Genomic DNA, 72,089 nt, shown 5'->3' with positions numbered 1-72,089 from the left:
GCRTTAATAAGGACATTTCTGATGGCAGATTAATCAGGTTAGGATGGCTTTTGCTGTGGTAGTCAGGGCACTCATGCCAGATACATGTGTCTGCTCCACTGGCAAGCAGAAGACCTCTCTGGACTTAGTGAAGGTCATGTTTAGTTGTGTGCTGCCCATGGCAGTAACCTGCTGTTCAGAGACTGCCAAACACTCAGCAAAGGAGGTTCAGGTGGTTCATGGCTTCCCATCAGAGGAGCGCTGTGACCATCCACCAGATGTAAAACTCTTTGCTCCAAAAGCATGAACCCTTTCTTGACCAAGACATAAATTCCCGAAGCTTCTTTACTTGAGGTCCTTAAATCTCTGAGGTCAGGCACAGTGGGCCTACATGTCTTCGTTCTGGATCAGTATGAATCTGCCTCCTTGCATTTTGTGAGTGGGTATAAATACCAGGTTTCCCTTTTGGCTGCTCATGGGCCCCTCTRATAAGCAGGTCCCTGTGGACTATGTCCTTGCTCTGATCCTCACAAAGCAAAGGTGTCTCGATATTCCACCAGCGCTGGRCGTCAAGGGGTGCAGCATTTCCAGTGCGTCTGGCCCTTATGGCATRTCTCCTCTTTGTCAATTTGAAGGTCTAAGACCCCATCCCACATCCACCCAGTTCCTGGGACTGTAACTGGATGCTTGAATGCACTCTCCCAAGATTATTTGCTGCTGTTGGTGATGCTTATGTCCAACAGCCAGCTTTTCCATGCTATGGCTTGAGTTTCTTGTTGGCACTCTTGGGCTGGAGCAGTTGAAGCTGCTGCAGTTATTTCTTTCTTCTTGCAGTGACTCAGTGCCACACAGGCCCTCACAAACACTTTTCTCCTCCTGCATGGTCAGCACATCTCTAGGTCTACTCTAGGTCTTTTATTTTTTACCAAGATGTTAGAAAATCATAAAGACAACTCTGTTCACATTTCTCTTTCAGCTACATTTAATGCTGGGAGCCTCCCCCACCTTTTGTGATTTSTTTCAAAGTTTATTTGGAGCTAAAGATGGACAAATGAGATGTAACTGGAATGCTGCCGAACCCAGTCTGAAATACTGMGCTGCAAAGTTCTCAGCTATGGAGATGGATAAGGAAGTATGTTAGAGAATTCATCAAAACTAAATGTTGCTCTATTGACTTTCCTCTCCATACAAAATTCTAACTGAGACTCAATTACAGTTTGGATATATGCTGTGAAATGTTTGACATGCAATTAATTCATGCTGTTAATTATTTGAGGCTTTCTAGAAGTCTTATGTGGGATTTGGTGTAGAGCTGTGTGGCTCGGTGGATCTCATGCAGGAGGGATGGCATCTTTCCCTGACACTTCTTTGTTTTGATGGTTGCTCACAGGCTGTGTCATCTCATCGGCTGGGATGTCAGTGTTTACTTGGAAAATTCATTCCCATTCATAATTTAGCCATGTGCAGTAGGCACAGGATGTACATATTTTGGAAGAGATACTGCATCAGGGAGAAAGGTCAACAGAAGGGCTAGTGCTGTGCTGATCTGCAGGTGGTTTAACTCACTGCCTGTGAGAACCAGAGTGGTAGCAGCTAGTTGCCTTTCCCATGAACAGATTATACCAAAGAGACACTCCTCTCTGCTCAGGACTCGAATCTTGGCACTTTTGACACCCAGGTGGTACAGTATTGAGTACCAGGACTGGTCAGTACCTCTGGAGAGCCTTAGTTTAAAAGCCAAGCTCAAATTTTAGGTAAGCTGGAAGCYTTTTTGTGTACATGCAAGAGCTGGAGTTCAGGCTAAGCAGCCCTGTAGACATGGCCAGTGAGAGTAATGAAGCTTAGAAATTCAGGCTCTGCTTTTTTACCCGTGAAGCCAGTGAACATTAGATTCTCCTGTTTATTGGGGAGGCAGGAAAGACAGGAATTTCATAACTTCACTCCTTCAATTTGCTGTTTCCTCAGAAATGCTGCTCTTCCTTCAGCTTCTCTGGTCTCCAATCTAAGCCAAGGTTTCATAACTCCTTCCCCCCGCCCCCTCCCAACTCTGTCTGGTTTGAATTACTGCAGTATCTATCACTTTTAGCTGGCTTTGTGAATACTCTCTTATTAAGTAGAGAACATTTTGCTTTCAAAATCCCTTAAGTGATAATCAAATTTAGCAGGATGCCTTTGGAGTCCAGGAAGTTTTGAGGGTGTGTCTCTTCTACTATAATTTTTCATACATGTAAGTCACAAACCTACTGACTATCCATATGAAGAACTCTTCATGGGAACTACCATGAGTTTTGCCTCATACCTGGTTTCCACTTTTGCTGTAATTCAGTGTTTTGGACTGTGCTAAATCACAGCTATTTGCTTTTGTTGCCAAAGATGGACTAATGCTGAAAACTCCCAAGAGATAAATATGCTTTCGTCGAAGTGGAGGTCAGACAGCCAAATATCTCCCCTTAATAAGATCAGCAAGCACTTGATGCTGCATCATATTTGAAACTAATAATGAGTTAAACAATAACATTAACAGCTGGGGGAAAGTGAAAGAATACCAGGAAATAGCTCCTCAGGAATCTTATAATTAGCTTGTGAAATTCATTGCCACAAGCGATCGTTCTGATGAATGCTATTGTCCAAAAGCTATGGCCCTTACTCAAGAAAAACTTCCATTTGTCTGAGCAAGAAATCTCTGAGTGAGGTTTCTGGAAGGACTTGCTGTAACAGTAAGGCAGGGTAAGAATGACTGTGCTTTGCTTCGCTGACAAGGTGGCTGCTCACAAAGACTAGGAAATATTGTCAAGGCTTCCTAGGAAGCCTGTCTAGCCTAAAATAGACAGCTTGGGAATAATTGTTCCTGGAATCATAATGCTTAATCCACCAGGTTTCCTCATTTCCCCTCAGCCCCATCTATTCTCTAAAATTAGTGGTCAGTTGGAGAGAAAGAGATTTCTGTGTCTACCTCAGCTGTTAGACCTCCATCGCAAAATCACTTGTCAACAATAACCACCTCCCGTCTGATTATAAGGAAAAAWTATTTTCCTGCCTTATTTTGGATCTTAATTAATGCCGGGAAGTGAATGCTGCAGTGTCATAGAAAAACAGTCTGTGAGCTCACAGGCAGCGTGCAAGTCTGCAGCCTGTCCCCCAGCCTGGGATTTACATCTGTGCAATGACAGATTCTGCCTCAAGCAGCTCTAATTAGATGTAAGAGTGTGTGAGGACTCACCAAATTTAGTCAGCTATTCTGCATGCCTTGACACCAGCAAGATTTTCTCCAGAGTCTGCACATTAATTTTGACATTAAATTTCCTTTATAGGTTTGTAAGTTTATATTTCTAACAAACTTAGCCTGTACTTTTTCCACTGGTGCCCATAATATGCCTCATTTTAGGACCAACTGAACAAGCTGGGATTTCTAGTGATTTTATTTCCAGAATACAAGTTGGAAATTACACAATGAGCTAAAACATAGCCATGAACCCCATATCATCTTGATCAGATATATATCATAGTGTTACATAGGAAGAGCTGTCCGTACAACAACTGGAAAAAGGTGTGAGTCATCATTTCTTACTCCATATACATAAGTGGAACATCACACCACAGCTCGTAAGATGTGATAACATGTGAAAGAGAAGATTTGAATGATCAAGGGTTATCATTAGGATTTTGCAATTGAAATGACCTGTGATTCACTTCTAATTTCTGAGGGGGTTGCTGTTTTTTTGGGGGCTAATGTAAAGCAACGAGGAATGCTTTTTGTAACATCCAGAGCCATGCATTGTACAAAGGCATTGGCACACCATTTTGGACACATATAGGGCAAAGGGCTTGCCAAACAATTGTGTCCTGACACCTCACTATTGGCTGAAAATTGACATCCACACATTACACCATATCAGCTCAGCTGTGTCTTGTACTCATTATATTGGCTCAGGAGCTGCTTTTCTCCAGCCGTGAATACATACATTACTTGTGTGTGCCGTTCAAGCTGTCTTGTTGGAGATCTGCCATTAGCCACGGAGGTCACATGGATTTGATGTCCAGAAGGACAAATGAGTCTGAGAAAATCAATAGAAATTCTACAGAGCTGCACAGGACTCATCTCAAATGATGGGGAGCTGCTGCAGTCCCAACCTTTTGAAGCATTTGGCATAATTTCTGAAAGCTCAGCCCCATTAAAAACAACTGCTTTACTAAATAAATCAAAGTATTTTACATTTTTCCGGTCTCTTAAAAGCAAAATCCATTCAAGGCAGTATCAACTGGCTCTACTCACTGAGCTGTTTCCTTCTAACTGGACAAATTTTCATCCTATTCCTCTCATGAAGTCTCATTTTCAATAAATGAACAGCCATGCAGAAGCCACTGTGTGTCGTGGGAACATGACCAGTAAGAGAAAATTAGAAGAAAGAAGAACCCAGGACTACACAGCATCTTGATAGCTAACTTGACTAGAGAGATTAGTACTAACACAACCCAGAACGAACTGTTAAGTTTTGGGAGCTTTCGGCAAAAGCAAACATTGCAATTTCCCATGAACTTTTTTGTTCCTTGGATGTGGTTTACTCATACCCCAAATGTTCACATCACTTCCTTTTCAAGACCTAGATAGTCATGTTGACAAAATATTATTTTTATAGTTATGGCTAATTTTTTGTTCAGGACAAACAAAGAGCAATGATGGAAGAAGAAATCTAGTTGAAGTCATGTATGTACTTTGAATCAAGGATAGATGTTTGTCTACAGGATACTGTGACTCAGACATGTACATCTGAATTACCTTTTGTAATATTGTGGTCAGGGCTTTTGCAGAAGGGTAGCTGGGTAGTTATAATAGTGTTTTCTGGCTTTCAGATCCATGACTCTATGCATCTTCTCATTAAAAAAAGCCTTTTCCGCAGTATTTTTTCAAAGAAGCTGAACTTCAGTTGCTGATTCCTAGATGGAGGAACTACCTCCAACCATCGTGACTTAGGAAACTCATCTTTTACAAGCATCGTTACAACTCTTATCCAAAGACCACTGGACTCTGTGCAGCTCTTCACTGACTCTAATTGGGCCTGGGTCGAGCTATGTGTACACGAAAAGGTTGTCCTGAATGCTTTGAGGGGCTTGGGTTTTGTTGCCACTCTATATATTGAACATGACTGAGGTTTTCAGTAATTGTTCCAATGGAGAAAAGCAGAAGAAATTTAGCTTACCAGAAGAATCACTCTTGTCTGATGATCTGGGTTTGATTAGGGGCCTTTGTAGATGTCTGAAAATCAGTTCATATCCTTTGCTTAAGAGACAAACCCTGTAAAATGTATTAAGTGTCCCACTGAGTATTGTTCACATTTAATTCTGTGCTTATTTTTGGTCACAAACTCAGTGGGAAACTGCGCAAACAAAGCTGCAATATGCATACACACGCATGCACAAAAAGTTTGCCAAGCAAGTGTTGCCAGTGTGGGTAACTCTAATGTAAACACTGAGTCTAGACAAAATGATCTAGAGGCAGAAGCCAACTCTGATGTCAAAGGAGATCAAATGTTGATAAAATTGCTAGAACCAGGGAGCCAAAGGGGGGTTGTGTTAGATTTGGATAGTGGTTAACAGTGATGTTTTTACTCAGCTTGAGTTAATGGAGTTTTTGACCTAATATATTACTTCAGACTTCCTACCTCTGCATCCAGAATCTGATTTAACAGGTCTGAAAAGCCTTTGCTTTAGTCAGTCCTTAGATGCCTTTCCAGACAGCAGGGTGCTCGGCCCCTCTTCCAGGACTGGATGGAGTGACTGGGTGACTCGTGACCCAGCTGGTGGTGCCTGTGCAATGCTGTGCGATGCCAGTGGTGGTCACACCATGACCCACCATGACCCATGGGGACGCTGAGTCCTTGTTGGCCTCCTGTGGCAGACTTTGTGGCAAGTGCAATCTAGTTCCTCAGCAAATCTCAGCTCCGAAGCCAGATTTGGTCACAGCAGGCAAAGGCTGCTCTGCCTGGGTCCTCCAGCCYGAYATGCTGGAGAGCTGACAGCCAAAGGCATGGAAATAGCACGTTCTCAAAACCAGATTTCAAAGGTACKATTTTTCAGGGACGTATTAGCACTGTATACCACTCGAGACACAAAGGAGCTGCTGACTCTGTCCAGAGCATTCAAAAAAAGGAATGCTTAACAATCCTCTCTCTGTGCTTCGCTGTTTTTCTTCTCGGCTTTTGCATGCCTTATCTGAGATCTGTGTCACATATTCTATTTGCCCATTGTGTTGATCGGTCTGGTTGCAAGAATACTTGGTCAGATCATGATTTGTCGTGAGGTTGTCCTGCCAACATCTGCGCGCACTCTGTTCTAGATGGGACACTCTCAGCCTGATTTCTGGAATATAGCAACAAAGTTTCCCCAAAACAAAATAACTTTTAAAGTAGAAAACAAATTCACAGAAAAGTTATTCATGGGAAATGACTTAGAATGCAGAACACTCTGTCAGTTATTAAACAGGTTAGGGTCAGTGACATAAAGGAAATAAGCACCATGAAAGAGAAAATCTGCTGTGTGGTTCTTGTGGTTGGATAGATCTCCCACAGTTTGTGTCCTTGGCTGCCTCTCTCTGTTCCCAGCGCTTTGTCCCAATTCGGTTGACTTCCAGGACTCCCTGCATGCCCGGCCCAGAATAAGATCTTTGTTTTTCCCAGTTGGGTTCAACCTGCTGGATTCTTACCTTCTGGCTCCTTGGCAAACAACGTGCTGGTGAACGCATGAGACAAAACGGTGGCATTGATGTTCTTGGAGATTTACCATGAGGAAAGGCCTGGTTTCTCCCACGGGCCGAAAGCCTCACCCAGTCTGTGGCTCCTGGGCTGGTCCCTCAGCCCGTAGCATGGCCAGCCTGCCCAAGGGACTTTCCCATCCATGTGGCTTCTCCCCCAGCCTGTCCATCCAGGCAGGGCCAGGAAAGAGGCCTCCCTGCTTCTGCCAGGCCCAGGAGCTTGGGAACGATGCAGAAGATGCCAGGTTTGTGCCCTCTGCGCTGCGCTGCCCTGGCTCTCCCCAGCCCTCCAAAGGGAAAGCTCTAGGGAAGATGCTATTTCATATTTCCCCCAGCTGCCCTAAAGGTGCAGAACAGCTCTAAAATGAGGGAAGTCATGTAATCTGTGTTTTGAATATTGCTTAAAAGCATATTAACCCCCCTCCCTTTTATTTTCTGGGGGATTTCCTTTGTTTTACTGAGCAGCTGCAGCCTGCGTGGTCCCAGAATTGTAATTTTGGCCTGCAATAGCACCATATACTGTCACAGTGTGTATTACATATCCAATAAAGCCTGACTATTGCGTCCTCTGGGCACACTTTAAAATAATTGCTTGTAAAAGCACATACTCATCTCAGCTGCACTCATCTGAGGGAAGAGCGACAAAAAAGGCTCCCTGACTTTCCAGACCACAAATTTGACTTGTCTTCCTTCATCTCGCTCATCCTCTGCTTCTGCCCTCCCACCCCCCCAATTTTTTTTTCAAAGGGAACCACTCTGTGGCCGTCTTTACCCTTTCAGGCTCCCTCTCAGCTGCATGGAGCAGCCCAGCRCAGAGCAGCACAAGTGCCTGGGGCAAGGAGGTGGCAGAGGAGAAGAAATGAGATTCCCCCATCCCGTAGGAGATGGAGGCRCCTCTTATTCCACCTCCTCCTCCACAAAAGCCCTCTTCTCCACTGAGTGGTCCATGGGGACATGGAGGAGAAGCCGGGCTGGGCCACAGTGGTGGCTGTTAACTCTTCTCTCACCTACCAAGGACCCAGGGCCAGCCTCACGCCTGCCTTAGCTCTCCAACTTGGGGCAAAGAGTATTGTTCAAACATCAAAACTCCGGCACAACACCAAAGGAAAACRGTTTCTCTGACCAACAGGGCCTACAAACCCCAGAGACTTTTCTTTTCCTCTTTCACCTCTTAAATCCTCTGTGCAAACAAGGAGCCCATAACCCTTTCTTRGCTGTTTTACCGTGTCTCACGGTGACTATTAGAAATTAGTGACGAGTGAACATCCAGTGCTTTGCAGTTTGGGGTCACTTCACTTTAAATAAGCATCCAGACGTTTGCAGCTGAGCTAGCCAAAGCTCATTTGTCTCAAAATTTTCTCACGCAATTTCAGGCACAATTTCTTCTGGCCACAGCTGGGAGTATCRAGAGAATAGCCCCTTTGCTGTGTTTTGGCATGTTGGGTTCTAGTGCTAGCCAGAACTGGAAGTTAGAAAAAAAACCTATCTATTTATCTATCCATCTATCTATCCATCTATCTATGTGTGTGTGCATAGAAATTTAAACCCCCCAGAATCTTAACAAAGCTGTATTCAAAATTGGTTCGGATATGAAATCACATTTTGGGAAAAAGTTTTGTTCTTCRTCTTTGATCTGATATACCCATGCTCTTTAGCAGTCAGTGCTTCAGTCCATTTTGAAACAAGAAACCATGAGATCTGACTTCTTTTGTGTGTATGTGTGTATTTTCAAGGCTATCCCTTTACAGAAAGTACCAGGCGAAAGTTTATCTGCTGACAGTGCATTGCAAGAATTCCGGGCAGGGGCTTGCAATATTTGCACAAGGTGTTTCATTGTGGACTTTTTGGATGTGAAAGTATTAAAACACAAGAAATACACATAGCAAGTTATAGAAAATTAATTCTCTTCCTTTCATTTCTGTACCTGCAAGCAACCTTTGCCAATTCTCTTTCTATTCCAGAGCACAGTTACRCCCATAAAAGACCAGAGAGTGTCTGCTCTATGCAACATTTCTGCTTGTTTATAACAGGAGAAAAAAAAATGGATTGAATTTATTACAACTTGTGGGGGAAATCTGTTTTTGTCCATTTCACCTGAATGTCACTAAAACCATGTGTGCGATATAAGGGGAATGGAGCATACCTGTAAAGAATTTCTGCTGTTGAGCTTTCTGCAGGGTTTTCCTGAAGTCTGACCTTCGGCAATCATGGTTTTGCCTTGCTTTACAGAGATCTAATTGTTCCTAATTTCCTGTCAGTAAATGGTACAAGGTGTGGAGTTGCACTTCTAATGTTAAATTTCAATCATTTGTCTGACTTAATAGACGTGAATAGCTCTTTCAAACGTAAGTGCTTTAAGTCCATGCAGGACATATGTATTTTTGAAATCCACAGCGAGTGGGTAAAGCCATTTATTCAGGACGTCAGAAAACATTCCCTACCTCCAGCTGTCAAGCTCTGGGGCAGTTGAGGGYACAGGGCTTGGATCTTCTGATCTCAAGAAATGGGCTCCAGAGCAATACTGGGTTTTCCCCCTGTGGAAATTGCAGTGGGTTCCCACTCGCCACGGGGAGAGCTGGCCATACGCTGTCCTACACCGGCCACGCACGCAAAGGGGCAAATGCCCCTGAGCACGTGTGCTGGCTGACACCACGTACAGCGTCGCGGCGTGCAGGTGTTGCAGCACCRTTGCGTTGTAGCTACCCCACGGCCATGGCCTGTGTCGCAGAGGCAGCAGCAAGACCACACAGAGCTCGGGAAGGGAGCACCCACTGCCTGATTCAAAGCCCTGTATCAGAGAGCATCTGCATGTCTTCATCCAAAATATATGGCGGTACTTCTGCTGCACCTTCATCTGGCTAGGTGTGATGAGAAGAGTACTGTTTCTTCCCATTAATACTTCAAAGAGGCAATAAACTTGCAGGGAAAATTGCTTTTGACCTGTGATGATGCAATTAAAGATTTGCAAAATGGTTTCAACAAGATGTAGGAGAACTTATACGAGAACTACTAGTGATATCTGATAAATCAGCCCAGATAAAGAAATTTGTGTATAGAAGGTAACTACTTAACTTTATTCAAGACATGAGTAATGTTTCAGTAAATAACAATTTCTTGAATTCTTTAAGTCAGCAATCATTATTCCCACAAGGCTTCCACAGATGAACTTGTTGCATATGTTAGTAAATATTACTTGGGAGTAGATTAAAGAAATATGACTCAACACCTAATTTTCCCAGCCAGTCAGAATCCTGAATCATTGCAATTATTCCAATTACAACATCCTTGTGTTTTGTATTTTTCATTCAGTTTTGCACACTATTTTGAGAACTCCTAACAGGATACTAAATTGCATCTGAGTCTTTTTCCTCTTTCTAAAACACTCAATTACACCAAAAAATCCATTCATATATGGAGCTATTTCATCTATTGGTTGTATATGATACAGATTTACAAGCACTGAATCTATGAAAAGTAGCCAAATTTTTCCCATGAAAAAGAAGCGTATTGTAACTATTCCCTAACATAGAGTGTGTTTTAATATAATTTCGTTCACAACTAAACCCCTCCTGCACAGATAGCATTTTGTACTTGAATTTTGTTCTTTGAGCTTTTCAGCCTTTCAGTTCCACAACTGGATCCATATCAAGTTTCCTCTCTTAAATAGCTCTCCTGTCTGTTTTGTATAACTTCCAATGTTTTGCAGGGTATCTTTGTTTCCAAAATCTGTTGGTCTGCTCTGTTGGGACTACATATGTCTCTGTAGTGTTTAACTATCCCCTGCAACCTGTTAATATAGCATAATGGGTTTGCAAAGATAAAAACCTTACTAACAAAATAATACTCCTTTCATTACAAAATGGACCCTGAAAAAAAGTAGACTTGAAATGAAAAATATTTCAAGAGAAGTAAAATCTAGGTCACAGCTTTTCTCAATTTTTGTAATTTAATGCAGCCTGGAATAATTGCTGCATGCATTCTTTTGAAATCAAGTCCTATAGTGTTCTTATTGCTCAATCTCTATTTTCAAATGTTCTTGGTACTATACATTGTTCTGTTTTCCAAATAATTACATTGTAAAAAACGCTCGAAAAGTAAGTTGAATCAGAGTTTATCCAAATAGTGAAAAGAAATGTAGCCATCCACATCAGTCCATTAGCTATGGGTTTCTTTGGGGGAAATTAATTCCACTTCTGAAGGCCTCACTGCCACAAAGCCCCAAACTTTGGAGAAAAATATACTGTAGCGAAGGGGATGGGAGAAGTGAAAGGCTTATGCCTCAAGTCTCAGGTAATCTTAGGGAAACCTGAGGAAATTAAGTAGAGCGTAAATGATGCGTAGGCTTTCTGCATCTTGTATGCAATTCCCTTTGGACAAAACAGTAGGATCATGCATGATTTCCTTTTAAGGGCTGTGTCCTTCTTCTATTGCACTTGCTACAGAAGACGATTTAGGAGCACTCTAAAGCAGTTTAAAAGCATCTGATGGAGGTAAAAAGGCTGAAGTCTTTGCGTACAATTCCTATCAATTACCTGGCAGATCCAGCTTTACATGAGAAAGAATGACTGGGAAACCCATTTTCTGACATGTCTCCAGGCAGGTGAGACACCACAGAGATGCATTTTGGAACCTATCACCAGATGTGACCCTCTTGCTGAGTGCAATGCACCACGCAGGAGATGGATCGTTCCACCGCAGCGCTTCTGCAGACCACAAAAGGCATCTAAGTATGGATGCAGATCATACGGGCGCACAGCCTTAGCCTTTTCTTTTCCACAGAAGCCTAATTCAGGCTTCAATTGCTCTTTTTTGTTCCTGCTTCCCATTGCCTATCAATTCAGGAATGCAAGGGGGAGATTCTGGAGGGGGCATAGCCGCAAAGCAATTACACTCTCGATTGTCACCCTCCGTACGTGAAAGGTGGGCAGTGAATACCATCGGTTTGACACAAAAGTGTTTTTCTTTCCCTTTGGCTTGGCTTTTCTCTGCCTCAGTGTGCCAAACCACTGTGCACCACTTCATATGTCACCAGATCAGGGAAAAGATATGGAAGCTAAATACTAAAGAAAAATATCTTTTTATCTGTTAAGAGAGAAAATACTGGCATTCAGATCAAGCATAAATATTTGAAAAACTAGTCTATTAAACTAATGGATCATTTCCTTCTTTGTAGCTAAAATGAAGTATTTTAAAAAATCTCAGTAAGCTTCATGACTTTTTCTTCATGGAAAAGAATTAACTGCAAGTATGAAGCTGAGCACACAAATTATTATTATACATTCTTTGGTATCTCTTTCAACAAACACTCTTTGAAATTAATACACTTAACCTCTGTACACTTTTGTTGTGTCTAAAGAGAATCAGTTTTCCAACAGGAAAATGAGGAAAACTTAAACTGCTCTAGTCAATAGTTACTTATCTTCTCTTTCAACCACTGCACTCCATCACCATCTCTTTGCATTAAGTCAAAAAGCGCGTTATGTAGCACACTATCTTTTAGGTGGGATTTGTAACTGAGATCCAGGCAATTTCTGTGGCTTAACAACCTGATCTTCTTCCCACAGACTAGTTCAATGGGATCAGAAGTCAGGTGAGAAACATCTATCCCCCTGTTACTTGTTGCTGGATTTCTAATCCTAGCATTGGTGACCAAACAAAGACGGATGGCGCAGATTTTATAATACTTTAGCCCTGTTCAACTTCAATTATATAGTTGTTTTTTCTGAAAGAGTCATCAGTGTGTCCATATTAAAGAAGTTGCCTGGATTGCCCTTACGTGCATTTCTAAAGTCTGATTTTTTTTATTCCTTATGATGATGATGGTAATTGGATTGCACCTTTGGCTATTTTTGGTTAGTTTAGTCTGATCTTTTCTTTCCTATTCATGTGATTAGTTAAAATGAAAATAAATAATAAATAGTAATTGTATTAAGTAAATACAAATGTGATGATTGTGAGGTGTCACTATAATCTATAAAAAAAAATTTACATAGTTGTATAATGTGGCCCAATTTTGGAGTTTCAGGGAAGGGTCATTCCCAGAGATGCCTTTACCAAAAAGCAGATCATTAATTTGGTATTATCACTTGATAAGATACTGCAAAGTGTATCCCCAGAGCTTTGTGCTGTTCGGAGGGGAAGGGGAAAGAGGGACCAGATCCACAGTGACCGTAAATAGCCATATCTCCATCTAAATCAGCGGAGGCACACTGGCTGAGGAGGGAGGCCTCATGTAGCAGTAAATAGTGCTCTCCTTACGGGTTTGATAGTGCAGCGTTGAATAACCAGTGTCCAACAAGAGTAAAAGATCCCACCCCCTTTGCGTTTGGGTGACACTTGTTGCTTGTGCCTGGCTGCCTTCAAATGCGGTGGTGACGCAGAACATGCGTGACGCAGCCCCTCCGCCCCCCAAAGGTGTCTTGGTCAAATGCAAATTACACCAAACAGATCATTTAGTTATGGAATTTTACTTTTCTTATCCGGATTGTCTAAGAAGCTCACCTTTCTTAACTGCTGATCTTTTGTCAATTGTACTTATCAGTATTTAAGTGTCACTTTTTGTTTATTGGCTATTAGATTCATAGGAGAGTATAATATGGCTTTATTCCCTGATCAGATGAGCGTACGATTTAGTGCCAAGTTTCCAACTTGAATACTTGTGTTTTAAAATTTCTTTCCATTAATTTTTGCTTCTATAATAGTTCTTGTCAGTAAATTTGTTCGTTACTGGAAAGAGAAGCTTAAAAAGAACATAAACACAGTTGCAGTGCATTTAATAAAGCATTAAAATGAATATTCCTGGGAACTCTTTTTGTAATATTTTCCCAGCAGTACTTCTTCCAGTGGATAGCGCTACAGAAGGTTCTGGGAGAGAAGGACACTAGGTCATTTTCCATGGAAAACCTTGTTCATTTAGCCCAGAGTCTGCAAGATTGGATGTTGTTTGGCAAGACATAATTCAATATCATGATCTTCTCTGCCTGGGAATATAAATCAGTTGCTCAGTTTATCTGAGAAATCTTCTCTGTCTATTTAAGCATTGAAATAAGTGGCTGATTAAGAGGAGGATTTGAGGCAATTTTATTTGAAAATATGGCCTTTTTCTAACAGCAAAGTTGTGCTGTCCATATTCTTTTGGAAATCTGAGATGACTGCTTATTTGAGAGAGCTTAAATGTACATCTATGCTTGGTGGTAAGCTCCTGTATTTTCACATACACTCCACTAATGAAAGAGACAAATCGCAAAGAAGGTTTCATTCCCCCTGTTTGCAGAGGAACACCAATAGGGCAAAGAAAGCTCAGGCAAATGGATTGGATGGACCACACCTTAGCTGCAAGACTGTGGTATCCCTTCATGTTCCTGGGAAGGCAGAGCCCCCTTCTCCTCCTTCACCATCACCTAACTCCTGCGTGGCAGCTACAGCAACTGCTCTAATACAAAATGTAGTTTTAACTTTGTTAAATGCTAAAACAAAGACACTAAAATGGCAAAGTCATTGCTGGTTGGGCCTCCAAGGAGCAATTAGACAGAACCTAGAACTGGACTAGAAAGTCCTGATTCTACCTCAGATTTCCTTGTTTTAGACCCGTTTAGAGTGTTAGGCATTGAAAGTGTGCAGGAGTAGAACAAAGGAGCCAACCGACAGCTTGTAAAATCACATCTTAAACATCTGAGAGGATTCGTTCCACCTTGGTGTGATGAATTGAAACAAGCAATGGGGTTACAGATTCACGCATTACATCAGTTTAGAGATCAATCTCATGGAAGAAACCAATACATCTTCTGCTACCTATATAATCACACACACAATTTGTAGTTGCCCATGGGACCAGACAAGGATAGGAAATGACTTACTGAGTTTTATTTTCTTTCATTCCTACCAAAACTCAGACTTTGTTTCTTTTTGTTATGTCTTATGTTCTCTGCTTAACCATCTTGGAGAGACACCACCATGTCCTCTTATCGTCTTCTGTGGTGTGGAAGAGGTGACACACACTGCTCCAGCAAAATCTAGATTGATCTGGCAAGAAGCCCTCCCCAGCAGAAAATCTGCTCATAGACTTGAAAAATGGCCTGTTTCCCTGACCCAGCCTACCCCAATGTCAAAATCTGAGCTAGTCAGATTAGAGTCAGTGAAGAGAAACAGGTTCTTAAAGGACCTCAGTCACCTCATCCTGCAGGAGACATCACACCTCCAATGTTCCTATTCCTCTCCATTGATTTGTGAGGAGCCCCAGGGTGGCTATCTGACATACAGAAGTCTTCCTCAGGTACACCTAAAGGGAGGGAAGGTGAATCTGTTCACAAAGATCTGTCTCATTCATCGTATCTGCCAGTTTTACCTGTGTTTTCTTCACATGTTTATTCTTCTGGCTACTAGGGAGTTAAATGAAAAAAAAGCATGTTCTTAAAACAGCAAGCTAGTGCTCTGAAATCTGGAAGGATCTTGTGTTCTTATTGTGTTATTTTRTAGAAATACCATCATTGTTTGCTGCGGGGGGAGGAAATCTGTTTTCCTCTTTGCACCAAYAACTACATTCCCCAAACCCTGCCAAAGCTACTGAAGCGGGAGACCTTCAAAATAAGAGAACCACTGTAATGTCCAAGGGGAATTCACAACTTTGATATACCTGGGAAAACCATGAGTCGCTGCAGATGTGGAAAGCATGGAACCATTAGAGAACGCCTTGCAAAACGCAGCGATGTAATGCCAGAGAAACCAGATGGATTGCATGGTGCTTTGCAGGCTCTGTTGTCTCTCTGGTTAGACAGTTTGCTCTGAAACCTCTCCTCCTATAACACACTTCCTGCTGGCACGGTGGTCGCTCTATGCAGAAAGCAGTGTGATCCCCTTCGGGCATTTCCAGCTGCGAAGCCATCCTTGGGGACAGCATGCCTGTGGACAGAACAGGGACAAGGTGGAGGTGTTGGATAACCGTGGGACTCTAAGTGCACGGGAAAGGATCAGGAGAACAGCAGCAGTGAGGGGGAAATTAGGGGACACAAATCCTGTAGAGGGTTCCAGGTTTATCCAGTGTTTTTTAGCAAGGGATTTTTTTTATTGCAACACTTCTAGGGAAGATGGAGGCTATGACGAGCTGGATCCTTTGCAACACAGATACTAACTACTCTGTGTGCGGGGCAGCCAAGCTGTCTGCATTGCTTTAATTTAAACTTGGATGTAGTGCATTGGTCCCACAACTTTTTGTCATTGATTCCAGCGCAGGTGGGTTCAGGGCCTTCCCCAGCGAGGTGCTGCTGAGACCATGAAGGTCACAACTGAGCTGCTTCTCAGAACGGGGTCTGCAAGGATGAAGATGTGGGATCCATGTCGGAAACATTTCTCCCAGTCCCCTTGCTTAGAAGTGCAAAGCTGTGCCCCCAAAAATCATGTGGGAAGATTACAACCAGATTTTCACATTGCAATGTGTTCTGTTTACAAATGGAGACCAAACTATGCAACCAAATCACAACCCCTTATTAAAGGGGAAAGACTGAGCTGATGAACTGCTGTGCGCCGTGTGGATAAACTGGAATTACTGCGCTATGCCTCGGCTAATTGGCACAGAACCCAGTAACGTGGGTATCCAACCAGTCATTTCGTACATAGAAACTTGTAATTGTGTGAGTATTTCAACTCGCTCTTTATTCGGCTGATGAAAATGCACAGATGTGAGGGCGAAAGGTTGTGTGAGATTCAGGATGTCGCCAGCTCCTCCTAACTAGCCTCCCTGGGCTGTTGAAAAATTACTTCAATAACAATAATAGCAATGCTAATTTACTATAAATTGAGAAGGAGAGTTAAAGCAAAGGAAGGCTGTGCCAGGATCGACCAGGAAGAAACAAGAAATCGAGAGGAACGTCTTCATCTTGAAAGGGGCAGGGATGGGGTGACCACACAGCTGGTCCTCTCCGTGTCCATAGGGTGATGTTCCTCATGCTTCCTCTTTCCATGCACCAGCTCCCCTTGTAGGAGCTGCACGGGCATCTGAGCAACTACCCAACCATAAAATAAGCACAAATGTTTTTGCAGGGAGAGGATGAGGAATGTGTTTGCAATCTGCTCCAAGCTTCCCCTAAAATAAGGATTCCACCTCCATGTACAACACTCGTATTAGCACACAGGGAAGTTAAAACAAAAGAAAACAACAAAAAATGGAATTGTTTTGGTCACATACTGCTGTGTTTGTCCTTTTCCAGACACACTGGATTAGATTCCTTTACTGGTTTGTAGACACCCTAAATCTGACAGGGAAGGACTGAAGTACTGACATATGGTTAAGATAGTAAAACACCCAAAACCCTTCCAAGCATTAGCTGAAGTACATCCAAAATTCCATTAAAATACATAGTGAAGTAATGTGGAAAAAGAGGTTTTTTTGCAGCCATTTATGTGTTTTTTGGTGTCCTGGTGTCATCATGACTCTTAACTCAAATTCCTGAAGTTCACAGACCCGGCACAAAATGCTGTGTTGACTTGGTGCCACAAATCAGATCTATTCAGGGAACTTTAATCTCATGGCCCCTCAAATCTAGCACTTCCAAATTAACACCAATTGTGGTTATTTCTTAATATGCAGTCTCTTTAGATATTCATTTCTGGCTGTGTGCAACTGCTGACGGGAAAAATGTGTTGGAAAGATTTAACTCTAGCCTCATGCAAGCGAGTGATGTTTCAGAAAACTGATATTTTGATAGGAGTCTGGACACTGGTGGATAAATGGTGGGTAATTTGGAGAAAAGTCCCTGGTATTCTCATTCCTCAAATCCAGTCCCCCGCTGACTGAGGCTGCCATGAGCGGACTGCATCAAAAGCTTGCCTCGCTCCCCTAAATCCTATTCTAGCACCTAAAAATGTCAAGTGGACTCATTCTTCCTTCTGAGCACCTTGATGGGAATGGTACCCAGCAGTCCACCATGGGCTATAATTTCTTCAGAAAAAAAGAGCAAGAGAGAGCTGGGTCCCGGCTTGTGTCAGGGACCTCCAAGAAATCCTTCAGTGCTTTGGTGAGCTGGTAGCACTTCAGTGCGTGTTGTTATTTCATTTCCAGAGTATTAGGAAGATCTATACCATATTCCCTGTATTTCTCCCAAATGCACTACTTTATGTTTGGACAACAGTGGAAATAACTCCATGTTCAAATACAGAGAGACACAGATGGTACTGTATAATCATGCTGCTCCACTGCAGCTTCAGCTTTTGACTTTGCAATCAAGGTGGGCTGAGCTCATGCCTTGCGTTCGGTCACGGCTCCGCACCTGAAAGGCAAGGAGACATTACTGCATCTGTCTTTGATTTGCGTGCCCAGAGAAGGAAATTATATTGCAGAAGGTTTTTACGCTCAGGTCATGGTTTTTTATTTCAAGCTGTTGAGGCTGTGCTGGAGCTCCCCTACCCAGGCACAAATGTTAGGGAATTTCAATATTTTGACATCACTCGTTAAGGTAACGCTGAAAAATTGCTCTGCATAATTCTATTCATTCTAAAATAGTGCATTTACTTGGGAAGTGATACCCCAAGAATCTCCTTATATTAAAAAAGTAATGGAAGTTCACAGGATTTTCCACTGAACAGAAAATTTGCTAAAATGTTCTTTTGAGATGAGAAATTAGTCAAGAAACTTCCAGATCGTTTCACCTGCAAACCAGGGAGAAATGAAAGAACTATAATGTATCTTGTTTGTTTTTTAATGACATTTTTTCCCTGTTTAATTTGGAGATGACATTTTTGCCTGAAAAAACAACTCTGACTCTTTTCTAAAAGCTAAGAAAATATCAATCCAAATATGAAAATGAAACAGAATTTTTAATTTATAGTCACATAAAAAGGATCAGTCAATCTGAAATGAGCTTTTTTCTAATTTTTCTGGTTTGGCAGCCAAGTTAAAAAAAAAATCATTCTGTGTGTGCAGCTCTAAATAATGTGCTTCAAAAATAGTCCAAAGGGATACATTCACAGAGAAACAGATTCTCTTTCATTTTTTAAGTCATCCAATAGCAGGGGGAAAAAAGGACCAGAACCTCCTCCAAGTTTCCTTTTGCTGCTCCTCTTAAAACAAGGGAAAACACATTTCTGACCACATTACATGTTTTAGTTGGACACCACTAAATGCAAGGCTTCTGCTGAAATGCAGGACACCACCCGACTGAAGTTCAAAGTCGGGCAACCAGCCATGATTATTTGTAAAATATAATGAATCACAAAGCTGTCTTAAGAGCAAGCTCAGTGGTAACTTGGAGCATCCTCTTGGTTGTAAACACACTTCTGCGGTGGTCCCTGCTTCGTTCCTCCTAAGATTTTGCCCTCCATTTGTGGCACAGAGAGACTTAGGGTGCATGAAGACTGTGGTTTGGGATGCCGGGTGCCCTGCCTTTCCTTCTCTTATCTTCCCTGTTTAGCTTTGGACAGCGCTTGAAGGCAACGTCGAGGTTATCAGTGGTGCATTGGGATGTACGTGGCCCACACTCAGGCAGAAGGAGGACAAAAAAAGGACCTGATGTTGGAAAGAGCCAGTGCTTTTCTCTGAGGGAAGTGTTGTAGCTTCTTCACCTTCCCCTCGTTGGGAGGCTCTTGGTGCTTCTCACCTCTGAGGGACCTTCGCAGTGCGGCGTGCCGTGTGCCATGTCTGCAAACCTGGCCTCTTTCCTCCATGGACGGACTCGGGCCCCATTAAAAATAAACCTCCAGGGGAAAAATGTGCCCCGATGTCTCTTAATATAAGGAACTTTTACTAAACGTTGTGCTTTAATCCTTGACTTTCTCCCTTCTGGGCCTGGGTTCCTGTTCATTTGGAAGCATGAACTCAGCATTTTATGTATTCTTCGTTCTTTTTTCTCGAGGGCACACTTCTGTCAGGCTCGATGGTAGATTCGTTTGCTGTGAAATATATAATTGCCTTCACACTCCCTGTTTAAAACACGTGTCTGTTAGTTAGCTTGCTAGATTCCCATATCTACTACCAATTTAACTAGCACTGCTCCTGCCAGGAGCCCCTTGGAGTATAGTAAAGAAYGCAGGAGCAGAGGTTTTCTGCTCTCGCCCCCACCCCAGATATCTGCCCATCATCTGCTATGAGATCTGTGAAAAGTGGAGCATGTCCATGTAGCTGAGTGGAAAAATCCATTAGGGAGAAAAAAAAAAAAAGCAGCAACAAATATTTGTACTTCTTTAAATGCCCAAGAATTGGTGATCCCTGAGCCGCTCCCCCAGCTTTTCCATAAAGTTTGGTTCCGACAGCGGAAAGCTCTTTGGGCCACCCAAAACTCACTGAACCATGTGCTTGAGGCAGGCCAGCTCCAAAGGCCAAGAGGATGTAGGAGAGTGGTGCTGCATCGTGTGCAGCTGTCTTGGATTTCTCTGACCCGGATGCCAGCCTTTATGACTAAAACTAGCCGCTGGCAGGAGTCCGGGGCACAGCTTTTGCTCAGTCGCTGGGTCCCTAATGAGGTGTGTGAACCGTTCCACCCTGAATCCCCTCAGAACCGGTCTACAAAAACCTCACTACGTTTGAACTTGTCCACAGTTCAAACGGTGGTTTTCACTGTAACCAGAGAGGCTCTTAACCTTTTTTTGGCTGAAGCGGCTTGCTAGAATTCAGGACTTAGCACTTTGGGTTTTTTCCTTCCTTCCCATTTTGCTGGTGGGAAGAGAAACGCATGGCTGAAGTCCGACCCTGTGATGATGTGGGCCTGTTTATTCCATGAGAACCCATGAAGTCCTGCTTCCCTGAACACACTAGGAATCAAAGAGCCGGAAAGGCTCTTCTTGCTTGGAGAGCCAAGTGCCTTTCCCAACCAGCGCTTGGCCCAAGAAGTTCCCTTTATAGTTTTCTTGGTTCCTGTGCTTATTCTGGCCTCATCCTCCCCTTCTCACTGCTGCTGCGTTCAAGCTCCCGGCTCCCTTCCTACCAGTACATCTGCCAGACGCTTACCGTCGCCTTCCTGGGGGAGCTGGTTTTCACAGTGCTGCTGAAGGACTTCCGTGGAGCACTTCCTCCCCTGCCACATCACCAATCCCCYGGGTTGGTTTAGGTGGTGTGAAGCGGTGGCTACGAGCATTCCCCATTCCTGGTCCTCGCACTGATGCACATAGAAGGATCACTATTATACCTCCTGGTTTCAAGGAAAACTTAACCCGCAGCTTTATCCTGCGGTACCAAAAAGGTTTCAAAATGTGTTGGTCCATACCAGATCCGTGGCTACAAGCCCCAGCATGGAACGGACGTGTGTTTACTTAGTGAAAGAAAGTAGTGACAACATTTGGCTGAAACATCAGCAAACTAATTAGAGGATGAAGTGGAGCAAGATCATTACGACAGGCCACTTGTTAGAATATATGACTTCTGGGTCTCCTCAGACATGGATCTTTGCGAGAGCGGCGAGGCCCCGCGCGCCTCCCCTCCCTGGTACCAGCAGCAGAGCAGTGCAGCATGTGACGCTGGGGTGTCGTGCGACACATTTTTAAGTATAATAGCAGTTGTACGGCTTGGGGCTTCCTCTCCAAAGAAAATAGATCCAACACAATTCCGTGCATGCATGGCTGCTTTAATAAATGTACTTATGTATGCTATAAAAAATAGCACATTTTCCTGGCCCCGAGGATATGGATTTGTCTACAAACAGTGCTGCAGCGTGAAATTTCGGAATCTGTTTGTGCCGTGAAAAACAAGGGAATTTTAGTAAGCACTTGATACAAAATTACCAGAGTTGTCTGCTGTACAAACTTTGCAACTGTTCTTATTCACATCATCAACAAACAGCCTGAAAGAAATGGTGTGCAGGGGTGTGGGAAAAAGAGCTTTGTGGTTTTCGGTTTCAGCTCTGCCTGTGAATCACTTTGCAGTCCTGGGCTAGTGACTTAACCTCTCTGGGACTCGATCTCTTTAGCTCCGCGGTGAGCTGGACAATTTTTAGTGGCCCTCATTCAAGGGAGCGTTTGAAAATATTCATGGGAGATAAGACAGACCGAGAGTCCCTGAAGAAAGATGGCACGTAAAAGCAGTGTAGTGTTACCATGCTTGCTGGAGTGTCATGGCTTTATACTTCCAGAAATCCAGATGTCTTACAAAAAAAGGCATTGTTGTTGCATTTGTATGAATTTTTCTTCCTTAAAGGCAAACAAAGCTACGTCTTCCAGACAGGGATGAAGATCCTGACATCCTCATCAGGCAGACTCCCACTGAAGCCAAGTCCAGTTTTGCCTGAGCTAGAATTTGGCTCTTTGTGAATAATCCAACATAATCCATTGACTCTTTAACCCGTAAATTGTCAAACTCAGTAATTTCCAGCTAAGCAGATGGCTGAAAACAAATAACCTGTAAGATAAGGTACTCTGGCTCCAGTTTTAAGTAAAATTGAAGTTTGCTAAACACAAACGTTATAGTTACATAAATAACAAAAGAAAAAATCACCAGTGAAGCCAAAAATCGTTTTTCTGCAGAAACATAGAGGATCAATTTCTCCAGTTTAGTATTACCAAACTTGGCAGTAATTCACATTTGAAGTATAATGATGTCATCTGGTTGGCCTTTTCCCATTGCAAACAGTAAATCTTCAAATCTGGAGAGATCTTTTATTTGGTTATTCATATTGTACTGCATCAAGGGGTTACAACACATGTGCCTGGGCTTATTAAAATCATCTGGAAGAGAAGAGCTTATTATTTAAAGGCACAGTGCTTGAGCCTATTTTGTTTTTCCTGGAGACTGTTTTTTTCTGATGTCAGCTGCACTTACGATCATACGCTCACCACCACTTCTGTCACTTTGAGAGGGCCCTTTGTTTCGAGTGGCTTTTTGTAGTGTCTGGAAATAGATACTCTTACCCGTGGACTTGCAGCCATGGTCCAGGGGACGGGGAATGTGCAATGCCTTTCTTCTTCCGTGAGGAGCTTACACCATCGTGGTAGATCTCCTCTTTGGCTTTTGAATGGAAAGTTCCTGTACTCTGGCACTGACKTCCGCACGAAACCTCCCATTTTGGGGAACAGGCACGTTGTTGTGCTCTGGCAAGCCAAATTTCTTGCTTCCAGGGACGGTTTCGTAGCAGATAGGCCGTGCATTTACTATGGCGCAATGAGCAAATAACAGGCTGGACTTTTTAACGCTCTGCGGTGCCTTCAGCTGGGCTGCTTCTTTCTCTGCTTTCCCGAATTTCCGAAGGCTTCTTTCTCCTGTTAATTTTTATTTACGTTTCTGAGGTTTGCGTTGTTTGGGGTTTGGTTTGGGCCACTGGCTGTTTTTCTTGGAATATGCAGCCATGGAGATCAGGATGTCCTTACTACGCTATTTCATGGAATTTTCCTTCGCTGGAGATCGCTCTGTATTTCTTCAAGGCAACAAGCCTGTCTGGCAATACCAAGGAACCTGTTTTTTTCAGGCAGTGGATTCCTTGTCATAGATCCACATGACATCTAATTATGCCTCTGCTCGCTAGTTTTTTCCCCATTTACTTAATATTGCTGCGTGCATGTTTGTGTCGGCACGTTTGGCCCTGGCTTCCCCTTGAGTCAATCCATGCTGGTTTCTTCTTCAGCCCTGTGTGTTTTGAGGTTTCAGTGGTTTATTAAATCTCCTCGTGATATGGGGGAAAGGCCTGTTTTGTAAGTTAGCCATGTAGGAAAGTTTAGTGCGGAAGTACCCTACTGAAACTTTGCTGAACCCTACTCCTGCAGAAGCGTTACTGAAATACTTCCAGCCAGTTGTGAAGGCTCAACAGCAACATATTAGATAGCAATGCAAAGGTTGCCAGGTGCATAAAGTCGTCACATGGTTAGAATTAGAAATAATTAAAAAAACCCACATTTTTTCCTCTTATCTGAAGAAGGAAGCAGTGCTTAACACCTGAAAAATTAAGATAACCTCATTTGAGAACACACTTTTGTTTTTCCCAGAGTCTTTGGCAAGATATGGCAATAAGAACAACCTTGTTGCAGCTTTGAAATTAGCAGATGGTTTCTCACATTCAGCGCTGCCATGAAAAGCAGATTTCTGTGCCTGGGATGGGTCTCTCCAATGGACGCAAACAGTTTGGGGCATTAGGTAGGACATTCTAAGATCTGCCATCGAAAATCTTACTCTGGTCGTTTCCTCACCTTCATCATGCTCACCTGATTTTCGGTACAGTTGTTACTGTGTGCTGTAAGGCTCACTGAGTAGTTCTCTGAATCCATTTCCACCCAAAAGTATATTGCTGCATTGTCCGCACTCATGTATATTATTTCTAGCCATTTATCTATATAAACAATATAGGGATAAAAGGCAGATCCCTGTGTTATTTTAAGAATAAATCTGGATTGTAGATTCTCTTAAATTTCAAGGACTGAAAGTCTTTTTATCACAGTCCTGTCACCGTTTTTTCCACTTAATGTGCCATCTTAGGAGTTGTCTTGGTGCCTCAGTTTCCTGATTGTCCCACAGCATCTGAATATTAATTATTTAGTTCTGTACAGTGACTGCCACAAGAGACCTGCTATAGATAACATTTAAATTCTGTYCCAAGAGTTATAATAGTCTTCTCATGTGTATTTGCACACCCTGGTACACTCTGCAGCCTCTGCCTTGCTTGCGTGATCCTGCAGGATAATATAATGCAAATGACAATGACGAAAAGCGTTGTTATGCTTTCAGCTATGCTGGCTTTTAATAGTAGCTGCTGTAACCTCATTGTGTCTCAATTTCTTCGTCTGTATAATGAATACAGTATTCTCGTTCGATCGCACATGGTTGTGGTTGGGCCACAGCACAATGAGTTAATGTTTGCAGACGCAACGTGATTGCTAGAGAGTGCAGAAAGACCATGTGTAAAARCGAGTCACAAATTTCCATCCAGACTGTTCCTCAGTGGGAAGTGGGGCTCGTAACTTAAATCACCTTTTTACAAAAAAGTTTTGCTTTCCATGGGGCAAAAATTGACATTTCCTGAAATTACTAGAAGTTTTCATCTGACACTGAAAAATGTACTGGCCACAGTTGAAAGCTTTTTGATTTTTCGATGAAAACAGAACATTTCTAGAAAAGAAAACTTTCCTTCTTGACTGGTCCTGGCCAACTGTTGCTTTACTCTCTAGCGTACTCGATCACTGCTGCACTGACTTTTTCAAGGCTTAGAAAAAGTGCTATGATTAACATCATTGTAGAGGCTTGTTAAATGAGAGTGAATATTTTAGAGTTATTGTACCTGCTTAGTCAAACAGAACATGCTTCCAATTAACATCAGCCTGCACTGTTTCAAAATAAATATGTAACTCATTATCAGCTGGTATCACAGGTTTTGAACTGAAATAAATCCCAAAGGAAATGTATAACAAATATTTCATATCAGTTGCATAAATCATGAGAAAATGTGCGTTATTTCTTTCTCTCTCTTTCTTGGGATGCTGCACCCCTTAAAACACTAATGAGCAAATGTGCCTATTCCCTTCTAAGTGCAGAGCTCAGTTACCTCCAGTCTTTTGCCTGAGCTCCTGGAGAAATCAGTTTGCAAGTTACAACTTCGTGGTGAATTAGGGCCAGATTGTATTAGCTGCAAATAACCCTAAAGAAAGAGAAGTAGAAAATGGCATTGTCCCAGGGGAGATTCCAGGAAGGGTTGGTCCTCAGAGGCCAAACGCTTCCTCATGTGTCCAGGAAATGCGCAGAGCACTGTCCATTGAACCCGAAACTCTGTCCTCAGCAGAGCAATTCTTCTTTTCTTGGTCATGTCTCGGTCTACACAAGATGAGGAGTATCTTTAAATCCATTCTTCTCCCATTAAACGACAGACAGATACAAATAATTTGAGTTAACCCAGTATTAACCCTACATGGACCACCCTACCTGCCCCAGATTTAACTAAGGTTAACCCATGGACTTGAATTTCTGCCTGTGTTTCATACAGAATTAGTGCCCTTTAATTATATGGGTRTCTATAGATGAGCAGGTTCCTCATTCCACCTCTGAGCTCTTGATATCCTTCGCACTGGTGTCCCCTTACCCCGCCATCTAGCTGGAGATCCTATGTTCATCCATCACATGTAAAGAAAGGTATCAACTCTTTGCTACCATGTTCGTTATGAACTTGCCCCACCAGCCTCCTCTGCTCGGGTTCCTCCCCCACCCTGTTCATAAGCTTCACTTCAGTCAAGGCCTCACAAGGAAGGGACTCCTCTAGCACAAACACAAGAGAGCGAGTTGGTTATGTAAAATAAACCAAACTGGCCTACAAAGAAGGCACCGTGCAGTAAAATTAGTCATTACATAGTCTGGTCTTGTTGTGCAGCTCCTTTCCCTGTCTTTCTCATTCATTTTTTGGTTCGTCTCCCTAAACGCCACGCTGTGAGGACCCCAGGGCAAGGCTTGAGGTTGGCTGCTGTGCCAGGTCTCTGGGCACTGCAGGTAATTTGTGCTTTGTTTGATTTCTCTGGGAGATGACTTGTGAGATAGCAATCTGCCCTGGCTGGAAGCAGAGCCACCTGCAGAGCCTTGGACAGCCCGTGGGGTTATGACTCAGAGCCAGCCTCTTCCTGCAGCCCCAAGGACAGCAGAAGTGAAGGTGTGTCTGGACCTAACAAAGCACGAGCTCCCTGGGGTGCACACTGACGGGTGCTGGTGGCGTGCACCGCCCGACGGAGCAGAGCTGTTGCTCCGTCCCCGTTTCCCTACCCGGTGCTGCTGCCTCCCAGCAGCTCTACAGCATCTGCTTCGTCCGTCCTGCCGCTCCCCGCTGACGCTGGCAGCTGGGGCACAAGCACAGGCAGTGCCCTCCCTCCAGACAGTATGCAGTTCAGCCTTTCCTCAAGTGTCGGGGAGTGTTTACTGCAGTCTCATCCTTGCTTGATGGTAGATATCATTCGGAATCCAATCCATCACAATAACATGCTATTTAGGCAGCAAATAGGGGKTTTTTTTGGCTCCACCAATCCATCATGCTCTCTGGCCACATTTGCTTGGCTTCCTACACTCCTTGAAAGACCCTCCAGAAATCTGCTTCTTTCCTCTGCTCCAAGGCACAGTTGGTGCTACTGAAAACTCCCTGACTGATGCTGGTGTAATTGCTCTTAGAGATTCCCACAACCGGAGATCTCATGCATCCTCCCACCCCCTGCAATAGTCTATCTCAGTGCTTCACTATTATTACCAAAGCATAACATTTTTTTATCCCTAAATCTCTCTTGTCACAGTGTAAGTCCCTGCCCTCTTGTGCTGTCTGCAAGGGACAAAAAAAGCAATTTATTCCCTTCTGTTCTGACTGTGGTCACTCAGCTCTGACGTCTTTCCTCTGATCATCTTTCCTTTTGCTTAGAAATCTGATAACAAGTTTTAATTCTTCTTCTTTCCTTGGAGAAGAAACATTTCGCTCCCTTATTTTTAAATGCAGGAAATACATAAACATCAGCACTGGCAAAACAAGTGCGAGTAGTATGTGACCAAGCGCAAGCGAGGCATTCGACAGGGATGCCATGCGAGCTGCTGAAAATAGAAACGCAAACTCCAGAGGGACAGACTCYCTGCTGATGCAACCTGACATTGTGCCGCTGGGCCATAAAACACCTAAATCGAGGACACACCGAAGGTGCCGTTCGGCGAACGTGGCAGGCGATAGGGCAGGCTGCGGGGCTGGAATGCGTTGGATCTCTTTGGGAGGAGAGGGTGCTAGGGATTATAAAAACAGCGTATGAAAGGGAAGAGAGGCTTTTAAAGGAAGAGGGCCGTTTTAGCGCATTTTGTGAGACTGCGCAGGAACTGGYTGGAGGGATGCTACCCAGACACTTTGTGCAAATCAGAGGGTGTTAAACGCTTGCATGACATTCAAGTATGCGTATTCACCATGTCTCTTGTTGGCTTCTAGCAGCAGTCTAAATCCCAAAGGATCCCTATTATTAATTTATCCTTGATTCTTAGATAGGCACAGGCTATTTTGATAAAGGGAGGAGAGCTATTGTGACTTTCCTTCCTTTATTGCTCCACCCAAGATAAAACGGACAGGATATTTTACAGCATTGTGCCTACAGTCAATATATCGTCTAGCAAAAGGTGCTGAACCTCAGATACCAGGCTCCCTTATGCGCTAAGTTGTTTATTTCATATAGAAAACTTCAGAAGTTTGCTTTTTCAGGATTTCCTTCTTGCTCCTAAATTGCTCAATCACAACCTTTGTTTCAGACCATATTATCTAACTGCCTAATTAAGACACGCACTTGGTGTCTGCTCATCTTTAAGCATAACCTAAAAGAAAAAGTTTCTATTCAGTCGAACAGCATGCCAGATTTTTTTTGTTTGCTTGCTTGTTTTTTTACATTTTATTGATTCTGGGGCTGTATGAAAGAAAGCAGCTGCAACAGCCTTCAGATCACATTCAGTCAAAATACAGCCTTATCCCTTCAAAGACTGTGTTCCAGAAACCCCGTGTAAATGTTGTTATGGGATCATCATGACCTACACCTTTCGAAACACACGCTTCTGGTCGCTCTTGCTTCTGCCTTATCACTGTTGTGTCTCTGCGCAGGCCTTTGAGTCTGTTTTACAGCATGCTCTGCTAGCTGAGCTCCTTTTGGTGCCTGCCACGTTTTTCACTCCCTGCTTGCTAGAGGTTTATGCCAGGTATGAAGGAGAACATTGGCCCGTGCTTCAGCCGAGGAGAACTGCTGCTGGAAAGAGTCACGACATCGTCTAGGAGAAACCAGTCAAGGCAATGTGTTTCGTGTCTTTTCCTCTAAGGGCCTGGTATCAGAGGGCTACAGGACCGGCACCTTGTTTACCCAGGCAGTTTGAATAAATCCGGTTCCTTCACCAATACAACCCCCTCAGCCAAAGCGGATTGGTGCCTCATAAAAAGGGGCACCTGATCTATTATCCCTTTCACGAAAAACAGCCTTGAAAATACACGAATAAGCCATGTTGTTTTAATGAGACATGGAAATTAACTGTCACTGCCAAAACACAACTCCTTCTCTCAGCCTCCTGTTCTGAGTAGAAGAACAGGGATTTGCTAGCTCCCGACTTCCTGTTATTAAGCCAATTGTTCAATTTTCAGAAAGATTTGGGATCATAATCTGAAACCCAGGGGTTGACTTTGGCGCAGCACAGACCTCCTCCTCCTCCTCCTCCTCCTCCTTTCTTGAGGTCCAGCGCAAAGCTGGGTGACGAGGGACGTCCCTGCAGCGCAGGAGAAGGGTGCCCCCTCTGCGTGGGGCCAACCGTGGGGTCTGCGAGTGAGGATGGCCATGGGGGACACGCCAGAGCTGAAGGAAACACGAAGAGTGAATCAGCTCCTGGATTTCCTAGCAGACTTGCCACCACAGCCTGGTGCTTATTTTTTCCTTAGAGGGCTGAAACAGCTCTGAAAATAGTCTTTTTAAAGGAAAAAGCCTTGTTTTCTTTGTAAAAGTAACCTACTTACCATAAAAAGATTATGCATGTTATGAAATACATTAAAAGAGAGAATACCTACCCGAAACARGGACTTTACATGCCTGGCTTCTGCCAAGGCAATGAGCAAAGTCCCCTTACACACAGAAATGTAGGTTTTCTTCTGCTAATGCCATTTGTTCTTTAACCCAAGAACGATACTAAGAAACTCCCCAAGCAGAGTCACAAACGACCGAGTTATGGAGGGATTTCCTGGGGGGAAATGAAGGCTAAATATAGATGAGCAAAGGCCTGAAGCTCGGAGCTAAGGTTGTTCTTTGCTGTATGAACAGTGCAGCTGCGCGTATCCCAGTTGCCGATCCACGGTGCTTCCCGAAATGCGGAGGACGCTGAGCGCCCCTCGAGGGCTTGCCCAGTGTTAAGGGGACCCCCTCGCCCAGGTGCGATGGTCTCTGCAGCCGTGAGGCACTGATAAAAATCGCTTAGTCAAAGACATGTTGCTGCACTGGTGAATTTTCTGTTAAAAATTTTCTGTTCTTCAGATGACCGACTTTTCTATTCTTAAACAGCATTAGATGGAAACAGGTTCCACCTTTACCTTCTTCTTCTTTTTTTTTTTTTATAAAGCCTATCACCATTCTGTCTAAATGCCGTCAGTATTACAGGAGAGATTTTCAAAGGCATAAATAGCAGTTCAGCTTCCAATTCCCATCAACGATCCAAGGGGGATGACCATGAAATTGCCCTTTGCGCACTGAGAATCATTCCTGCCTATCCTGCGCTATTAGGTTACACGTATGGGCTTCTTCTGTTGACCTCGAGTCCCTGCAGAGCTTGTGTTTGCAGCTGCTGGCAGGACTGGGACTCCTGGTAATAGATAATATCATGAATTCATTTGCACTCTGCATTTTTCACTATTTCACTTGTGTGACAGACATTTTATGACTATTAAATGTCTGTATTTGTGCAGCAATATATTATATATATATATAGGTGCATAAGGTGCAACACTGTTAAAATAAGAGTGCTTTGGAAATTTGTGGCAGGCAGGATCTATATGTTAAACTTTCTCTTCAATGACCAATGGCAATGTTAAACTTTTCTAATGTATTTTGTTGTTAACCACATAAGAAATCTCACTCACTCCTCCTTCTGTTCCTCTTTTTATTCATTTCCTACCAAAATCTATATTCTGGTTCTTCCTTCCAGGGGAATATGGATTTCCATGAAATGTGTTATACAGATGGAATCTTCTGAAAATTTTCCTCCAAGTGATAAAATTCCTCATTGTTCATTTGTTTCTGCAAATGGACATGCTCTGATATAGGCAGAAAGAACTCCTGGTACATACAGTTCCTTTCACAGCTATAAAACATTGTTGTTTACAGAGGTATATTTTCCCAGATCCCTGCTGTATTAATCATTGCTCCTGACCCAGAATGTTTATTCTGAAAAACAACCACCACTGGATGTTCCTTCTGGGATGCGATATTATAGCATGAACGCTATCTAGAGGGCCAGAGCAGGGTCGCCCAGAGGCTCCACACGCTGCTCGTGCTGTTACTTGTCTTATAAATTATATCCTATAAGACACCCAGCATTTTAATAATGTAATTTAAGTCTGTTGATCACCTCCATCACAAAAATAGTGAGTCAACTATAACCTACGTGGCAAAACTCTGCTTGTTTACTCCTCCGAACAGATGTTTAAATAGTCTCTCCAACCTCCAATAAAATATTGCGGACAACTGTGAAGTTTACTAACCCCTTGTTAAAGCAATCTCCTTGAAGTCTTTAGTTCGCCAGAAGATAAACTGCACCAATATGGCATGCTCCCACTCTTAAGTACAGAGAGAGCACCAGCAAGTAGAGATTATGTCTGTAAACTTTTGCACTGGAAATCATTGCGTCTCTGGTTTAGATCAATGACATTAAAACAAAGACAGACGGAATATTTTACCCTTATCTGAGGCTGTGGTTAGTTGCCTTTCTCATTGCACCCATCTCTGTGTCTCCTATCTTTCCTTCTCATTCTTGACACTGGGCTCAGTCCACCAATGCCTGTCTGTAGCAGGGAAATAGCATGTGGCAAGAAGTGGTGTGTCCTTGTGTCCGCAGCCTCGTGTTAGCCCGGAAAATGGCAATTAGTCTTCATTTCAGGAAGCTGTGCACTCCCAGCGTGACCCTCTGGAAGAGGTTTTACCCGTGACAGCAGCAAACGGACCCAAGAGCGAGGCAGGGCTGTGCCTCACTCTCAGGTCTCCACCACGCTGCACGAGGTCTGCTGCTTTGGGCAGCCTCGGCACGGTTTCCTTTGGTTCATGTGCTGGACTTCACCTCTTGGCTGCTTGTGGCCAAATCTGCTTGCAAGCATGTCCGGGTTCTTGTTCTCCATGTGCTGTCAGCCCACCAAAGGACAGCTATGCTTAGCCCATTAAACAGGGGGAGGCAGCAGCATAACAGACAGGTTTGAGATGGTCTGTCGCAGAGCAGGGACAGGACCAAGGCCAGCCCGGGTGCAAGGGAGATGGGCTAACACATGCCAAGCAGCATCAGGGGTGTTTATCACATGAGATATGAGCTGAAGACAAGATGATCAAGTCAGACACGTGCTAGTCTGCGTCTGGACATTGGTTTCCTGGTTGCCCTGTGACATCCAGGATACTATAACCCCCGATGCAGGGGCAGTGGGAGATAATTTTCCAGGCCCCTTTGTCTCCCATTCCCTACCATAATCTGCTGATCCTAGTTTGGCAGTGGGTAACGGGCTGTGGTTACTCCTGTGGTTTAGAGCTGCCCATCGGGGTGGGTGTCACCAAGCCCATCCTCTTATCTCTGTGCAGCACGGCACATCCCCCTATTCCTCTTGCACAGCTCTTGGACTAAGATGGCCCTTATAGCCTAGAGGTTAAATTCACATCTGTCACTCACAGCAAACAGAAACCCCCTTGGTATCAGCTTATCGCTGTCTTTGCAAACTCCAACAGCACGAGAGCAGAACCAGGACTAGGATCAGCACAGCCTGAGTAGTAGACTGGTGCTTTTCTCCAATAAGACACATTGCTTCTCTAAAGCTACATGGTGCAATATACAACTTACATTATATTTTTGACATCCTTCCCCCAGGTTTTCATTTCTCAAACCTCTTTCTCTCCTGCCCCACCCTTCCAGGAATTCACACTGCACATATTTCTGCAAAGGAATTAATGTTTGCTCTTTAAAGTTATGGGAGAGGAATGTCCTTTCTATTAATGCTTATCTTCATGTACTACTTCAATAAAGATTCCTTATAAGCCAAAAAGAATGTCCTGAGAAGATCTGAGAGACTGAATTGCCCAAGACGTTCAGCACCAAGGGCCAGACTTCTGAACATCCACARTCTCAAACACAAAGAGAAGACTAAATAGCTGCTTAAATATTTGATTAGAACAGGGCAGTATATTTTCTATGCTTCTCAAAAAGGTGACATCCACAGAAATCTTATGGTGCAGCCCCTAGTCCATGTCTGCAGCTCAGCTTGACCAGTGGATCTCTTGAAATGTCCTGTGGCCTCCTTCCTTCCCGAGGAAACAGGGCACATATGAAGACAGACTGTGCTCGGGTCATTTCCTGACAAGGAGCCAGAATGCAACCACCTTGTGCTCTCAGAGACCATGATGGTGAATTCATACACAGCCTGGGCCCTTCTCTTCCATCATGATCATTTAGCAGAAAGCCATCACTTTTCCGGATGTCACCAGGCCCATTAGAGCATACAGCACAACAACACCATATGGCATCAACAGCATCAGCTCTGCTGCTGTGAATGGGTTGTGTCTTCAGAAAGAAGCAGATATGAGATCTGTGTGACCAAAAGGTGCAAAATTGATCACCTGAGCTAAAGCAGCAGCTCCGTTGGCAGGTATCAGTGGGAGTTTTCTATCCTCCATGTGCAAGAGACACTTGAGGGAGAGATGACCTGTGGGATCGTTAGTCCCGTGCATATACATAACAAAGCATGCAGGTTGACGGGTAAAATTTCTTCTTATTTGCAAATTCAGTCTTTCATGCTTTGGACCTTGTGAATCAAATTTGAAATAAATAGTGTGGAAAAGATGGGGCTTCTATATTCCAGACAACAGACTCCATAAATGCATTTCTAACATAATTCAGTGAGAGATCATCTGTTACACTTCTGCATGATGAGAGGGAAATTGTCCAAAGCTTGTATTCTGATGGGGAAAAAATAACCCTTGGAAGCAGAAAGAGGGAATCTGCTGGCGAAAAACCTCAGAAAGCTTTGAGTGTTTCACAGGATATAACTGATACTGAGACTTTTGGGCAAATGGACAAAGAAATTCCTGAAGGCAGAYTTCTCTCAAGCCCTAAATTTACGTTTTTTTTTTGTGAAGAGACATCTTTAATGTCTTGGTGGAGGAGGTTGTTGGCCTGTCAGGGCTTTGGGGGGTTATTTAACTTCTTCCATTCACAATCCTGGACTTTGTTGTCTTCTGTCTTCCTCTATTTTGAGTGAATTTCTGTCTCAGCTCTGAAATGCCTGGTTCTCATTCCAAAGATGTAATTTAACTTCTCCTGGAAGGGATTTGACTATATTCCTGGGTTTTCTGCAGCCAGAATGTAGAGGTTGTTTGGCTCCTATTCAAACCAAATTTGAGGCATTTTACTCCATACCTGTTGAAGCCTAAATCCATAGAAGCAAAGTGCACTCAAGTCCTCACAAGACCAGACCCCTTGTAACTTTGCTTCTTATAAAGTGTAAAAAATAGGATATTTTGCCTCTTAGAGAACAAGAAGAAAGGGAGAGAAAAGCTCTTCAGGTATAGTTAACTAAACGCATAGTTAACTAGAAGCATAGACACATACCAGAGATTTTAAATGGTGGTTATCTTATGTAACACGAACATTTCCACCTTCCAGCAGTGCCATGGTACAATGCAGTGTAAAAGTTCCCTAAGAACTCCACCATTTTATGAAAAAATAGACACCCAAGTGGCTTTGTGCTCTCAGCCGTAAAGGTTGAAGCCACGGGGCTTGCTGGGGGTAAGGAGTGCCAAGGGAAGCCCATCGCCAGAATGGGTGCTGTGGTCCAGGGCTGGCATGCAGCCTCCTAGTTGGATTAGCTATGTGCCAGCCCTGAGAGCTACTATAGTATATATAGTACCCAGGGACTGTTGGAGAGGGGAGAAGGTCAGTGGGTCACAAAGAAACCTTATTTATATCGCTTTCTCCGCTTGTTCTGGTAACGGGAGCAGAGAGCACCGTTTTCATGGCTCTTTACCCCAGGAGGCTTCTCCCACAGCAATGTCCTCCTCTGACACCTCTCTACACCGATGTTATGACTGCATTTTGCTAGTGAAAGGATCTTCTGAAGCCTCATCCCTAAATCACTTTAGCTGCTGGAGTCACTCTAGGGTTTCAAACCACTGCATCCTGCTGAACCAGAAGAAACTCATTAAGAGCTGGATACAGCTGAATGCAGCAGAAGCAATTACTGCCATATCAGCATGGCAAACTCCAATTTCACTTAGTAGCCAGGGTTCATTCATGTAAGTGGATCTTGTGTGATGAGCAAGCCCTATTAGACCAGAACTGTGTATTTCTTAACAAAAAAAGATGGGAAGAAGGAACAGGACTAGACTCCTGAACTTAAATAGCAGGGCTGGGCTGAGAGATAAACAAACTATTAAATCACGATGCTGTGCTGTTGCCAGACTGATATATCTCTCTTTTGAAAATAGTGTCTGAAAGGAAATGACAAATAATTTTCCAAATGCAGATCTTGCAGACACACTGAAGTGAGTAACTTGGAGGACATTAGTATTTTCAGTATTCCTGTTCTTCCGGAAATCAATGGCCAAATCCCCACTGAGCACAACGAGAGCCTCCAACTCCTGGAAATGTTGCTGAAAACGCGGAGAGCATGGTCTAGTAAATGATGAGTAAAGACCCAGAAATGATGTGTAGGATTCCAGTGGTACGTGGGTTCATATTTGGACTGCAGCCATGTGGAGGTCACGAAGGGAAATAAATCAGTGGCTAGTGAGCTGCTCTGGCTAACTTGGCTGTGATTTCTGCCCCATACTCATTGTAGTGACTCCAGGCCCTGGCCAGGCCATTTGTCAGTGCGATGGCGGAAATGCAAAATCCAGATCATCACAATGGAGACCATTGAAAGAAATCTCTCAGGAGAAATACTGCTGAGCGAAGGGAGTCATCAGCCCTTTGCAGCTGCGAATATGTTGTCTAGGACAAGAAAACACAGGGAAAAATAAATAAATACCACCAAATCCTGTATTAAGATCTCGGACCAAATGAAGTCACTTCCAGAAAAACATTGTCAAGTACTTTGCTCATTTAACACACAGGTCTGTGTGTRTGCGTGCTGTAATTACAGACCGGAGAGGACTTTCCTGGAGGGGCTGGGAGGCCACGCGCCCTGCCTGGAGCGGACAGGTCCGGGGCATGATGGAGGCACTGCCAGGCAGTTGTCTCRGATCCCTGGGCACCATCCTTCACCTTCACCTGAGAAACCTTTCTAACGTATGGCTGAAGGTCTCCAGTTCAGCCCTCAGTAGATCCTCCCGTGATCATTAGTCATGTATTTCCCCCACAAGCTTCCCTGAACCCCGGTTCTCCCAAGTTTCTTCTATCCCCCCTTCACACCTTGTCTGTTAAAGGTAAACTTTTTGCAAGCTCTGGCATCACTCCAGCATCTGTCATCTGTGAAACACTCAGTTTGTAAGAGCTCATCGGGGAACCAGTCTTCAAGGTAAGGAAAGTTTGTAGCAGCATCTTGCAAAGTAAGCAGCTGCTCAGAGGCATGACTGACATCTCCAGGAACTCGAAGAGACATGGAGATTTGGGAGGTTTTGCTGTACAGTTATGGGCTGAACGCTGAACACAGGCCGTATGACAGTGCTCTGTGCTCCTCCTGAACAGTAAACCGATGCCTGTGCTTTGTACCTGTAGCACTAGCCACAGCTTTGGGTTTTACAAATGTTCAAAACAGCAAAGCTGCTGTATTCATCCTCACTTTACCTTCACTTTGGAGCTAGACTAGACTTTCTTCTTTCTACAGTGAATGAAATTCATGGACAGGCTGAGAAGAACTATGTAGCTTTTCAAGCAGTTGTGTCTTCTTTAAGCCCTATTTTTTTAAAACTTCAGGGAATCATAAGCCTAGAGCAGGTGCCCAACACAGAGCTAARCTCGGTGATTTGCAGAAAGTGTACAAAAGCCGGGGAGGAGAAGAGGGGTTATCTCAGGGGGTTCAGTCCTGTCAGAGCCTGCTCTGGCTTGGCAAGGAATACATACGTATTAATGCTTGCTGCAATAACATCCTTCAGCTGGTTGATCCCTGCAGTAGGTGCGGGCTGCTGGACTAAGACTCTTTGCCTTGGAAGACTTCCTCTGTTGTTTAATTTTGGTTCCCATTTTTAGGGAGGATGCAAAGCCTGCCCTCCSTTGTGTCCTCTCCTTCAGCATTTCTACTTCCTTCCCATAACTTGCCTTGGGCTCCCACTAAATAAGGCCCAGATATCAAGATGTTCAGGATCACCGTCAACAAAAAAACAGTATGCTCTTTTATTTTATTTACACAGCTGCCATGAATTTTGTTATGCCTAAATCCTCTGTCTCTTCCTCTCTCAGTGGGCTGGAGAGAGAAGAATGGGCTTTTAAGCGTTTGTGTTTACTTTTATTACTCTCTAAAATGCTTTATGGCCTTTTAACAAAGTGGCACAATAATATTAAAATAACTTAAAAAAAAAAGAAATAGAGAAAATGTATTAAAGCATCATAGAAATGGATTTAACACTTCAAATACCCCTTCAAAGGGGCTCCATGTCCTTCCTTTGAAGTGGAGCAATAAATTCACTTTGCTATTCTTTATTAGAGGGTTTATTGGAAATTAGAGTACATGCACTAAACAAAATGTCTGTTTATCTATACACAACTATTTGGCTACAATTTGGATGTCAGATAATGTATTGTACATTACAATGAAATTTATAGTACAGTAGCAAGCAGAGATTTAGTCAAGAGCCTCCCCCATGCTTGGTGCTGCAGCTATCGCTATTGAAAGTCAGCCTAACTCTCAAAACTAAGCAGAACGATGGTGTCGAATGGGAAAATGGTTGAAGGAATTTGTTTAAGGTTGCACAGCAAGGCAGTGGGCGATGCGGAGCCAGAACCTGGCCTGGCGTCCCAGACCTCCGAGCATCCCTCTGCTTCATCCAGCATTGCCTCCCTGGCTTTGCAGAACGTGTCTTGCACAACAAATTATCCCAAACAGTTGTGATACACTCTTGGTCTTATCTTACTCCCTGGTAGCTGGAATTAAAATAATCCAGTGTACAAATGCAGGCAATTATCGCCGAGACAGTAGACAAAACAAGGGGATACAAGGAACAAGAACGAGCAAGGCTCTGGCGCAGGGCGAGGTGTCCATCTCAAAGCGAGCACAAGGCACAGGAAGGCAGAAGGTGGGTGCCGTATTTTAAAAATAGTCATGTATGCCTTTTTTACCATGTTCGGGCTGCATCACGTCCTGAGCAGCACCGAGAGCCGGCAGCACCGCTTCCTCTAGGGCCGAGGCAGGGTCAGCGCTTCCCCAGGTACCGCAGCAGCGAGGGATGTGCCTCGCGCCTTRGAGATGCTCACTCTTCCTCTCCGAGGAGGAGGAGGAGGAGGAGCGCGGCAGTTCGGGCAAAGCCCTACGCCGAGGTTCGGCTGTCGCCCCAGGGGTCGGAGCAGCAGGCTGCTGCAGGCCTTTTGGCACTCTCCCCGCTGGGGACCGGGATTTATGGCCCTCCCATGTGGCTCATGAACACCCTAGAGGGGGGCGTGCGGGGGGAAGAGGCAGCCTGAAGCRGTGTTTCAGGGCAGTATTTTCGCAGCAGCTTGTTCAGTGCTGGTGATTTTCCTTTGCGTTCCTATTGCATTTGCAAAGCTTGCGGAGAAACCGGTGAATTAAGAAGCGGGCAAAGAGGATTGTGCATGCATACGTGATTTATGTGACATAAGTAATCMCCACTGGGGATGTCGCAAAGGAGCCTGACGCTGGGGGGTGGCACGGGGGAGGAGACCACCTTGTAATTATGGCACTTAGAGCAGCAACCATCTCCCAGTAGCCCAGAAAGATAAATCTGCCACTAGTCCAGCATCCTGCTTCTACTCAAAATTATGGCACCCTGGGTTTCAGAAGGACCAGCACAAAAGGCTTCATTTTAAACAGCTTCCCCTCCTCTGAGTGATCCGACAAACATCCTTTTCAGGATCTCCAGCAAATAAGTAACTCTTTGAAATCCGGCTTCCCCGTCGCGTGAAACATCCCAGGGAATGCCTGCTTGTCTCTTCGGCACTGTGTAAACATCACCGTGCGCGATGAGGAGCTGGTTTTTTTCTTGAATTGCAGCGTAATCAGTCCTTCAAAGGGCCAACTCCGCGCGCTCGAGTTCATCAAGCTGTCGTTCGGGAAAGTCCAGCCCTCCCATACGTTCCCTGGTTTCTCCGCAGGTTTCTTCCTGAACAGAAGCCGTTGGAGCGAGCTGGCTGCTGGGCTGGAGGAGGCCACCAGCCGATCAGCACACCTCTTTGCAAGCTTCTTCACAGCCTTCCCGTGCCCCGCTTTGAAGCCCGGCTCGCCGGCAAACCGAGGCTCGGTTTCAGAGCGCGCGAGGGATGAAGGCGTCTGTTGTGCTGGAAGCCGAGTTCTTGCTCCCTATGCACCCGGGACGCTGGGTCCCAGGGCAAGGCAGGGTCGTGTTTAACTGGGCCCAGTCTGAGCGTGCGTGGGGCTGCTCTGCTCTGAAGGAGCCTTTTCCCCTGCAGATGTGAGCCAGGCCTGGGTAAATCGGTGGCTCATCATGTGTTACCGGCCACGGCTGGACTGATTTACCTCCCCTGAGCRTCTCTCCCTCCAGCTAGGATCAGAAACGCTCCGACAAGGCCGGCTTTCTCCTTCCATACCAGCAATATCCTGATTAAGTTATAAATTTGCTACTAAAAGGCCCGTTGTCATGTTCAAGTTACGCAGGGTGAACACAGTATCACAGTACAAGGTAGCCGAGGGAGATTAAATATTAGAGCCAAATAGGTTACAGATTTATTCCATAAACTTCTCACAATTTCATTGTATTTTTTCCTTCTTTGATGAATGGATTTTTCCTATGTTTGACAGATTTATTTTTTGTGGCAGGTATTTTTTTCTGTTGCCGCAGTTTATGCCAGTTTTCCATTAAATCCTAAGGAACGAGATGAGGTGAGAAGTAAGTTTGTTTGTAGCTGCAATTTGATTTAGGTGCATGTAGTTCATATTGGAGAACTTTTTTTAAACGACACAGGGACTCTGTATCCTAAGCCTTTGTRTGGCTGTTTGGAAACATTGATGTTTTCAGGAAAAGGAAAAAATCCAAAGGAAATGATAGGATCTGTAAATTGCATTAAAAAAAATTAAGATTTTAAAGGGCCTGTTTTAAACATCACCTGTAAATTGGAGATTTTCTAAAAGATTGTGGAATATTTACATATAGTTAAAAGGGGGTTTTTGTAGAGACCTGCAGAATATTTATACATTACCTAAAGGAATTCCAGTCAATGTACTCAGGCAGGCTTTAGGTTTCCTCAGATTTCTTTGGAGATTTCCAAAGCTGTAAATGCTGTAAATATGATCAGACATTGCTCTGTCTGAATTCTGTTAAACTGACGCTTTTTTTTTTAAGAATATGATCCGTGGTTTATTTTGCTTGACCCATATTTGATATTTAAGGAAATTAAATAAATCTCACATTCAGTCTCCCAAAATAATATGCGGTGTCCATTAACACATGTTAAAATTAATGAAAGCTTGGTGGTGAACGTATAAATAGCACAGCTGCCAGCCTGTTTTGTAAAACTAGAGCTGAGCTCTCCCTGCTGTAAAACGTGCAGAGCGGATTCGCGGAGATAATATTTGTTGCTCTTTGTAATCACTTCTTTATTGTTACTACTTTATGGGCTTTTGGGTTGCACAACATCCAGCGATGCGACGTGGTACTCCATCAATATCCTGTAGCTGTGCCGTAACGCTTGCGAGTTGCTCAGTATTTCCACTTACAACCCTACCTGGAAAAAACGAGCCCTGGTGTCTGCTCGTTTCCAAGACAATATCCTGCTATAATTGCACCGCACTGAGGGGAGAGACGTCCAGTGTACAGTCCCCCTTGGTAAATGTAGTGAGCGACTGATGTACTGAGTTGAGGGAAAAAGTAAATTAATCTAACACTTCTAAACCACCTGAAACAGGGACTTGGACCAAGCTGTTGATTATCCATCCCATTTTTTCCTTGCTATTAAAGTTCCTAATTTCTTTTTCCCTGAGATGGCAGTTCTCTTCCAAGCCCTCCTCCACTGATTTTTATGGGGCAGACCATAGCTACATGGCGTAGCACCATGGTTCTCCAGCGGCAAGTTTATTGCCCATTGGCTTGTGCCTGTTTTTACTAGCATGAATTACATCAGAATCTGGCCCTCTGCTTTGTTGTTTATTAAAAAGCGTAGCATCATAGGCTTGAGCTTAGCATGACAAATACCCCAAAACGCAATAAGGTCACCTTACCCCACATCTCCGCTCATTATCTGGCTGCAAACAAAGCCACCTTAAAGCAAGTTCATGGTTAAATAAGTGCTGCAAGTGTCATGCTGAAGACCAGGACATCTCCTTACCCRGTGCCTATGCACTGCAGCCCCCAGCAGCTCCCTGCAGTGCCAGGAGAAGGCTTGCGGGTGCTTTGCATCCCTTCACGGTGCCTCTTCATCCCCCCAGGTTGCAGGGAGCACGCAACGTGCATCTATTGCTCGGCACGTCCTGACACCTTCACCCGTCGCGGTGCTTGCTGCCRAGAGCAACAGCGGGCTGGTGCAGGCCAAAGGTTTGACTGAATATCCAGGTGAAAATCTGGAGATGGAATCTGCCCCCCATTAAGAAGCTGTTGCAAAGATTCAAACAATAAATGGGATATGATCACGTGAGGTTGAGAAGCTAATGCCCCCACCACCCAAAGAGAAAGGCACCCTGTAAGCAAGCAAACAGAAGAGGCGGGCGCAGAGATGTTCTGCAGGAAAGATGAATGGATGTCAAGAGAGYACATGCATCCCCACAAAGGTGGCGTTCACCAAGAAGCATTTTCCTCCCTCCTCCCCCTGTCCCAATTACKCTTGGGGATTTTTTTCCATCAGCTCTTACCAGAAAGCATCAAAAGCTTATTCCAAACTCCACTGACATCATAGGGAGGCTTTCCAAAGGCTAATGGGCTTTGGGACCAGGCCCCAGGGTTTTATTCCAAACATTCACAACAGTGAGCTTAAAGCGGCTCTCCTATGTGCATGCGCGCAAGAAGGTTTTTCCAATATGGTGTTTGTTTGGAACAAAATTCACCCCCACACGGTGAGCCTGAAGTGAAGCCCATTTAAATCACATCAATCATTTAAAAYGGGACGTGAGCAGGGCCACGCCAGCTGAGCAGAAGTGGGTATCATTTTACACCTGCTCTTATCAGCAAAGCCAAGAGGGGAGGGACTCCCGTTCCAGGCAGTTGCCGAAAAGGAGTGCCAATGGCTTTGGGGAGGAGGGGAAACATCTTAGCCCTGCCACCTCCTGCCGAGCTTCTTGCCTCCCCGGTAGCAGCAGTGTGCTGCAGAGATGGTGGTGGCAATGCTGTCTAGAGAGAGCCTAGAGGTCTGTAACGAACAGAACAGGGAAAACATCCAGGAGGAAGCATCTCTGCTTTGCACTGGTTTTGCCAGTGAGAAAGAGGCCGTGCAAGAAGGATGGATTTGAATATTTCTGTGCCTTCCTTTTGGTAGTATTCCTCCATTCGGTGTTAGACATTAATCTCTGCTTAATTGACCAGAAGGTCACAGATCCATGAGATGTGAATATGATCCTAATTAGCTCACTTCAGGTTACACATTAATTTTCTGTGCACTGCCCTTTGGAGCTGTGGAGCAGCTTGTTTTTGAGGAGAACATAAAAGAGAGAGGGGCGGGGGGGGCTTAGTTATAGCTATAAATTTTACAGTTCACTGGAAACCACATTAAATGGCAACATCAGTTTATAGATCAACTCTGCAACTGCTTGGTCATTAAAGTGGTGGTGGTAGATTATTGTGTTGTAGCCTTGTAAAATATGGGCACCGTATTTGCTGGGAGAGGACTTAAAAAGAACAATAAAAGTCTCCAGTGTCTTTGATTTCTTGTCTCTCTTGCGTTACAATAGGCAATATGGTATGGTCTGTGCATGTGCTTTTCTGGGGTGCAAGCATTTGCAGGGCTTTTCTCTTCCACTCCAGACCTGGTGGGTCTTTCTGGACTAGGGAGTCCTCCAGAGAGGTCGCACTGATTCTTGGGTCACTCTCCACCTGGACCAGGCATGTTGGATATGGCCAGACCATCCCTAAATTGCAGTGATCCTCCAGGGTCAGCGACTGGTATTGCCGTTGAATCAGTGTGCACGGCTGCGTGGCTTCCTTCGTGCGTCTGCCTTGCCCAGCGCTGAGCCAAGTCTTCCAAGCCACAGCGCAGCGTGCGCCTCTCCAAGTTCAGTGATATATGAGGGCAAGATTCACATGCAAAAATAAAACTTGGAAACAATAAATACGAAATCTCTTCCCAGACAGTGCCTAATCTTTGCCTGTCTTCTGAAAATCTAGACATTTATTTTGGAATAAGAAAAGGGCTGCTTTAGAAATTTTGGCCACTGTCAGAGGCGCTGAGCTCTTTGGAAAATTCCAGCCACAATATGCTGTGTAATGACCAATAAATTTTGTATTGATGTTTTCCTTCCTTATCAAAAAGAGTCTGCAGGACTAGAGTGGTGCTAGCTGGAGGGATTAGGGTTAATAACCACACTTTAGCCTGCACATGGCACAAAGTCTCTTCCAAAAAAGGAACAATAAATGCTTGCTTCATCACTAGGCTGATTAGTCACAAAGTTTTCTTGAAAAAAGGGATTTTTTTCCAGATCTAAAATGCAGTATGGTCAAGTGAAATTAATTAGCTCTACTGTACAGTAGTCAAATGGGAATTCCCTGGGAAACATGTTTTTGCTGACTGGGAGGCTAATTCTGTGAAATCCAAAATTTTAAGAAATGCTACTGCTACTATTCACTGGACTTTACAAAATTTCTCTGGGTAATATCCTGCTTGCTTTGTGGACGATAACTGTGAAACGAGATGAAGCGCACGGCTGCCCTGAGCCACAGTGTTGGGTCCAGGTGCAGACAGAAATCCGAATACAATCCTCTCTTGTTTGTTGCTGATACGGGCTTCAAGCTGGATGGCTGTGAGGCGTCATCTTCCCCTGTAAAAGCCAGGCCGCTAAAACCACCGGCTAAATTCACACTGCAGGAAGAACAAGCACTAGCTTGAATCGAGTCCAGTTCAGCTGCGATCCCAGACACCGGCGTAAGGCGGTCAACCTTCGTTTGTTGGATGAGTTGATGGGATCGACCTTCCCACTTACTTTCTCAGGGACAGAAAACTATCAATATTCTGGGCATGTTCTTGGCAGTTTCTGCAGAGAGTCAAGACTCACATGGCGCATGTGCGACCTTGGTGTGCTTTTAGCTCCAGAGCTAGAAGAGGAGCAGAGTGTTTTCAAGGATGTATGAAGGACCTCTTCTGTCTCTTTCAGTGAATAGTAAAAGCTTTTATCTCCTGTGTTTCAAAAAGTGGTATAGTCTCATGATGCTAAATCCACTTTAAAAAAAACATAAACAGAGTGGGTTTTTTTTGATGTGTGGGAGCTTTGTTTGACTAAGTAGAGAGTAAAGGCTTAAGACCACATCTCCCAGCAAGCAACATCCAGTTTATAGCACTTTGACAGTGTAAAAGTTCTGTAAGCAGGCCTCAGATCATCCATGCTGATGCACTACTGGTTTCTATAAAATGTCAGGGCCAGATCGTGGTCCTGGGGAACCTCATGGTGGGAGAATGAGTGTGGTTTGTCATTAGTGCTTTGATATCTCAACGGGGGTTCACTGGGGACTTTCTGTCAGTGGGACAAAGATGAAAGGTCTGGCAGTGGCTTATCTCGGCCAGGCTAGCAGTAGAACAGGCCAAGGCAGGCTACACTGTCTTGCCACAAGTCAAATCATACAGAAATTGGCCTTCGGAGACAAGAAGCACAATATCTCCTTGATGACAAATGCTTGAAACCATCTGTATAGTTCAACCTTCTCGTTATTTGGGTGTTGTTCTGTTTACTGCCCTGCTTTTAAAAATAAAGACTGTGTCAGGAAAGGGTTGTAACACACCCCTACAAAGACATTATTTTCAACTCAAAATTTCCTATGGCCCCAGCTAAAACCATGAATCAGAGATAAAATCTGACACATTCTCACCATTTGTCTCTCTGGCAAAGGAAAAGAAGGGTCATTTGGTTCTGGATCTGACGTACAGGATGCCATTCAAGCCATCCTACTTGATAACTTCAACTTGAACTTGTCCACTTACATAAATGGGGTTGATTTATAGCCTTGCAACAGAGGCTTTGAGCTTTGTGTGATTATCTGTGTGATTATAAGATGCCCTGCTTTAATGGCATTAAATCCCATTTGCTTGTCAGTTGTTTAGCAYGAGGGATCGACGTGTTAAGGTCTAAGGGGCCCTTGTTGTGCACAAAGCACGTTTCAGGCATGGTATCCCTGGGACAGTGGGAGTTCAGTGGTTTTAGGAATGATTTGCAACAGAAGCTCTGATCTTTAGTATTGAAAAAAAACCTTCCAAATCCCCAAAGAAGGCTGCAAAGTCAGGCACTCAATTTTCCTCTCCCATTAAAACTGTCATAAAGAAATCTTAAAAGAAAAAAGGAAAACTATGCTAGATACCACAATTGCTGTTAAAGTCTAGGGAATAACTGCCCAAACCCCAGTTCCTTGGTATTTTCATGTGGTTCCTCTGACAGATTCAGCTATAGTTAGACTGCCTATGTCTCCTTGCAGCTTATGATAAAATGTAGTCCTGCAGCCGTTAGCAGCAGAATCTAYTGCAATTTGGAAAGCAGAAATTAGCATGGATAATCCAAACCACAGTACCAGATTGAATCTCTGATTGTGAACCCATCCTGGATCTGGATTTCAATTACAAGGCTGAGCCATCTGTTGCCGGATCAGGTTGCTGGGCCTCAGACAGGTGCACTGCAACATATCACCACGGTCTCTTCCCTTCGCGCTGACATTGCCACAGCACAGGTGAGGTGAAACTTGACCATTGCTCACTAGAGTCCTGAATGCAGAAGTCAAATTTCCCTCCAAACCTCCAGCCCACGTCTCATGGCATGGACAAACCTTCGTCTGCCAGCTCATCAGTGTTTTAAAAATACACGGCTGCAGGATTTCAAAGGCTGAGAGCGTTTATAGATGCCAGTGCTGGGAGTGCTCTGACAATGCCTTTTGTGTTAGTCAGAGAAGAAATGCATTGTTCTTGCAAACYGCTCTGATTTTTGTTTGTTTGTTTGTTTTTGATTTCATATATTACACATGATTTCATGCTACACATGACTGGCAAGCAAAGCTCTTTCAACCTTTATTTACAAAAGATGTATTTGGCTGGATTTGAAAGACTTCAAATGGCACAGAAGAAAATAGATGAGACAACTGGAAAAAGCAAGATTTAGCTCTCATTCTTAAGAGGATCTGGGTGTCAGATTAACCTCGCAAAAACAGCATATCCATATGGGTTCCCCAAAGGCATGATTTRTGTTTAAAAACTCAGGGTCATTTTATGTCTTGTGTTGCCATACAGAGAACATCCCATAACTCCATTTCCTTATGTTAATGAACGATTCATTTCAGGCAGGACAGGATTTACTTACAGGAAYGGCAACATGAGCTGGATGGTGGATAGAAAGCAGCGTGTGGCAGTGAGAGCTGGGTCCCCATGGCCACACACTTTCCCTTGCTGGGTGTGTCCACACGCCTGTTCATTATGTTCCCCAAAGAATGATGGAGAGCAGTAAAATATCCATTGAAACTGCGAATACACCGCTAAACTTCCTGTCTCACGCTAGTTTCTTTACCATCGCACCCTAGTGAATTCTGTTACAGCTGATGAAACTAAAAATTGCATGTGTTTATAACTGTTTGGGTTTCCTAAAACTCACCCAACCAACTGACTGCACCAACAGATGCCTCCAGGCAGCCTGACCGGTTGCACGTGTACTCTTTAGCGTTGAGAACTTGGCACTTACTTTTCGAGCCTGTGTTTGGTGGTTGATAGCAGAAGACCTTGTCCAGCACTCCATTGTTATGCCTCAGTGTTGCATGTGTAGCTGAGTTGCTGTCAGAGGTATACCTAAATATTCTACCCATTCGTTTTATAGGGAAAACATGTTCTGAATTGTATGAGTAAGGAGAAAAAAAAAAATCCATATTTTCCTGCCTGGATTCTATATCTTAACTCCCTATTTTTGACTCCCTTTTTTTCCCATCTTTCATCTGCCCCTTTCAACCAAGAATGCATACAGGGGTTATATGGAATTGGTATGTGTGTCATATAGCAGAATGATTAATTATTCAGAAATGCTCTGTTTATAATAAAACTCTCTTGCAATGCTTGGAAGGCTTAGAGCTGGCAGAAATTAGAGTTGTTCCCACTTTTAAGAGCTATTTTTAGTGCCAAAGCAATATAAAGGAGGCCAGCAACACCTATGTACTTATTATTCATCGCATATATGCTTATTATATAGGTATGCATGAGATAAATAGAGAGATAGATCCGCATAGCACAATGCTTAAGCTGTGCCAAAGAAGTAAAATTCCATCCCTGGAGAGCCTAACTGTGAAGGCAAATAGGGGCTAGCACTGAAATCACAGATTAGGATCGTAGCTAAATGGCTTCTTTGAGCGAGGAGATGAGTTGGCGTATTTTCCCTGGGAGGCTGCCTCTGATATGCATGACATTATAAAAGAGGCATGAGCCAGATGCCAAGGATGTGAGCCAAAGCTGATAAGAGTCAGTGGGAGTCCTTCAGTGTCAATAGGCTTCAGAGCAGGTCTGTGGTGCCGCAAGCTGTCCAAAAGCAGCTTCTGGGACCTGGCATCCCAGATCTCTCTTGGACACTGCTGTGGCCTCATCTCCACAGTTTATAGACACCTCATCCATTGCCCTTAATGTGCTAGTTCYTGTAACGAAGTATTGGCAAGTCCTAGAAGTCCTAGAAGCAACCATTGTGCTAGGATAATTTTCTCTGTGCAGTTTGGCTGGAAGGAAGGAATACAGTGATTTCATGATATCCCTGTTTGTGTTGTAACTCCTAACAGTACAATATGAATATCTGAGGATCGATTCTTCTCATAGGTGTCAACCAGACTACACCTATCAAAGTCAATAATACTCTTTAGCATTCGTCAGGTGACTGTTTATGTTAACCAGATCTAGCTTGAAAGCCTATTGCCTCCACCCAGTCGCTTCCCAGCGAGCTGGTGAGGTATTAGATAAAGACCTCATTTCATAAATATATTATTTTTTATTAGGGATTTTCCATTAAACTCCTTCCATGAAGAAGGTACACAGGGGCCTTCTTAAATAAAGACTGCAGCTCCAAAAGCCTCTTTTCTTGTGGGAATAGGTGGTACCGTTTTCCTTACTCAACTATGGAGATGTCCAGCCAAGAACAGGGACTAGCCAAAGAAAAGCATCCAACCAAATAAACTAATGTCATTCCATTGAAAAGCAGTGAAAAAATATTCTGGAAATACTCCCACAGTGTGTTCTCCAGAAGCAGCTTTTCGTCATGGAGGATGTTGCCACTAACAAAAAGCCCAGTGACACCACAGACAAATATTCTGTTCTGGGTCCACCTTTCCCCTTTCTGCTATGTTCCCCAGACCCTACAGCGTGGGCTCCTGGAGTCAGAAAGAGGAATAACAATAGATCTTCCCTTCTGGAGAATAGATCTTCCCTTCTCTGGGGAATAGATCTTCCCTTCTCATGGTCACTGAGAGAAGATTTCTGCTATATCCAGCAAGCTGTGGGAATTTCTGAGGAGATATTATGAGCTGTAAAACTGTGCTGACGAGGCCTTCCTCTAGTCAGTGAAGTTCTTTGTATGTTTATGCAATTATGGCCTAGGTTATACTCTGTCCTTCTTGCGCCACATCTGTTCTTCAGAATTAACAATGTTTTTTCCTCTCCACTGCTTACCTCTCCAATATACTTCTAGACAGATATTGTGTCCTTCTCAGATTTCGTTTTGGTAGGCTAACTATCCCACAGGTTGTAAGTCTCCTCTCATAAGCAAGGCTGCCTGTTCCCTAGGCTTTCTAGTTGTCTTTTCCTGCATTTGCTCCGGTCCGAATTCATTGTGCCGGAAAACGTACAGAGTTGTACGCCGTACGCCAGGCGAGGGCTTAGCAATGCCTTTTGCAAAGGTTTCCTTGCTTCCTTACGTCTGCTTGGTACCTCTTGCCAGATGTGCCAGCCTGCCTTTCTCATGATCTCACTGGCCATGCAGAGTCATCCTGTGATTAATTAGCACAGCTGGCTCATTCCTTCCTTTGTCATTTCCCTTGGGTGACCGGCCCATACCAGACCGGCTGGCTGGCTGCTGTGGAAGCACATACATCACAGCTCTAATTYGGGCTTGATTCTTGGCATTGTGGAGGCATCCTGAAACCTCTGGGAACCTGGCGTGACCCTGTGGCTGCTCCACAGCCAAGGAACCAGGAAAACATGGGTTCCTCTGTGTGGAACAGGGACCGGTAGGAAATTAGGAACTTTTCCTGCATTTTCCCAAAGCTCCCTGAAAGCAGACACAGTTCTGGAAAACAGTTGAGTCTGAATGAATCTCCATCCTACAGCAGAAAGCCATTTGGTCAGAGTATGATCATCCAGCTGTATTCAGGACACAGCCTGCTGATTTGATGGATGCACATATATCTTTTAGGACTAGAAATCAGTGTTGTTTTTGTCTTCATGTGCAATGTTTGACATATGATGTAAATTTACTTTTACAACATACAGACATAACAGCTACTGTGTGAGGTGAACTTGATTGTAGAAAACTGACTACCAGATTTGTTGATGAATTTTTTTCTGCTCAATGGAAAATAAAGAGTTGAAGTACATGAAGACAAATTTTGCACTAAATAAAAGTTATTCAGTCTTTTTTAAATTTCACCACTGCAACTAGACAACAACTTTGCTTGAACRTAGATCTTTTTTGTGATTTTTAAGATGTCTTCAGTGACCATCTATTTTTTTACAGTCTCAGTTCAATTAATAAAATTTCTTAAATAGAGTTATACACGCCCAAGTGGTAAGTTACGGATTTAACAGTTATAAAGCAAGATTTGCTTTTTTYCCAGTCCGAGAATCCCATGAATTTTTTGCAAAAGCCTACATAAATATGCGATGCCAAATTCTGAGGTCAGTGGGAGATTAGCCTGATTAGGAGCTACCGTGTGAGGCTTTTATCTGTGAAACTGATGGTGTTTTGTTCCCACAAACTGCATGTTTGCTCTGCTGCGCGCTCCGCACTTGTGCGCTTAGTGGCATCCGCTTTCTTCCCAGTAGAGACTGGTGAAGGACACAAAAACCCTGCGCTCACTTTCTCCTTCTCTGTTGTTGCTGATGCTCTTTGGCTCAGACTAATTGGTCTTTTACAGGAAAACTTTTTAATTGTTCTTTACGTATTAGAGACATAGGCAACAAACAGAGCTTGGACTCTAGTTGTTATCATGGCCAGGGTCATATAAAATATTATAGCCTGACTTTCTAATTCAAACCATTTTTCATACTGCAAACACATAAATAAGAGAGCTGAAGCTATTGAGCAAGCCGTGCATGCAGCTGAGTGAATGTGTTTTGCTTAAAAGTACCATTAAAGCAATTTCCCATAATGTCTGGCAGGGAGTAAGTTTCTTTTAATGATTTTATTAAAAAGTGAATTAAAGGCCAAAGGTTGCTTTCCTACAGCCCTTAATTTCCTGTTCCAGTGCCAAATGCCGTGTGCAGAAATTGCTTGGAGCAGAAGATGAGGGAGCTCTCCCGCAGGAGCAGCTCCCAGCGAGGCGGGCTGTCACTGCTTCAGCTCTGCGACTGTGCGCGGATGCAAGTCTGGGCTCTCGATTCAATTTAACACCAGAAAGCACAATGACAGAAGCACATAGTTATCAATTACAGATACAAGCCTGTGGAAGCAGGAAAACGTGGTATTGACTCAAAACAAGACCTAAGTGCTCTGTTTAATATCTCGGATGTGATTTTCCTTTTATTGATGTCRATTTTACATCAGTGCGACTCCAGGGAGCGCAGCACAGAGAAGTGGGCCCGCGGTCCTGCAGGCAAACCTGCCTTTTGGCATAGCTGGTCTGCTGACACGAGTCTGTGTTTTCATTGTGTCTTTATGMAGCCTGACTTTTGCCAAAACTTTATTCATGCGTTGGTAAGCATGTGTAGCACTTCACGTTGAGGAAGTCCTGGTGGGACAGCAGCTGTTGAGAACCAAGGTCACTTGCAAAGAAGTGAACAAACTAATGCAGTAAGAATAAGCAGATGAAGAAGAATAACATGCTGCAGTGTTCCTCAAGGATCTGACTGCCTCTCCATGAGAGGAAATATTACACCCATGCCATAGATGAAGGGTGCTAAATGTCAGCCTCAGAGCTGGGACATGCTTTCTATGATCTATGGTATCTCCCGTACTTGGGAAACCAAGCAGAAATTACTAGTGCCACTGTCCAGGAAGGGACAACGCCACCACCGTAGTGCCAGTATGAACCATGAGTAGAAGTCAGAGCTGCTTTCTCAGCAGGAGCCCTGAGAAATGGTTGCATGCCCGCCTGACGGGCCCGGGTCTGGGGCAGATTTCCCTCCTGGTGTGCAGAAGGCCTCTGCAGTTCTGTGAGATGAAACTCGCACCTTTGCAGCATTAGTGGGCCTGGCCAGCTATTGGCAATGAACAACATGTAGGTGAAACTCCAATCTTTAAAATACTTTAATAAAACAACAATAATGTATCCCACTGCAAGAGCTATAAACCGTAATTTAATAATGTGTTTGCAAGGAGATGGCTTTTTTAAACAAAAAAGCTTTACTATTATTAAAGAAATGCAGAATATAAAAATATCTAATTGCCAAGGAAACAGCATGATTACGATGTTTCAGATATTTCGTTTGGGCAAGTCATTCTAAGGAAGGGAGCTGAGTTTTTATGGCGAACTCTTGCAGTACGGATCTCTCATTAAGTTTCCTGTGAATACTCTTCCAAATTTTTACCACACTTGCCAACTCTGCTGAGCATGTGGGCTTTTATCCTGCCCCAGATGGTGGGTTCGGAAAGGTAGATGATGTTTCTTTGCATGTGATATAAGCATCTTTTGAATAAAGGGATCTATTTCACATGGGAGGAAGGAAGTCTCATTCTTTGGGCTCTCAGACATCTAGGTTCAATTCCCATGAGATGCCCCAAAATCATCAGTCTTAATATTAGTGCCTTTAGTAGCTTGAACTCTTCAAGATCTCAGACCCAGAGCAAGTGTAGCCAGGCAAAAGACATGTAACTTCCGCTCAGCCTTGGTTGCAGTCATCTGCTCTGACACAAAATAGGATTAAGAATCATATAACTGCTTCCAGCTAATAGATTTAGGCTGTGGTTCCGTGATTATTAATACCAGATCTATGCACTACCAGCTCACCCAGGACTATAAATCTAATGTGCATCAGGCACGGACACATGATTGTGTTTTGTCAAATTAGCCAAGGGACATGATATGGAATTTGTACCAGCTTTATACTTCTGTGCTAGCTGCATTCCCGCTGCGAAAAGGCAAAAGATTGCTGATCCGACATGAAATTAAGATAATACTGATCTGCTAAAAACCCCACTGCTGTAAAGSGGGTTTTGTTTTTGTTTTTTTGACAAATGTGCACTATTAATTAACATTAGTCTATGCTTTAGCAGCATGTTGTTCATCTGGCGCATGGCACTGTTGGTATGATACCATAAATCTTAGAGTTGGATTCAAACCACAGCCTTGATAACAATTAGCACTTGTGCTCCTGAGTCACGTAGCTACCCTTGGAAAATCAGAGCCTTTTTCTAAAGCTATAACCCCTGCTTCCTTATCACAGATGTCATTGGATCAGGACACTAGCACTTCAGGTTCTGGATTTGTGCTGTTTAGATATATATCTGTGACAGGTCTTTTCTTTTGGATAACCAGCACATTACAGAGAACTTTCATGCATATTTGCTAAAAAGCAGAGAACGCTCAATTTTCAATGCTTAGTTTAACACCGACAAGGAGAAGTCCATATTTCCTCATTACTCTGGAGATACGTTAGATATTAATTCTCAGTGTTGTTGATGGGTTGGGATTGGAAATTTACCTTGCCAAAAGTAAAAAGTGGAGTTATCTTTAGCTCTGTGGTTGTTGCACTATAATTAAAGCAGCGAGTAGGGGAATATGAATGAAATAGCATGGCTGTAGCATATGTGCTCTTGGCTGAGAAATGACACATGGATAACGCATCATGATCAAATAATTCTTGTTTCTCCTTCTACAGGAATTATTCATGGTGGGATATGAATCTCTTGTGTAATTGCCAGGATGTGGATAGGGCATTAGAAAAAGGCAGGAGGATGGGGAGGCGGAGGTGGCCGAGCAACACATCCACCTTCACGTTCCTGAGCAATACTGATCAGCTTCTTACGTTAACAGGCCAAACTGCTTATCTGCAAGCACACCTGGCAGAAGCCCTCCCTTCACTACCCACTAATCTTGCAGCATCCCCCTTTCTGGTGGTACCGTGGCTATTTGGGGGCTTTTTTTCCAGGCATATGTGACTGAGAAGGACATCGGTGAGAGCGCGCTGAAGCTGGATTCAACTTCCCCAGGGCTTCCCATGAGTCACTTCTCTGCACCTCTCCTTCCACCTTCAGGAAAAACCCTTAGTCCTGAGGACTTGCACGTYGTCACACATGAAACCCATCAGTGGCGCTTCTGAGCACTGCTTTGGAGACTTGGCTGTCTCAGAGAGCAGGAAAAGGTGAAATCTGGAGGGTCCTAGGTGCTGTAAAAGGCCTGGGGGAACGGATTGACACTGGAGTGTAACTGAAGTCAGGCTTTGACCCTTAACTTGGAAACACAAAGCTGAATTTTACTCTCATTTTCCCCCTCCTGAATCCTCCCTGTTTCCCTACATGGCTGTTCAGTATTATGATCCTTTTAAATAAGCAGCCTGTCATTAGTTTTTATCCCAGTGCTTGCTCAGCCGGACTAAAGTCTAGGTCTCTTTGTTTTTAAGACTTACATGGTGTGTAAGTGCCAGATGTTTCCCATCTCTTGGCTCTTGGTGAAATAAACACGAACTGCCATAACCTTCACCTTTCAACTCTTACATTACCTATTCCTAAAGTACAAAAAATGGATGTGTGTTTATGCTGTAAGGCTTTGAACTACCTTCCAGGTTTATGTCAAAAGTCCTATTCTCTAGGCAAAGATAACACATGAGAACAAACCTTGGTGTTACTACAAAATTCACCTTCCACTCCAATGAAGCAGTAGTCTTCAAGGAGAAAAGTAGTCTGGGGGGATTAGAGGCCAAGCAGTGCTGATGTGACTGGCAGGGCACAGACTAAGCCTCTCGGCTCCAGATCCGGTTCCCATCTGCGCTCCTGGAAAGGGGAGCAACTCCATGGGTGACAGTACAGTTGTTTTGGATATAACCAGCATAAATTTGCAGAGACAGAGTCCATAAGGATTTATCTCGTGTGTCACTGCTTGCTGAATAGACTAAAGAATAAGTCCCTTTAATAATTTTAGTTTTCTCTACAACTTTCCCCCTCCGTGTAATCAAAGAACCGTGAGCTGATTTGGAGGGATTAATGAGATTTCCACCAGCATTAAAAAGCTCATTGAAGTTCACCCTCGATTTCTTTTTCCCTTCCTCCTCTTTTGCTTCTCATTTTGTAACATCTTCCTTGAAGGTGCTTGTGCTCCCTGGCTTTCAGCAGGACGTGCAGGTCTTCTCCAAGGTAATACTTGTGTCCTAAAGAAGAGTGGAGAACGTAGCACCTCGCGAGGCTGGGACCAGCTGTCCATGACATACAGTCAAAGCTGCCAAGGAACAAATACCCAAGCTTAGGTGTCTCACATAAAAGCAGCAGCTTTTCCTTTTTAACTTGATTTAGTAACAAAACACAATGAAATGAGAAACAAATGGTATAATTAAGATTGCAAAACAGTTTTAATTATAATTCCAAGTGAATTATGTGAATAGAATTATAATTTGCCCTAATTCATGTCATCCCAGAAAAACAAAGTTTTCTTTTGGGGATAGCTTTTTTTCATCATGGTCTCAAGGGAAAGGTAAATTAGCATGAACAGAGCAGTCAAATATTTTAGCTACTGTTCAGACATGCATGCTGAAAAGAATGAATTTTCCCCCACTGTAAACAGACTAACAGTTACATTTTTTTCCCCCCATAAGGCTCAAAACCAGCTTCCCTGCAGAACTGGGAAGTTCTTGCAGAGAGTAATCATCACTGAACTTTCTTTTCTGTTTTGAAAGCTTCCATTCATCACAATATTCTCACTGTCTTTCATTTTAATCCTCAAGTCAAATAGTTTGAGACTGTCTGTTGTAAAGAGTGCCCATGCTGGAGGATGTCTGTTATATCCACTGTTATGGGGATCACAGAGGAATTGTATGAAGCCAGAGCTCAAACGATGGCTGTCTCCAGGCACTGATGAGTCTCTGCAGAGTTATAGAGGGCCTGGCCTCTTTTATGACCTCTCAGTGCATATTTCCTTAACTAAGTTGACTCAGGATACTGGGGTCACTGAAATGCAAGTTATTTCAAAAGCTGGACCGAGACGTACATGACATGATCTTCTACATATTCATAGCAAACCACAGCCTTCAGACCACGAGCCGTTACTGTTGTGTCTGAGTAGGAATAATAGAAGAAGAAAACAGCACACAGCGAAACAAATGGATTTCAGAGTCTTTCCATAACTTTTGCTGCACTGTCTATTAAATTCAAATTTGTGACTACTCTAACCCCCATTGTATATGCTCAGGCCATTCATTCATTCAAGCACTTACTGAAGACACTGAAGTGAATTCAAAAGTTTCAGCTAGCCACATACCCAGTTGCCTTGCTGAATGGGAGCCTACATAGTTTTCTTGTCCTTGATCAGTGTCTGGTGCCTTTCTGACTAAGCTCCTATCAGGAACCTCTCTGTGGGTTTAGAAACTTAACTTTAAGTTAGTCTTGCCCAAATCACAGTACATCTTAGTGATATCTTAAAGATGCTAGGAAAAAACAATTTTGAATGATTCACTTAATGCCAAGCTGTTCATTGTTCTGCATGGACTTTATTAGAGGTCACTGTAATTTAGGAAATACATATGTGTTTTATATACCTGCACATATGTGTTTTGCATGTCTATATTAAATTGCAGGAATTTATCTGTATCCCAAGATTCTTATAATCTTTCTCCATGTGGATGATACTTTACTTGTGGTCCCTACTGAAGCTAAAGACTTCTTATGTCCACTTAGAGTTTCTGAATATCCTGCTATGTGATTAGGTGTCTAAACATGTTTTTTCGGTTTAGATTTGGGAGATGCTTTCTTTTCTTTTCTGAAATCTTGGCCGTGAAGTTTGGTTCCAGTGAGCTGCTCATCTGCACAAGCTCTCAAAGCACCGAAGCATTCTTTCTTTAGCTGCATCCCGACCACTGACTCACAGCATGGATGGGGTTGGCAGGAACCTCTGGAGATCACCCGGTCCAACTCCCTGCTCAGAGCACAAGGACACATTGCTGGATCATGGTCACCTTGTCCACCAGAAGCCCCAGGTCCTTCTCTGCAAAACTGCTTTCCGGCCAGTCAGCCCCCAGCTTGTACTGGCGCCTGGGGTTATTCCTCCCCGCGTGCAAGACTTTGCATTTCCGCTTGCTGAACTTCGTGACGTTCCTGTCAGTCCATATCTCCAGCCTGCTGAGGTCCCTCTGAACGGCAGCACAACCTTCTGGKGTATCAACCACTTGCCCCYATCACCATTTAGCCAGAGATCTTTGCCCAGGAAGTGGGCGACTRCTCTGAAAAAGAGCACAGCAGTCACAAATTCAGATCTTTTAGCAAAGCCAACAGCAACTTTGCTCATATAAAATGGCATTTAAATCCTTCCTTTGGCATTTTTCTAGCATACTGCAAGAGAACTGAGCACTGTACTGTAAAACACATTCTGAATTTTTATTACCTGAAGGCAGTAAATCACAGAGGTACAGATCTTACCTCAGTCAGAAATAAAGCCATCACCTTTAGCAYTGGTTTCAAGAGAAACAGGAACACTTCTGCAGTCAAATGACAAAGTTTTATGATTGTGGTTCTTTGAAACAACTAATAATATTTGTTTGCCATTTCTCTCTGGAGCAACTGTCCACTTGCTAATTTACATGTCACCAAGAGGCTGTTTAACCCTTGCCTGCAGGTATTAAACCCTATCTGTTACTGTGTCATTGAAAATATAACCTGTTTAAAGGTTGAGAAATGTTTGGAAAGAAATGAAAGCAGCTTGGCCCATTGCAGGTCACCCATAAGCAGAACTCAGTTTCCCCCAGGAGCTGTACGGTTTCTGATATGACTTCATAATAGTGTTTCTGCCCTGAAGGTCGTGTGTGGGACACTTTCATATCTAACACTGCCCTTTGATGAGCACGAAGTTGCCTAATGCTTGACCTCCGTATTTATATACATTTTCATCAGCTGTCACATCTAGGCTAGCAGTGGTCACTCTCACTAATGTTATCTATCTTAGCTAAGATTTGCAAACACCCAAATTACCTCTCCAACCATTTTCAGATTTTTAACAGTCTGGATTAGGAGTCTTCAGACTCTTCTTCCAGCTCATAATTCTCAGCCTGGGAATCAGGTRTCCAGTTCTTCCCCGGACTTACTTTTAAATGTAGATTTTAGGTTTTAATGTTTGTGTTCTTTGAACAACTCATCTGCTTCCCTGGCGATTTGTGCTTCCTCAGTTCCTGTGCTTGGGTCCCTGGTTGATACCCTGACTTCTGAAAGTCTGTGAATTAGATGCCTGCAGTTGTTTGTTTGCTTTCTTTCCTGTTTGGCATGAAAAAATCTGCTTTCCRTAATGCTACTCAAAACATTGAGAGAAATATTGTTGAGTAATTTATTTTTGTTGCTGTTAATTACAGTTCTCCCTTCTGTGCCTATTTATGTTGCTTTGGTCTGCTTAGGAACAGCCCTTGCGATGAAGATTTCCCTGTGGATTTAGCAGTGAAGCAAATGCGTTGGAGACAGAAGCAACGCAGACCTTCCTCCCATAAACATGCACCCATCTGGGCATACGGAAGCGGTACATGGACGGATAACCTACCGTGCCGTGGGTCTCCGGCCGTGCCCGCATGGCTTTCTGCAAGTGCTCCCCATCACTCAGGACACTCCAAGCAAGCCACCTTCACCCAGAGATGCAGCTTCGACCAGCCAGCCTGGTGTGTCAGCCTGCTCTGCCCCGGGTGCGAATGTGCTGTAGATTTTCTGCTGTTCTTGGGACCGTGGCTTTCCTAAGCCCATGTCTGCCGGTACACAGGCAGGGATGAGAGCTCGCAGAAGGTGAACTGGAGTGCTGAGGCAGCTCTGGGCTGAGAATTCAACTCTCTTCGATTATTTCCTTCTTTGCGGAAAGGCCACAAAGCCTGGAGGATAGGCAACTTTTGGAGGATGCCATCTTTGGAAGATGCAGTGCTTGGAAGATGCCATCAGTATTTAGACAGCACCAAGTTCCCAGGCCTTAATGTAGCTCACAGACTCAATAAGCTCATCTGATATGGTGAATAAAAATGCAAGGAAGCAGCAAATTTGGACCACCTGCATAACCTGCCACATGGGCAGGTTGTCACTGGCGTCTCAGTGGGTGGAACTGATTTGCGGGARGTGCGTGGGACAAGGTCTCACCAGGGCCTTAACACGAAAGTCACTTGACCCCCCTGTTAGCTTTGCCAGCAAGCTCTCCGTTAATGCCCGCAGCGGTGCCCGGCTTGTGAGGTGGATACCTGCCACCTGAGARCAAGTGGTTGTTGTTTGCCCACGAGTAGAGCTGGAGATAAGCCTGGAGTAGTAAAGTCCTGCCCTGACGAGTGTTTTTACCAGTTCTCGCATGCACAGCCGTACTCTAGCCTTTTATTTTTGCATGGATATTCCAGAGCATTCACGTTTAAGCATGGTAAAACACTTGGAAGGCGACATTATTTATGGATTTTCAGACAGCCTCCTGTGTGCTACTGACTTATGAACACACCTAGAGGMTCCAGAGCACATGTTTTTTTCAAAGGACAGAGGCCGCTCACACGCGGGAAGCCGTCTCCCGAGCGCCGGCGTTTCGCGAGCGAACCCTCTTGCCCTGCCGCYGCCTGACAATAGCCTGCGAGCCACAAACTCTGCTTGTGCCTCCACCGCTTTCTGTTGAAAACACCAACGYGAAGCTGGCCGTAAAAGAAAGAAACATTCGTTATGATTTTTATGGCTCCCAACTACTGTAAACTGTGGAGGAATAGAGCTGCAAAGCTGGCCATTAAACTGTCTGCTCTTTCCTGTTTAAACAAGGCCTCTCCAGGGTTTTAGCTGCCTCAACCACTGTGGGTCAACATCCAGGAAGGAAGACGTTTCTAAGGTAACCACCGAGGCCTTCTACCAAGGTGGCTCCATGAAAGCCCTGAACTGGTGAGAGTGACAAAAAGCAGTTCATTGGATAATGTAGAAAAAGGTAAAAAGTTATTGCATGCAGACTGTTTTTATAATGAGGCCATTCAGGCATAAAATCACTTTAAATAGGTAGTTTGTTTCCACATTGCAGAATTATTTTTATCCTGCTCTTTCAAGGGGTAGTTTATCTAGGCACAGGGGTGTATAAATAATAAATAGCCCTGGGGGCAAGGCATTTTTACTTCTTTTTTTTTCCTCCCTGCTTCGTATCCTGTTGCAGTTGGTCACAGGCTGCAAAATGAATTTTGTTTTCTAAAATAATATTATTTGCTTTGAATGCCGTCCTCTGCAAGAGGCCACAAATTCTATTCTGCAGTTGCAATGCCCCAAACCAGGCTGTAGCTTTTCAGTCCAGCGTTATCGTTAAAAGTCTTTGCTGTGGGTGGTGAGGCRGTCTGCAGTCCTCAGTGCAGGACTGACTTCTCCTCCTGCGGGGAGGGAAGGGGCCTCATCCTGCCACCCGGGAGCCTCCTAGCTCTTCCCTGCAGCATCATCGCCAGGGCTGGAGCGAGCTCGCCTTCAGCATCTCCCTGGAGGAGCCAATTTAGGATCTGGCCCACCAGCACAGATCTCCTGATGGGTGGAGCTGGAGACCAGCAGCCCTGCAGGAGCCCGCAAGGCTGACGTTGACCCAATGGGATGACAGCCCAGCTGGATGGGCTGGACGCTCGCCTGTGCAGCACTGCCCGGATGCAGGCTCCAGGCACATTGCCGATGGCTTCCCACGTGCCAGGCTCCGGCTTCCTCATATTTTTCTCTCCTCTTGGCCTTCAAGAAATTGCAACTCTTCCCAGGGACTGCTAGCACCTTCCAGGCCACAAACCCGGAGGCCACAACTATTCTGCTATGTAATCTCATGTGGACTCAGGGACCTGCTGGGGAAAATGGCAAGTTTTAGCTTTTGGGACAGTGTCAATCACAAGAGCTCTTGGTTCATAGCTCAACATAGCTGACTGTGACACTTGTTGTTTTTTCATACATGACACAAGCTTGCGTGCCATTACACTGCCTTGCAGTCACAGCTGAAAACCCTTGTTAGGTAGAGCGGAAGTAGACTGAATAAAGAGCAAATATTTAACAGCCTCAGGATGTGGAAAATGGAGATTCCTGTCTCTGATTTGACCTTAGCCTCAGGCTTTGACTGTATACTTAATAGGAGAGAAAGAGGATGGGGAGAGCTGCTTCTTTTCACCTCCTGCTTGGATTATCTCCTCTGCAGGATGAATGATGGCTGTGAAACAGGCAAGGCAAGGTTTGGATATGGGAGAATCAGGGTTTGGTGGGGAGGTCCCAGAAGAATAATTGCAGTTGGGCTCAGGGAGGAGGATAAAAAGGAATTGCAGTAGGGAAGGGTTAGGATCAACCAGCTCAGGTGAAGCGCCTCCATCCCATGTGCTAGAGAGGTTCAGTGATTGCATCAGGAGGTTGGGCCTGGGGGAAAATAAATAGAAAAATTTAAGGAAGGATCAGTCTGAAATGATCCAGACATGCAATAAAGTCCAGGGATGCTGAAGGGGGAGGGAGCAAAATTCCTGCTCTCCTCAAAGAGAGTGAGTGATTAGCTCTAAAAGCCATGTGCCAACGCTCCTCTGCGGCTGCCGCTGTTCAAGATAAAATAACAGGTCATCTGGTGGAGCAGAGGTCCTTCCAGACTGAAGTCTAATTTCTGTGCTCCAGGGGCTTAAGTGCTGGTTCAGAGGTCACCAGGCAACACCAGTCACCAAGCAAGGATGAAGCTCATTTTCAGTAAAAACAGAGCCCGCAGAGCAGGCCCCTGCGCTCAGTCAATCACATGCGCTTTGCATCTGGACAGTCTCAGTGGGGAAGGGGATGCTCAGAGATCAATGGGACAGACGTGCGGTGCCAAAGCAGATGCTGGCTGTGCCACTGGCACTGAGATAGCGGCTCCCTTACCTTCACTCATGTAATCAAAAAGTTTGAAGCACAGACCTGCAGAATAAACTTTGGAAGCTAAAGATAAGCCTGAGGGAAGCACCACTGGCTCAGTTCGCTTGTACCGAAACTCTGCAGCATCTAGGGTTTGCCTGGGGGCTTATCCGAGCGCTGGCAAAAGGGAATAAAAAGTCTCTTCGCTTTTCTATATGAGCAACCCAAGTGATGGGGCAAGATATAGATGAGAGGGCCCCTGGCAGGCTGGGCAGACCCATAAATCTGCCTTGGAGGCAGCACGTTAGCCAGGGGAGCAGAGAGAGGGGCAGGACGCAGGCTGGCATTGCATCCTCGGCAGGGTGCGCGGAGCCGGGGACTGAACAGTGACTCCTTTTGGGCCATTTCCAGGAGCAAAGTACCATCACAACGTTTCTCTCCAGCCCCTGGCTCACACAGCAAGGCTCAGTCTCTCCCCTATCATTTCATGTAAAAAACAGAAGTGTCACAGCAATTTCCTATTTGGATGCAAATGGACATGAAAATATCTTCATGAAGGGTGTTATTGCAGTGCCCTTATTTTCGTAACGGACGACCCTTTTTGCCAGCAAATGCTGCAGAATGCTTGCAAATAAATGTGGATTTCGCCAAGTTCTTCACTCACAAAAAAAAAGGCAATTAATTATTTTAAACGTAAACATTCACATTTGTGGTTTGAAAGGACCTTTCATTTCGGTTACATGCCTCTGGTTTCTTGTTACTGGAATAGCAACAGTTAATAGGGTTAATAGGGTTAAGCAGGGTGGGGAGAGCAGCACCTGAAGCACAGCAGCCATCACTGGCTTCCCTGGGCATGTGGCCTCTGGGCTGCCTCTGCTTTTGCTGGAAGGAGGACTGCATCGGCTGAACCTGGAGGTGAGCTGGCGGAGGTCTGTGGCAATGGAAAGGCTGGGCTAGTCTAGGGACAAGATTTTCATTCTTTCCCCAGATAGCATGGRAAAACGGAGCACAAAATGCTCCTGAAGTGAAGTAAAATGGTAACTCCTCTGTCAGCCAGATAAGGCTGATACAGGGAGACCCACCCAACAGTTCAACATAATGCTGGTATTAGAGGGCTCTTAGATAAGATGGTACTAGAAACTTTGGGAAAATAGCCTGCATTGGATGTTTGAGACCCAAGATGCATTTTAGACTAGTTCCTTGTCTAAGCTGCACCTGGGCCATGAACTTCCCCCCCTTTCCCTCAAACAAGACTCATTGTTCTTCTCTAACAAATCACATATTTGCAGTCCTTGGTTGCCCTTAGAAAAACCACTGCCTCTCCCCTGAGAMGAAATAACCCACAAAACCCAAGAGCTAACTACAAAAGGACTGAAAACACACAAACTCTCAGGGGTTTCTTGAAGTGAGCTACAAAGCACCCAAGGCTTTTATAATGTTTGCTTGTTATAGGCACTGAGTGGCTTTTTTCCATTACAAAGTGATCTATTTCACAGCTTTCAGCCCAAAGTGTCAAGCAATCAGGCAGTGGTTTTGCCTTAACAATTGCTAATATATTTCAGCAGGTAATATATCTATGCGAAAAGGGCAGGTAAAGGAGAGAAACAGTCTAYGGTTAACTCCTGCCCTCCCCTTGCAAGATTTTTTATTCCCTGCCTCCCAGTCTATGTTTTTACTGAGTGGCAATTAATTAAAAAGATCAAGATAGAAGAAGGATGGAAACCTTATTACTGGTGTTATGTTTCCATACTAGTTTTGCCCAGGGAAAAAGTTTCCCAGGAGATTAGCTAATAGTTAAGCTATTAAAGGCTTCTAAACTGGAAAGGTTATTTGCAAGGTCAGGAAACTTTACTAAGCTGGTAGTTTCAAAATTATCCTGGGTTCCTTTACTAATTCATCGATCAAAATGACACGTTTTAAATTATAGATGAAAATAGAACATATTTAAGTTCCAGTCATGTAACCCCTACATGAAAACTAAATATTACAAGCCTCTAACCATAGTAATTTTTAAGTGAGAATGAAATATTTGTTCTTATTATGAAGTGCTGATTTACTACAAATTCATGAAGAGCTAAAACCAACCTTCAAGCTGGAAACACAAAATCTACCGAGTTTCTCTCAGATGTTTTGAGCGCTTAATGCAACATTATTCCCCCACTAACTATCAAAATTAGCTATCTTTCCTATTCCCAGTTCACAGATGGGAATAATCCACTTCCATAAACTGGGAAGCAAAGACACAGAAAGGGCAGACGTAAAGGAAGGTGCTCCTCATGGATTCGCTAGCTTGAACAGCACCGACGTTTCTTCTCCCCTGAGAATCCAAGAGGTCTGCAGGACACAGCAGGGATACGCTAAATCCCACTCGGGCTAGGCCCAGGTTAACTGTGTCCTGTGTGTGGAGCTGTGCCTCTCTGTGTCCGGGAGGAAATGCTCTGGCCCTGATGATTAGTGCCAAGGGTCCTTAAGGAGAGTCTGCCATCCCCTTTCTGCTTCTCCTTTGGGGTCCTCCGTCTGCACCGGTAGCTAGATCATCCAGATCTGATGCCACCTACAAGGATGGGTGTATGGGTTTAGCAAACCTGGGGTGGTGGAAGCACAGCTCTGTCATTCAGCTGCTGATCTGCTTTGAAAATATGCTTAATATTAGGACTCCTGGTTGGAGGTCATTGCAAGTAGTTGCATTCAAAATATCTTTGCTTGGGAGGGGTGAGCATCTCTTACATTTGCAATCAGAGGCAAAGAGGAGCATTTGCTGCTTTTCATAGGGAGAAAGTGCGTGTGAAGTCAAGGGGGTTAAATGAACCTGAAAATCACTAGCAGCTAGAGACTTCCAGGAAGGAGTGAATCACGCAGAGGAAATCCATGTTCTGTTTGAGATGAGGCCGTGTGCCGTTAGTTGTGTTTATGACCGAGGCTGTGATTGAGGTTACGTTATTCTCGGCTCTGCTCTGAAGCAGGAGGAGCCAGCGCCTCCATCTGTAGGGCGCAGCAGATGGGCCTGGCAGTGCTTCTCCATGCTGGTCTCTCTTTCCGCTGTTCCCTGGGCTCCCTGTGGTATCCCAGGACTTCCACATGGCTGCGGCCCCACAGATGTGCTCAACATGTTACTCTACTGTTAGACCAGCCTGGGAACTGGTGCGGAGATAACAGTCCTCTCTGACAGTCCATGAAGCTGTAATAGTGACTCTGGGGCTGCAGACAGCTGTTTTCAGAAGAGCATTTGCTTAGCATTTTCGGAAAAGCCGGTCCCTCTAAGGTTTCTCAAGATGAGCACCCAAGAACAGGTCGTTACTTTGAAAAACTCTTGGGCCTCCAAATCAGTCCTTTAGCGCAGAGGTGGGAGAAAACCATAACTTCCAGCCTAGCAAGGCGGCACAGAGTAGTGGGCCTTGGGCCTTTTGCATCATGCCCACAACCCTCGAAGGTCACGAGAGCGGTGTCACCCTCGGAGCGGTGCTCTCGCTGCCCATTACGTGCTGTTAGAAGTATGCGTGCCGTTTCATCACCGACTGGACTGTACCGTCCAGTTTTGCGGGCAGCAGCGGCGGTGTTGCTTTTCTCTCCATCTGGCCCCTCTGTGTCCTCCAGTGATGGAGTCAGCACTTGTGGCTTCAGCTGGAGCAAAACCCATGTGTCAGACCTTGGATCATTTTCTTTCCCCGCCAAGGCATCTGGATCTGCGGCTTGTTCAGCTAATAGCCTTGCTGGCAGGGGCTGCAAACAGCTCCRGAGCTAAATAGTCATGGAGAGGCTCGGGGAGGAACTCACCTGTCCTACAGGGCACTTTTCATTCTTTCTTTTCAAAGGATGTGATGCGTGACATAAATTCCATACTTTCAGTGAAAACTGCTACTGTTTCCTAATGACCTCCTTTCAAAAGCTCTGCTGTTGTGTCTCCTGCTACTTCAAGAATTGCCCCTGTCAAGATAATGTGTTTGTAAGGTTTTTTTTTTCTTTGTGAATCAGTTGCAAAATATTCAGGCAGCGGGACATATGGGAATCATATGAGGTTTTTACTGCATTACACTTGAAAGCGATCGCTTTAAGAACGCGGGGGCTTTCTAGGCACAGGGCGCTATTTAGTGCCTGACTGCTGAGGCATTACCCAGAGGTGGTGCCTGCGAGGAAGGGAATCCAAAACTCCTCAGTCTTTCGTCTTTGGGGGATTGCTAAGCTGTCTTGGTTGAAAGTGTATTTGGTGCTGGTCAAAAATCTTCCTGGGAGAATGTGGGTTTTGATTGCGTAAATACCATCTGTGTTCTCAAAGAGTTTGTTTTTTTTTTTTTTATCAGAAACTGAAACCCCCACCGCTAAACTGGCCAGTTCTCCGTAGCCAAAACGTGACGAGAGGATTTTTAACAAAAATGAGCACAGCGTCACCCATCAGGCTGTGGCTTCCTTAGCAGAATTTCTTTTCAGCACTAACACCTCCCTGGCTGTCATGGGATTGAAAATGAGACATTAATGATGGAGTGAGCTGGACTTTCTGATCATGGCTGTTCCCACCCTTCGTTTCTCACCTGGTGCGGCCCAAGGTGTGAAATGCTCCCTGTCCGGCTCCCTGTGTTTGTGCTGTGACTTTCTTCCTAGGTCAGCTCCACCCTTAGCATCTTCAGGCTTTTGAAGATGGGGTAAGAGACCATGAGAGCTGGCGTGATTTCTCTATTACAGATCAGCTGTGGAACCTGCTTATAACTATGATGGTTGTTTATATGGCAACTCTYGAGCAGCTTACAAAGAAGTGTTACCCCAGGCCAGCTCGCATGTTTGCTATTTTAATTTCGCCTTTGCTGTTCTGCAGGTGAATGAACCCGTGCACCCACGCGGAATTCAAGGGGTGAGAAAATGCACCAACCGCGCTGACATAAAATCAGCCCAAACCTATGTGGGCAGCAAAGTAATATGTTCCGCAGAAGGCCTGAGGTACAGAGGGTGGAAGAAAGAAAGAAAGAGAGAGAGAAAGAAAGAGAGACATCTGCCCCRCAGCTTGTAGCAGAAACGATCTGCTTGTCCGGACCAGAGCACGTACTTGTTTACCCGGGCAGTCCTGCCGCCCCATGCCTCGCGCCAGACAAAACTGCACATCAAAGTCACAGAGCGCTTGCTAAGCAGCAAACATGGCTGTTTATCAGCTTAAGGTACCTATTTTCTATCTCAYGGTGGAATGAAATATGTTTTGCTGCAACACAGCGGCAGACACCTCCAAAGGTGCCGAACTACCGAGCGTTTTTGTGCTGGTGATGTGCAAACATCRGTTTGTTATTACAGTGTGATCATCAGGCTCACTTGGTTTCTTTTTAAGTCACTAAACCGAAGCTGCAGGATTAAAACCTTCCTCGCTAGCAATCTAGTAGGTAAATTGTTTRTTTTTATATCCTAACAGGAAGCGCTTTATACTGCTGCCTTTCTTAATTCCATCCCTGGGATCCACGGGCTCGACCTCTGGAGCGGGGAACGGCCAAGCAGATGTATGTGCTCTAGAGGAACATGGTGAAGCCTGTAAATTGCAAGGTTTCTTCAGGGGACAACATATGGGTTATTATTAAACCAGAAAACATATGTGAATAATTGAGGAATGGGATCCAGCATTTAGCTCAGAAAATGTGAAGTCAGCTTGCTGAGAATAACATATCTCTGCATTTTGACCTGTTGCTGACAACAAATATATTTCACTATTACCTGGATCGCAATGATTGGGGGTTTTTTTCCCTCTTCTAAATGAAAGCCAGTTGAGAGAAGCTGGCAAYGGACAGATGATGCTCATTCCACCCCTGCTTTTACTTAATGGCTGATATCAAGATCCTCAGCGTTCACTGGTGACATTACTATTAAAAGCATATTTCTTATCTGGWTCTTTTATTTCTGCAGGCAGAGCATCGAGATGGATCTGCACTTACAGAGCGGCGAGGCGGCGGGCTGGCCGGGCTCGGCCGGCGGGCACTCGGCAGCTGGCCGTCCCATTAACCACGATATCGATAGAAGGGTGCAATACGTTGCCCCGGCCAAAATAACCCCTGGCARGTTGCCCCTGTTCTGAGCAGCATTTGATGCTTTTGTGATATACGATACGCAAACATCATCCTCCCCAGATCAGGCCGCTAGGCTTGCAACTATATGATAAACTAAAATTTCATATGAAATTCCTGTTAATTGCTCCAGTGAGTACTGGAAATCGCTACTTTCCCCTTGCCCTCTTTATCCCCAGAAAGGCTTTTATCAGGGCAAATGAGCAAGTGTTTCGCAGTCTTTTCCACTATGAAGGAGTTTCTTTTTTAAAACCACAAGTGTGGACCAAAAGAAATTAAATTGCCTTAACATTCTGATCCAAGGAACTAAAAAATAATTTAATGGTCATTAATGCCRTACAGGCAAGGTGGGACAACACAGTGAATCAGATGAAATTTTATGACAAGAGAATATGTCATATTTCTGTTTGTATTAACAAAACATGAGTTTGAGGTTATGTTTCTCCTCCAGTTTATCTGAATTTCTGTGTTTGTTTTATTATCTGTCCTTGGGGCACAGGCAAAGTTTTACCTGATTATCTAGAGTCAGCAAAGACAGACATAACTTCAGGCTCCTTAAGAGCTGCAGATGGGCTCCTTTGGAGTCCTGGCAGGATGTGCAGAAGCGATCAGGTAACCGCCCTGGGGGGGTCAGAGTATCTGGTGACCGCTTCTAACGTTCACAGAAAAAAAACAATCATCTTTCCTTGTCATGACACTACCTAAGGACCAGCTGGAAAAAAGAGGACTGGAAAAGAATAGCACCGAGTGCCTCTGCATTTCATGCTATTTCAGATCTCCTGTTATTTTTTCTCCGTGCAAAGTCTTGGGGTAGAAACATGCTCGGGTGCAGCAGGAGATGCTGYGCGCTGCGACCGGGATCGTGCTGGTCCTGCGACGGGGCAGCTGGGGAGCGCTGAGGCCTTGCAGGGAGACACCTGGCTGCTTCCCCGCTGTTGAATTAATATGCAAAAAAGGAAATCGTGAGGGTTCAGGAGCTGACTAAAGGGCGTGCGAGGGCCGTACTCGCTGCCGGAGCTTCAGACGGCAACACCGGGCTATTCCAACCTGCGCTCCATGAGCAGCATGGGTTAGCACAGGGTAACGTCCCTTTCTGACTTCTTGCAAGAATCCTTCAGCAAATAATGTGGTATGGAGTCAGAACACCAAYTGTATAGGTTTGACCCGTTTTGCATTCAGCTCTGCAAGGRCAGCCTGGGAAAAGYTGATCATACAAGATTTACAAGGCTGCTGGGCTAAGTTTGGATGAAAACAGCTTCCAGATTTAACACCAGATTGCCATTGCACAATGACTAGAAAACGCAACCTTTATTGCATGAACATAAGTAACACTGGAAAGTACTAACCACTTAGGAGCCAGGCCCCTTATACAGCTTTTGTTTGTGATATTCTTCTCTCACGTCTGAGCAAAATTTTAATTTAGTGGCAAAGAGAATCAGAGACTGGTTTTTTGTTGTTGTTTTTTGTTTTTTATCCTGAGAAAAGGCATTAAGCTACGCACTTTGGCTGCACTTCTCACCCTGCAGAACTTATTTACCCAAGCGCAGCAGCAAAGTGGGTCGGGGTGGAATGAAAAAAGGCACTGCATGCAGAAATCCTGAATCCCTTGCAAAAGCTGGATTAAACTCCAGCTATTGTGTAATAAGCAATTGCCACGTTCTCTATTTCGAGGGAAAAGCGTCAGCCCAGACAGCAGGGCAAAAAGGCTGCAGTGTTTGAGCTGTCAAAATCACGCTCCCCTGGTTTGCAAGGCTAGCCACAAAGCCGGCAGCGGCAAGGAGGATTCCTCTCTCGAAGCCCCTCCGCCTTTACCTCCAAGGCATCCAAATCCCGGAGAGCAAGCTGCTTCCTTGACTCCATGAAAATAAAGCAGAGAAAGCGTTTGGGAAAATGTGGGTGAACAGCAGCACCCACGGGGAGGAGGTTGGGGAGAGAATGCTGCTTTTCTGCAGTTTCTACCGCAAACTGCTCTGTTTAGGTTTAATAGGACAGTTGCGTCTTTTCCCGACTCTCCGAAGCGAAGGAAGCTTGCTTTCCCAAGCCCCTGGAGTGAACCGGGGTGCACACAGATAGCATCAGTTGCTGTGGGTCCCGCACTAGAAAAATAAAGAGCTCGGGTTGCAAAAAAGTGATCTAGGGCTGAAACATGAGAGAAGCATGTAGTCTGCCTGGCAGCTCCCTGTAGCTCCGACTTCACGAGCAAGGCTGCAGCAAAACCTGGCCTAGCTTCTTGCTGCAGGAAAAGTCACTTTGGTGCAGTCGGGGAGACTGGAAAGCACACTCATATGAACCGATATTTGCAGAGTAACCAAAGAAAAGACCGTAACGTTTGTGCAAAGCAATTTGTGCAGATGAGCAGGGAAACACAGGCAATACTGGTACTTCAGCTAATCAAGATCTAACAGCAATAAACCAGAAATGGGAGAAACTGGATGAATGCTGGAAAGGCTGTTGGCATAAGGGTGTTTTTTCTCTCTTTACCAACAGGAATCCAGCCACAAAAGCACAGTCGATTTCTTCTTCCAGTAGCCAACTGAAAACCCCTGTCTTAATCCGGAGACACTTCAGGTGGTGCCATACGTGGCTATTTATCGGTGTCTTTTGGTGCTGACCAGCGATCCTGCTGGCTTACAAACAAGCAGTAGCACGATTTCCACCTCCAGTGACTTCCTAAATGGAAAAGGCAGGCAAAGGAAGCACTACTATCCCGTGGGAAACGGGTGCACCAAGCGGGTGAGACAACAGCRGTGGGATTTTCAAAATCACTCTGAGCTGGACAAAATCTGTTCTCACTGAGTTTAATTGCAGTTTTATTCCTGGTATCCATAGGAGCATAATGACCAGGGACAGGTACGGCCAGGGAGCGGACGGAGCTGTGTAGTGTCAGGGGGTATACACCAAATAGGATGTGGCCGGTGAAGATCTACTGGATCCCAGCCCTCCCAGGAAACCTGCCCTTGATGAAGCCAGCAAAGGTGTCTTGAAAATGACCTTGCAAGTGGCCTTTGCAAGCTGACCAGCACATGGGGAGCATCGCCGCACGGAGACCCAGCTCTCTTAACTCTCGGAGCAAAATCTTAAGGCYCCAAACTCAAAACTGGAAATGCTGAAAAACTTCTAAGCTAGTACAAACTGACCTTCAGCCAGGAAAGTGGGTAGCTTTCTGGGGCAAGAAGCCTGTTTTTTGCAAAATAAAATTCCAAAATGACTCCAGAGTTTGCTGATTAAGACCAGATTTGCTCTTTCACTTCCATGTGAGTCAATTGTTCGGCTGCTTCTTTTCCTTAGGTGTTTTCACGACTACTTAATGAAACCCTCCCACCAGCTCCTCACTTGAAAAGTAGGAATTCAGACAACTTTGGAGAGTCCTCAGGGAAAAAAATAGCTGAGCTCCTCTTCTGGCTCCTCTTCTGATCATATGCTTTCCTAACACCATAGACATGATGCTGGTTTCCACAAAGTGATTAGATCCAGAGGTGAGACTAGTGGGCAAACTGGAAAATATCATTTGGTTTATCCCATGTGATCTTTTCTCACCAAAATGTTTCAAAACCAAGATGTGTGATATGGAGCAGCCTCAGATTGCTCACAGATGTCAGGATAAAGCRAAGMAGTTCATTTCCGGCTGTGAAGGAAAGGTCACAGAGGACACAACTCATGCAAATCTCCACTGGTTCWTGTGTACCCGGCAAACATGAAGAAAGGCTGCTATCATGCACTTTTTCCATGCAGACAACACATTTCACAACTCTGATTTGCATTAGGGTGAGTTTAAGTGGGTACTCAACCGTAGAGACCCTCTGGCTTCCGAAATATTTTTTCAAGTATTTTCCCCCTGAATTTTTCAAAGGTCAGCTCTTAAAGGTGGGTAATTTCCAAAGTGGTTGATTGTGCAAACAGATCATGGCAGAAGGCTCAAGTGGGAAAATGCACAGCTGGAGGAGTGGTGGGGCTATGTATTTCGCAGCGTTTGGACTGTTTGTGAGCATAGCCTGCATCAGCACTCTGTTTTCTCCCAGGCAAGAATAGATATTTCATGCAAACTTTGCCATCCTGTTCTTGTTTCCTGWGTATAAGAAATGACCTGAAGGCAGAGAAGGAGACAATGCAGAAAATTTCAATGCATGAAGGGTACTAATAAGCCAGGACTATTTTAAAAGAACACTTTTCAGCATTTAAATTATTTAGCAACCTGTCTAGCAGAGGCAGGGAAAAGGAGGAGGTTACTGGCCTACTGTGAAAACTGGCAGCTGCATGGTAGGAGCCAACAGSGAAAGGTATTTGCCATTTAACCACAATGAGGAAGAGGAAGACAAAGACTTTCTACCTGAAGCGTGTCGGTGTGCATATGTCATTCTGGGAACGTGTGACGCTTCAGGGCAGGGCCCTATTAATGGTGGCTAGCTCTACTTGACACCATGGCATTATGCATGCATCCCTGCTACAAGGGTTTCTAGGCTGGCTTCTGGAATCTGTCCTGAAGACAGGAATTCAGGAGTTTTGAGGACTACTGAGTGCTGATGTCTTTGCTATCAACAAAACGGTATATCCACAAGACCTTCTCGCTATGGGTACCACCTGCCGCCGGTTCTCTTTCTGATATTAATCTTTTCACCCCTTCTCCTTACATTGTATGCATGAATCCTTTTAAAATTCAGCAGCTCCAACCAAATGTGAATCTATTTCTTTTTTAAACATAAGGACTAAAAAGCATACATATAGCTGTGAAGTACTTTCCTTTGCTGGAAGTTCCTCTCTGAAAATCAGCTCAGCTTTTCTGGGGCTGACCATCCAACAGGGCTAGGGCACGGCCTGAACTAAAGCCAGTCAAAGCTGAACGTCTTTGCCAATAACGCCTTGTCTTCTGTAGGAACCAAAAGTTGAACAGGCCGCGTTAGATCTAGCAGAGTCCTCCTCGGGAGCAGACACAAAGCTAGTATCTGGACTACATATGGCCAAGAAAACCCTGGAGGATGCTTGCAAAGTAGCACACCGCACCCTYGTAGTCCAGACCAAACTCCAGCCGGTGGTTCATTTCAGCGGCTCTGGAGCTGGCTGCTTCTGTTTGCTCAGCTTCTCCCCATCCGTGATTCACTCTGGCCTTTTCCTCCTCCTGCTGTAGGTGCTTTCTTTGAGCCTGCCATAGATCTGCAATTCAGCCACAGATGAACTGCTCCGTGTCCACAGTGTGTCAGTGCTTCGGGATCTTCAGCATAAAAATGCCTAGAAACATTCGTTATCGTTGCTGTGATTGCTGCTCGTTTCCAGGGAAGTAGCAGACGTGTCTCACACAGTAATCCCTGATAAACCATCAAC

The sequence above is a fragment of the Apteryx rowi genome, unplaced genomic scaffold (assembly GCF_003343035.1).
Source record: "Apteryx rowi isolate R43461 unplaced genomic scaffold, aptRow1 scaffold_503, whole genome shotgun sequence".
NCBI lineage: Eukaryota > Metazoa > Chordata > Aves > Apterygiformes > Apterygidae > Apteryx > Apteryx rowi.
The sequence above is the reverse complement of the archived record's forward strand: the minus strand, read 5'-3'. Positions refer to the sequence as shown.